This window comes from Dipteris shenzhenensis, chromosome 1 (assembly GCF_047967505.1).
Source record: "Dipteris shenzhenensis isolate YYH24624 ecotype China chromosome 1, Dip_SZ_1.0, whole genome shotgun sequence".
Classification (NCBI taxonomy): domain Eukaryota; kingdom Viridiplantae; phylum Streptophyta; class Polypodiopsida; order Gleicheniales; family Dipteridaceae; genus Dipteris; species Dipteris shenzhenensis.
In genome coordinates, this window is record NC_141596.1 from 5,889,541 (window position 1) to 5,961,629 (window position 72,089).

Here is a 72,089-nt window from a genome sequence, read left to right on the forward strand (position 1 = left end):
TATGCACAACCCATATTCCATACTATCATTGGAATTTGTGATGCGCTGATGCACATGATTTTATCCATGCATGACGTATGAAACATGCATTAATGTATGAAGCAATTCAAGTTATGAATGCACAAGTGCATTTAAGACATATGAAACATGCATGAATGATTTAAGTTGCAAATACAAAATTGCATGCATTTAGTGCACATGTCTCATAGGATGCAAAATTGCATGTTGCTTTCTCAAATTTAGTAACCTATCTGTGCCCATTATTGTGTCCTCTATCTCTCTCCCTCAAACATACTATTTATCTACTCTAGCAATTGCTCTCGAAGCACTTACTTAACAAGCTTGCATTGTGCCTTTGTTAACATAGGACCGAGCTTGCACTTAGAGCTGGTATAACTTTGACTTGAATGGACATCCTCCATGATGCTCAACTAACATACCATATGTGCATATGTAATGTGCATTCGTTAGACATGTTACTTATAGCACATGATAACACATGCACATGATTTTATCCATGCATGACGTATGAAACATGCATGAATGATTTAAGTTACAAATACAAAACTGCATCTGTGATAGTGCACCTGTCTCATAGGATGAAAAATTGCATGTTGCATGCATGCAGCATGATACACAAGCCATTTTTATATATTCAAATGAAGAAATGACAAAAAAATCTCGCTTCAAGAGATTCCAAGTACCTGCGCCTAAGAAGAAGTCTCATCTAGTCCCCTGCCTTGTGAGCACTAGAACTATTCGCATTTGGATGGTCCCAAAAGAAGAGGTGACAATTAGATATTCATAGATTTTGATTGTGAAGACAATTGATGTGGCATTATCCACCACATGTCAATAGCTCCTCCCCATCCTATGTACACCTAAAGTTTGAAGTAAAATTTCTTTCTACCTCTACATATTGCCAAAGTAAAATCCCAAGTCTTTTAGCCCTTCAAAACTTATTTTGTTACCAAAAGCACTTACTAGTGTGATGTTTATAGTAGAACTTTGTAGCCTACAAATGCCACATCTTCAACTAGAACCATCACATGGAGCCACGTCCTGTAGTAGAAATCAACATGACAAGTTATAGCCAACACATATGCCATGCGTCCTATGTTATGAACCAACATAATTGTAGTAGCAATGCACTCTAGGTGGCACGATTTCTTTAATGAATCAACATTACCTTATAGCAAGGTAAGAGTTTGTATAGAGAGGATGGCTAGGTAAAAATCTCATGTTTTCTAGAAATTAGGACCTATCAACATGATGCCATTACTCAAATTTGATGCCACTTAAAAGATTCAATAAGTATCTCAACTAGTACATGCCATTATGACCGCACCATTGATTTTGTAATCTCAACTAGCATTGCTCTTGCAGCATGCCCCCAAAATAGTTCCATGATTAGATATGCCTAATCATGCTTTCACCACAAACCCCTCGATCTAGATCCACTTTTCTAGCATTGAGCTCTCTACTTTCTCATGTCAAACTTCCTAGAAGAGGAACAAGTACGTATTAGTGGCCATGGACTCTGGAATGAAATGGGTGGTGGAGGCATGGGTTCCAAGAGTCCACTCCCATAGCGTAATATTCACTCAAGTATGTGAGGCCTAGCCTTCTCCTCTCACTCTACATCTCTCCATAAATTTTATCTCTTTACAAATGTCTCCCCCTCTCCTTCCTTGAACTTTATCCCCTTGCTATCACATCCATCCAAATTTTATCTCTATAAAAATGTCTCCCCCTCTCCTTTTTTGAACTTAATCCCCTTGCTATCACATCCATCCATCATTCACAACCATCTATAATTTCTCTTATTGGTTGTGAAAATTATTTCCAATTGCCTTTATAACTATCCCAACTCATTGATACAGTCATTATTTTTCTCCTTTATGACTTCATAGAGTCCCCAGTTTGCAAAAGGATGTTTCCATATTTTAGATGATGCTATGACAAAGGGGTGTTTCCATATTTAGGTGATGTCATGCCAAAGGGATGTTTCCTTTAGGCAATGATGTGCCAAAGGGAAATTTCCATTGAGGTGATGCAATGGACACCTTCACTAATTTCTCCTTAAAATGTTATATCTTTTGTGAATCTCAAAGGTGGCTTGAGATGCTCTCCTTTTCCTTGGGTAGTGTTGATTGGTATAGTTAGCCTCCCTCAGTTCCATGTTTGGACTTCGTGGCCTCGTAAACTTAGTGTCCTTTAATGTCACCAACTTATTAATCCCCATGGAATTCATGGTGGATTTCGTACATCTCTAGAGTTAACAAGACTTTGTAGGCCATGGATTTAACGTGGCTTAGTGGCCATGTAGTCTTGTGTCTCCACTTCAACTTTATGGGCTCCATGTTTTAGCTTTCTGGGCTCCCAAATTAGAGGTGCACTTAGTGGCCCTCAAAGTTTCTCCATGGAATTTGTGGTAAAACTCTTAATTTTAGACTTAATAAGGTTGTATGGACCACAAGGTCAAGATATCTTAGTTACTTTTGATGTCACATTATCTTCATGGCCTTTGAAATAGGTTGTTTTTGTGACCTTCAACAACCATTGACTTACTCTAACATTCAATGCCAAAGGTCTTTATCATCTTCAAACTTTCCTATAATAAGACCAACATGCCTTTGTGGAGGATTTGTTGTGCCTACAAGACATTATAGTGGAGATGCCAAAGAGCACAAAGATGTTGTCATAAATTTTGCATGAGATTTTACATACTCTAAAATTCGATGTAATGGATGCTATGAAGTTTACCCAATAATTCAATGAAAAGTTGAGATCTTTCCTTCGACAATGGGACAATGGTATTTTTTTCGCATTTCTATCCTTTTCACTAATTTTTTCTTGACAATCCTCAAGGTTGAGACCCATATTTTTTGCTCTTCAAGCTAATGAGCATTGATTTCTTATCAAGATGTTGAGTTTTATTTCTACATGATGCATTGGTAGGATTCGAAACAATTCATTTCAGGCATACTCACCGCTGACTAGCATTTTTGGATGAAAATGATCCACCAAAAAGGCTTGGATCCAAGCTTGATCAAAAGCATGGATGGGATGATATATTACAAAAAAACTAAGATTACTTAGTATTGGGGTCATCATTTCTAAGGCTCGAATAAACTATCCATTGGGTACAAGAGGAATTCTAAATACTTCTGCATAAAGCCATTTATCAAGACGAACTTGCTTATTGTTGATGGTGAGGCTATGTGTATTTGCATCATACACCTTGAGTAGTTCTATAGCAACCTTAGCATCCCAAGGTAACTTTGTCGATGTGCATAGATCATCCACATCTTACAAAGAATTGTAAGCTCATTGAATCATTGGTAGAATAAATGCGTCGACATAAAATAAAGTGAAGAGTAACATCCTTGGCTGAAAAATCAAATAGACAAAGAGTTTGGGGTTCTTATGTAAAGACATATTCATGCAATCCAAAGTCTTATGATATTCCTTCATTATAGCTTGTCTTCTTCCCACTCCTATGGACTTACCATAGCTTTCTCTTGGCCTTGGATAGAGTCATCATGTATATGTTCACAAGTGTAGGTATAGTGGTGAGGGAAACATGGTTGAAGTTGGCACTGCGTAAACATCATGCTCATAATCCTCATGAAGCTATATTCTCAATGCAAGTAAAATACTTAGCATGATTTGAACTATAGGGGATGATAGGATACTCTTGGCAATGCAAACAAAGATAAAGATAATGGGAAGGGGCAACAAATATCTTTGTGCTTGAGGCCCAAATGCATTTATGAGATTTACCTCCCCTAGACCAATTCTCTCCTATCTATGTTATGAGCTGAACCAATCTTGGTTCAATTCCAAATGTTATGTAGCTACAAGCATTGATGAATTCCTCTTATTTCTCCATTGATCACTAATTCTATTTTTGGTGATGGTGCTCTCAAGCAATGGTGAGGATAGACTCAAAAGAAAAAAGTTTTCCTTATTCCCAAATACATATTATAAACTCATCATGTCAAGAGTTTTTTTGTTCATCCCGTGTGGTGGCTTGGCAAATGAGGGAGATGGGGAATGCTTCCATGGGTGCTCCATGGCATGCAATTGAGTTAAGGCCCCATAGCTATCAATGTGAATGAAGTTATATAGGGAGGCTTATGCTTGGGACCCTAACATCTATTCAAAAGTATTATACTTCGCTACTTTTGTTGCAGGGCTTAGTGTGGCTATCATATTTAATAGAATCTCAAGAAGGTGAGACATGAATAATATTGGATCAAGTTTGACCATATATTTTTGCACCTGAAAATCGAGTGCACCAATGAAGGAAGAGACGTAGTGAAGGTGAAAATCAATCAAAGAGGATGGATTTACAATGTGGATGCAATGGCAGATTGTCATGTAGGGGATAAGCTCTTTGGAAATTTCGAGAGTGTGAACGTACTCCAAAGGTTGTAAATACGAGTCACTTCTCAGAGCGAACACAAACTCATGTGTTCTTCTTGAAAATTGAATGAATGAAACATGTAACCTGTAAAATTTTCTTATCTTCCAGAACAAAAACTGTCCCGTTGGTTTCTACTGAACAAAAAATCTCCTCTGATGTGCTATGAGCTTCCTTATGCTCTTTTCCATATAGAATTTTTTTGGGTAGATTCTCCACATGCTACTGCTCGCAGCACTTTTGCTGCTCTGTTGTCTCTCTCAGTAATAAAATGATGGGCGATCCCCCTCTATTCTCTTTGTCCAGACCGAGTACCATACTCATGCACAAGGCTTGAAAACAATGACTTCTGGTCATTCAACAAATTTGCTGGGCTGTCGAATTCCTTCACTCTCCCTGTGTGCACATACATTCAGCTAGTCAAAAATCTTGAAAAGAATTCTGTGGAAAATCGTCAGCAATTGCAAAATATACGGGTCTGTGGTCACACCTGCTTCCATGACAAGAACCCTGTCAGAGTCCATCACTGTTGGGATCCTGTGGGCGATACTAACGACGGTAGAGTCTCGGAATTCTTCACGAACGAGTGTTTGTATCACAGCATCTGTCTGCGAGTCGACTGATGCAGTAGCTTCGTCCAGAAAAAGCACTCTGCTGTGCTTAAGGAGAGCACGCACGAAGCAGAGCAGCTGTCTCTGACCCACGCTCCAGTTTCCTCCGTATTCTGCTACTGTTATGAGAAGCCGGATGTTAGGATGCAATAATCCGTGTGAAGTTAAAAAAGCTCGATTCATTTGAGCTAACTCATTGCAGCAATAGCATGTCAGGCAAATACCTAGAGCATCCAACTTTTCAGGCTTTTCTCGAACAATGTGGTCAAGTTGACACTTCTCCAGGCCCTGATGACAAAAAAATTTCACCCATTAGCTCGTGAGTGATTATTCTAGCAAGTTACGAATACCATTGTAGGAAAGCAATTTCAAGAATGGAAGAGGGACGTGAATTTGCTTTCAAAGCCCCTCTGTTAGGCAAGTAAATACTGGCAGTTTCCGGACTTGATACACCACCATGTTGTATGTAGTTTTGGTGAGGTTCAGACGCAGGTTGCACGTCATTGGTCATGGCCCGAGCTGGCAGTGCTCCATTCTTCTGGACGTTATCTACCTGCTAAAAAGCCTTCCGTGCAGGTGTGCAGGTCATGATTGTTGACCCAATGGCAAGGTGCTGATACCTTGGGACATTTTCCCACATGGCAGGAGGTCTGAGGCTGTTAGGCTATCGTAATTAAGCTCTTACATTTGAGGTAATGCATGTTCCTGGTGGAGTCTTTGGACTTGACTAGATGCTTTGGCAAATTATGATCTCCATCTAATAAGGGGCTCCTCTAGCCTGCTGCCTATATTGTTGTGAGATAAAACTTTTCTTTTAATGAAGTTGTGTGCTGACATCTCCTTGATTTGAAGCGTGTGCCAGCCCTCACAACCACCTTGTTTGGTTTAGGGTCCTCGCCCTAGACTTCTAAATTCCCACCAAAAATTAAACATGCCATCAGAAAACTGTCAGGCCAGAAGCAGAACTTAGCATTCAGCATGGGAATGGGATCCATGAAGAAGGCAAACGTGTAACTGTGAGAAGTGCAGCGGCACGGAGCAACAATGGAGATAGATAGATAGATAGATAGATATTAACGTCTCTAAAAGGCCAAACGGCCTAGGAGAGAAAGCAGCAAACACTCACAAGAAAACAAGAGAGACTTGCACAGGCTCTCAGGAAAACCTCCTCAACTGCAGGAGAAAACCCTCTACTGATGTGTGAACAACGGTGAGCTGAGATGCCAAACAAGAGAGAGAGGGGGCCCTATTTAGTCACCCCCTGCCCCAAAAAACGGACTGGAGGGGGGGGGTAGGTGGCTGACCACAAGGGCTGACCCCTGTCTGGAGCAGACCGACCAGATGGTCAGCTGTGGGGTCGGCTGTTGGGAGGCCAAAGGGCCCGCAAAACAGGGCACCAACCAGGCGCACAGCCTTGCCCAGGGCCATGAACATGTGGGCCTCCATGGTGAACCCCGTCTGCCTCTCTGGGGCGGGCAAACCCACAACAATGGCCCTGACACTCCCTCACATGGGCGGGCAGACCCACAACCAAGGCCCTCACTCAAGGAGACAGGAGATGAACTTTCAAAGATCTGAGAAAGAGCTAGTGACCGCTCAAAATAAGAAAACAAATCTCAGAAGGCCGAGCCTAACAATGAGGCCACATATGGAAACATTACTTTACAAACAACTCGTCTCGTCAAAAGTTCAAATTGTGTGTTGCCTAAACTAGCCCAGCTAGGCTATTATGTGAAAAGGCAGAAATTCATTACCACCAATTATGCTTGATGACATTTATGATGTCACTTGTAGAAGCTGCCCACCAAGAAGAACTCAATCTATTTTTAATGGGTAATGAGTCAATATGGGTACGCCTGTTGTGATTGCTAAGATTATCCCAAGCCTCGCCACTTTGGTGATAAACAGCTGAAGGCACCTGCCATGGGCGAAAAATAAAATACAGTAGACATAATCACTCGGTGAAAAAGAGGTTGATAGAGGTTCAAAGCTCCAATCTCAGGACAAGTGTACGCTACATCTTTACAGTCCGACTGCCCTGGCCTTTCTGTAGCAAGACAAATAAATCCTACTTGAGCTGTCAAGATCTTGACAATGGAGCTAGAAGAGCCCAACAAGGTAACATAATGATCTCAAATTCCATTTTGATAGAAGCACATTTGAGGGGTGGCTCGAGACCTAGGGCAGAAGATGCCCAGAGAAGAAAGAGAGAGGGGGCTGCCACATGGGCAGCACCTCACAAGAGAAGAAAGCTGCAAAGGACGGAACCTGTGGAAGGAGCAAAAGGCGGGGACAGCAAGCCCTAGATCTGATCTGGCAGGGCGCGATGACATCAACAGTGTACGGTGCAGGACACGTGGCTGGGAAGAGGACCTGGCAGAGGCGCAGATATGGCAGGATGTGCAGGCCCAGATCTGCAGCAGGAACTGTGGCTGTCAGTGGGCAGGAGGCAGGCCTTTTATAGGCTGGATACCTGCCTTGAATGGAGGGCCAAAGGACCCTGAAAGTGTGGGCCAGAAGCCCTGGGGGGGTGTGCCCTTTTAGGGCTGGACCAGCCACAGACTGGTCGGCCAGTCTGTAGCAGGCTGGCCGGTTTTTACCAGCCCCGTTGGGGCCTATATAAAGAGGCCATTTAGCCTCACTCAATTATCACTTGGAACAGCAGAAAAACCCCATCAGAAAGGAGCAGCAGGGATCTTGTCTTGGGCCTCATCACTGGAGGAGAAGAGAGCATACAGTAGCTGCAGACTTAGCTGAGGGTGCTGCCCACCTAGGCTGGTGCAAAGACAGCAAGGTGGAAGGGATCTAGACGGAAAGTCTACTTATGCTCGAGGTGGAGCACACGGGCTCGAGTCTAGAGATAGCCAGCAGATAGGAGAAGTACCTTGTGGTAAGATCAGAGGACCACACCATTGGTGGGACTCTGGATCTGTCTCTTTTGTATTGTGTCCATAGTTGTGGACGGAAATATATATTTTGGTGGTTTCTCTATCTGGTTGGTTCATTGTCTATTGATGAGTCTGCACACCTATTGTGACGCACATTAAGTAAAGAAGTTTGTGATTCCACACCCACACCGCACACTGTGTGAGCTCCCGGGCATTACTATAAGTCTTCCGCTGCGTGTACCCTCTGTTGGGTATTTTCTAACAGAAAGGGGCTAACAGAGTTGTTAGAGAGCAGCAGACCTGAAAGAAGAATGTTAAATGAATGCCAAGGCCCATGAAGAGGACTTGTGCACGACGGCGGCATTGTCCAGTTGAGTTACAGAGAATAACCCACCTCAAAAAAACGAAGTAACCCCCCCTTCAAAAAAAAGCCGAAGCGCACTAAAAAATTCAAGGCGTTTCGAAATGACCAGAACGCTTTGAATCGCACCTTACCTTAAGGTGTGCACTGAATCAACCATGTGCCAGAGGACAGCGTCCGGGAGATGATTTCCAGCATTACAACTTGGCACATCTAGGTAGCCTGTTGTAGCCTGGTTATGGTGGGATACTAGAGACCTGACCTCTGTCCACCCTTGTCAGTATTTGGATATCAGCTACATTTGTGTGCCATTTGGGGAGCCAAATTTCCATCTTCTTATTCAATTCAATAGATGGAACTTTTAAAAAAGTTGGAAGGGTAGGAATTTGTGCAATTGATAGATTTCAATAGCCGAGGAGCAGCCTTTCCGAAACGCCACCCGGCGTATAGGACTCTAGGAAGAGTCCCCAAGGCGTGAACGTTTCTCCAAGGATTGGGCAGGTGTCTTTTACGTTCTCATGGATCGAGGTATCCATTGGTTGTATACCCCTTCCTCCTGGCTGTTGGCACCATTCGACACAATGAGCTAGGCCTTGAAAGGCGGGTTGCAAGGCATCTAGCACTTTTTTATTTCAGCACCTAACAGATTGCTGATTTGTATTTTCTCAAAGCTTCCAATAGACTTCTCGTTTCTTTGTTTTTCTTTTTCCTTTTCTTTTCTTTTTTTTTGGGTTTGTTTAGGGGCAAACCGAATGGAAATAACATCCTCTAAACTTAAGGAATTGGACATCTGTCTCCAGTGTTTATAATCAACCAAAGCATTGCTCTAGAATGGGACCTGATTTGAAATGAGTCTCAGAGCTCATGCAGGAGTTTAATTTAACGATTCGCTACCGAAGAGGGAAGGATAATAAGGTTGCTGATGCGTTGTCTCGCATTATGCACAATATGAGTTTTACGGTATTAGAGAGTGCTCTAATGACCGAGATTAGAGAAACTCAAAAGATGGACGAGTTTGTCCAGAGCTTATGGCCTAAAGCTCATGTGTTTAGACCCGGGAAAAATGAAAAGGATGACCTGGCATCCAGAAAAGGCCAAACTTATGCAAGATATACCATAAGGGATGGTATGCTGAAAAGAAATGACAAGGTAGTAGTACCTAGTCAGAATGATCTCAGGCAGAGAGTCATTCGACAGTGCCATGATAGCCCATGTGCGGGACATCCAGGGGTCGAAAAGACATATGATCTCGTGAAGCGAGATTTCTTTTGGCCAAAGATGAAAAAGCATATTCATGAATATGTGACACGGTGTTTCTCGTGTCAGGTAAGTAAGGCCGAGCAGGTGAAGCCACCCGGACTAAGTAAGGCCGAGCGGGTGAAGCCACCCGGACTTTTACAGCCTTTGGAAATACCACTGAGTAAGTGGGAGAGCATTTCCATGGACTTTATTGTAGGGCTGCCTACGACACAAGGAGGGTATGATTCTATCCTTGTGGCGGTTGATCGTCTAACCAAGATGGCTCACTTCATTCCGACTAGAGAGTCTGTTAGTGCCCCGCAAGTAGTGGATTTGTTTATTAGACATATATTTCATCTGCATGGATTGCCTAGATCCATAGTGTGAAACAGAGATGTCAGATTTACCGGTCATTTTTGAACAGCGGTATTTGAGACACTAATGACCGAGTTGGGAATGAGTAGTGGGGATCATCCTGAGACGGATGGTCAGACGGAGAGAGTCAACCAGACTTTAGAGGATATGCTAAGGGCATATGTGTCATTGAGGCAACATACGTGGGACAAGTGGTTGCCATTGTTAGAGTTTGCCTACAATGATAGAAAACATTCCTCTACCGGGTTCAGTCCATTTGAGCTGAACTATGGTTATAGACCAGCAAATTCAAGTGCCGCGAACTTTGTGGTTCAGATGCGGGAGATGCTAGCACTTGCGAGAGCTAATATCCGCCAGGCTATGGATAGTAGAGCCAAGGTGTATGCAGATGAAAACCGGTCTATAAGAATATTTAAGGAAGGAGAAAAAGTTTTTCTCAGAGTTCCTTCGCACTCGAAGTCATTAACTTCAGGAGAGTGTACTAAGTTATCACCTCGATACTGTGTAGAGAATAGGCAAGGTAGCCTATAAATTAGAATTGCCACAGGGGTGTAAGGTGCACCCGGTTTTTCATGTTTCGTGCTTAAAGAAATTTTTACATACGGGTGACTCACTAATCGAAGGTGTGGTTTTGTTTCAGGAGAGAGAGGATAATGCAAGGCGCAAACCAACAAGAATCCTGGACTGAGGAACAATGCAAATACGAAATCGGAAGATACCCACGGTGTTGGTTGCATGGCATGGTCAACCTCTATCCGAAGCTACCTGGGAATCCGTATACCACTTGCGGAGAGTGTTCCCACACTTTATCATCGAGGACGCTGATGTCTGAAGAGGGAAGGAATGTTACGCTCTAGCCGAGGTAGCATGACCTCGGAAGAATCAGTCGACATTTCCCTTAAAGGATCTATATTTGTAATATATTTGTTTGCGCTTCATGTAAATGATCGGGAGGGAATTAATGTCAAGGTCCTAGGTGAGGGTTGATAGCACCAGACTAGGTGGATCTAAGGCTAAGGGCCTAATGCAAGAAATGTGCCTAGGGGCAAAGGAAATTAAAGCTTCCCAAGTGAGGGGTGAAATGTTGCATTAGGAAGGCCCTATGATGATGACATGTGGCATCTAGATCCATCTAGGGAGATGGGGCTTGTTGAAGCTAGTGAGAGATGAGAATGAGCTTTTACGTATGTTTTTGGAATTCGAATTCTCTGTTAGCTCTCACGTTTTCAGCAAGATTGGCTGGGTGGAACAAATTCGGTGCTTCTCCTGTGATTTGTCTGTAGGAGAGAAGTAGTGTGTGACACATCTAGCTCCTAAATTTGGGCCACCAGCAACCCATCAATCCAAATCAGGCTTCCACCAAGGGGGCTGCCTATATAGGGATCAGTGAATCAAGAAGTCCTCAATGAGGAGAAATCTGATGATAGGAGACTGATGAGGAGAAAAGCCTTTCCACGGGCAAAGAGAACTGATGTAAGACTTCTTTAGATTGAGTCAAATCCATATATATATATACCTTTGTAAGACTAGAATATGTCCAATCATACAAATTTAGATCATACATATCCATGACCACAAGCTTGATGAATATGGCTTTGCTTCCTACTTCAGGCAGTAGAATACTAGTCTTCTTTTTTAAATCAAAAAATCAAAGAAACCTCAACTTTCCCTAAATTCCATCACTACCAGGGAGGAAAGTGTTTTACAACAGTTTGCAAACATTAACGTGTGGTGTGCTGTGAAGTCAAAGATCATCCTATGTGTCTTGAGAGATACTTAACACCCAAGCTTCTTATGACTTACCTAATAAGACCACTGTGATGAGGATATTAAACAGTATAGCTCTTCAGCCAAGAAGCCAATACTTTGACCCCTGCATTTACTCTCAAAGGTGTAACTATGGAACCACCCTGCTTCCGTTATCTTATCAGCTCTCCAGTTTGTGAGTGGATGGAGCAATCTTAAAGCTATCTAATATGGCCCCATGAGCTCCCCTTTATGATAGCAGGCGGCTTCTCCTTCCTACAGTACATGCATGAATGTGCAATTGAGACCACATCCTCTGCCTATATAGTTTGCATCCTTGGCATCATCGTTTTCATGCATTCAAGTACTGTTATATCTCTAAGCTGTTCATCATCGTAGATAAACTATATAATGGAATAAACCCTTCATTTGTCCTGAGACTGGTCGTTTATTGTTTCTTTGTTGTTTGTTGTTAACTCAAATATCAGTGATTGCGCAAGGTAGCTTTTTCATTAGGGATCCCAACATTATGGTCTTTTTATCCTGCGTTGTTCTTTCCTCCACCCTCTATTATGGGCTTAATCAGTTGTCGACCAATAATGTACTCGCGACTTCTCTAGAAAAATCTTGTCAAATCTCCTCTTGATGTGAAAGTATTGAGGCACTTCCTGAAGATAAGCTGCTCTATTTCCATCTCCTGTTGTCACACAATGGGCAACCCTGCTTCTCTCAAAGAACATTGCCCCATATCGAGAGAGAGCACAAAATCCAAAAGGCCGTTTAAGGCCAAAGACGTCCCAGAAAAGAATCTTGTTTTGAGTTTCTTTTGTTGCAGTCAAATATTTTCTAGAAAGTAAATTTCCAACCTACATAAAATCTAAAACTAAAAGCACATAATATGATAGAAACAGTAGATGTGTTCATCAATTCAGTGGTTTGGAACACACATCCCTAGGACCTATGGCATAAACAAGCAAAATGAACACAATTACAAGTTTATGAACAAGTTTTCCTAGCAAGGCCTCCATATTAATTTTAAACACTACTAAATTTGTGAGGTTTTGGACGTTGCAGTCAAATGTTGTGTAGCCAGGACAGAGTTGATTTCTGTATCTTTCACTTGGTAAGACTGCCTAAAGGGTGCTTGGGGGGGAGGAGGGATGTTGGATTGTGGGGGAAGGAGAAGAGGGCCACAGGAAAGAGAAAAGGAGGGACGCGGCACGCGGGGGGGGGGGGGGGGGGGGAGACACTTATTAAAGTCACAGTGCAAAGTTAAAATTCAAAACCAAGTCAAAAACTTTACCCTCCAGATATCTTCATCTGAGTAATAACCAAAAGGATCTAGATTCATTCTGATGGTTCCTTCAAAGAGAACTGGTTCTTGTGGAATTATGCCAAGTCTAGACCGCAAATCGTGAAGTCCCACGGTCGCAATGTCAACATTATCGATCAGAATTTGACCACCAACAGGTTCCACTAGCCTGAAAACAGCCAATAGAAGAGTGGATTTCCCACTCCCAGTTCTGCCAACAACGCCAACTTTCTGTCCACCTTCTATTGTAAAGTTCACACCTTTCAAAACCAAAGGTGTGCTTGGTCGATAGCGTAGCTGCCAATCAATATACATTTTACATTTAGTGTGAAGCAATATGGTTCTGACTGCATTTAGTGTGAAGCAATATACAGAAAACAGCAAGGGAGAACTCATAGCATGAATGGTGAAAAGAAGTTAAAAGCATGCCTTTAGTCTTGTCGATATTATTTTTCCAATCGTGGGCCATTTAGGTGATGGCATACAATCTTTAATAACAAGAGCTGCTTCACTTTGTATGTTTGTAAACTGCCGAATACGCTCTACTGAAACCATTCTATTCTCCACAGTGCATGACAACCATACTGTCCAATAAAGGCCAGCATTGAGCCCCAAGCCATATGATAAAGCTAGTCCGACAAGTCCTGCATATTTACGAATGAAGCCAAGATATTCAAAGTTAAACCTATGTTTTTTTAAAAAGAAAAGACATCATGCCATGTATATGGCTATGTTTGTCTGTTTTAAGGCGTTAATCCTCTCTCTGTGTGTGTAGTGAAGGGGGAAGGGACAGATTTGGAGATGGGGAGAGAATAACAGAAGGAAGGAAGGAAGAAGTAGAAGTAGAAGTAGAGTCTATTAACGTCCTCGGGGGGCCAAAAATGACCCATGGGACCCGTCTCAATACAATGTAAAATAGAGTCTCCTCAAGGAGAGGGGTCAGGAGTCTGAGTTCCTGACGCCAGGTAAAAAGACGAGTGGCAAAAGATCCCAATGCAGCCGGAGAGGCAATAGAGAGAACTGATGTCAATTGAGCGAAGTCCTCCAGTATCTGCTGGTAGTCCTCCCTGATATGTGCATATCTGGGACACTGTAGAGCCACATGTGCCTCCATCTCAATTGTCTGCATGTCACAAAGGGTACAGACTCTAGCATGTCTGGGCTGATGCATCCAAGCTCCCTTCTCAATTGCAAATGTATGAGATCTGGTACAAAACCTGGCTATGTTTTTGCGATATAGAAGGGGGATAGGTGTGCTAATATAAGGCTGAGCATGAGTCTCTATGGACATGTATGTAGACCAACATGTGGGATTTATGTTGTCTTGGTAATATTCCAGCTTTACCCTCTTTTCACTTGTCAGCCAGTGAGTTTGCAAAGTACTCAGTAAAGACAGTTGAAACTCTTGCATGGTGACCTTTTCAGGCGGCATGGTCAAATATGCTTCCGCATTCCATGCTTTATGAGGCAACCTATCAGGTTGCATTTGCTGCACCTCTATTAGGTATTGCATAACTCTGATTAGTGCATGAAATTCAATCGGCCTCCTTCCCGTTTCCAACAGAAGTACTGAGTATGGAGTAGTGGGTTTGACACCAAGGTGTCGCCGTAAGAAAGCCTTTTGCATTTTCTCAATATCATTCCATGTAGAGGCTGAAATACTGCCTCCCCATACTTCCACTCCATATAATACTGTTTGTACTACATATGCATCAAACAATACATTTCGAATTTTCCAGTTCCTAGTGTCAGTGTGTCTGCAGTCATTCTCAAACTGGTAGTACTTCCCCTAGCCAGTGATCCTTCTGTGTATACATTGCCACCATCTGTGATCTGCCGGGATATCAACCCCTAAGTATTTGAAGGTGCTGACATACTCAATAATCTGTCCATCAAAGGTGATCTCAGGGGAAAAGAGAGAGGAAGAGAGAGAAGGATGAGGGGATAGAGAGATAGAGAGAGGGAAGAGAGAGAGTGTGAGCGTAGGTAGCAGGAAGAGGAAGGAGGGAGAGTGGATAGGATTAGATGTCACATCAAAAAGTACATAGTAGGGGGTGGATGGAGACTTATATAGTCCCTCCACATATTCCACCTAAGGGGCCTCTAATTTGGCCTCTTTTTCCCCTTCATTACAACCATCCCTTCCCATAGAATTTTGCCCTCAAAATTTCATATGCGGGCTGTTAAATAGGTGCAGCAAACAGCAAATAATAGTCAGTCCGGTAGGAGATAGGGGTTGTCCTGGACAATGCTCTCTGGCTGCCATGAATTCTCATCCTCAGGGAGTCCCTGTCATTTGATAAGATACTCAGTGTAGACTTTGTTTCGGAGTATGTGATCCCTCAAACCCATGATGCGCTCCGGAACATAGAGTATGTGGCCCTCCTCATCCATAGGCGGTAGCTCAGGAAGGACTTGGACATGCTGTCCGACATGTGGCTTCAACAAGGACACATGGAAAACATTATGAATCCTGGAGGTCCTGGGTAGCTCCAACTCATATGCCACCTCGCCAACTTTGCGGATAATCCTGTAGGGACCGTAATACCTATGAGCAAGCTTCGTGTTGGTGTTACCCTTCAGCAAGGCATAACGGTTCTTATGGAGGCGTAAGTGGACATAATGCCCTTCTTCAAAAGACAGATACCTCCTGCGTTCATCCGCATACTTCTTTTGCTTGGCTTGGGCATCCTGCATATTCTTTTTAGCCAATTGCAGAAGGGCATCCATACTCTCCAAGTCATTTCTTGCTTGCTCATTTTTCACAGCCATGTCTGCAACTAAAGATGGCATACCCACCGTGCATCCATACATAGCCTCGAACGGCGGGCTCATGCCAATAGAGATGTGCTTGGTACTGTTGTAACAAAATTCAGCAAGTGCCAACCACTTATCCCAAGACTTCTGTGTGTCATGATAGAAATGCCTCAAATACTCCTCCAGCCATTTGTTCACCCTTTCTGACTGTCCATCGGTCTCAAGGTGGTAAGCAGTGCTAGGTGTAAGAGAAGTACCCACTACTATAAATAATTCCTGCCAAAAGTGACCCATAAATTTTGCATCTTTGTCGCTGACAATCTCCTGAGGGAAACCATGATGCTTAAAAACATGCTCAATGAACTGCTAAGGAACCTGTGATGCTGAATAACGGGTCTTAGTGGGTATGAAATGGGCCTGCTTTGTCATTCTGTCAACCACCACAAGAATGCTATCCCATCCCCGCTCTGTGGAAGGCAACCCTGTGATGAAATCCATAGCAATGTGAGTCCATTTGCCTTCTGGAATAGGTAATGGCTGCAAGAGACCCGCGGGTAACCGGCGATCCACTTTGTTTTGCTGGTAGGGCAAACATTCACTGACAAATTTAACTACATGCCACCACAAGCCATCCCAGATAAAGCTCTGTTTGACCTTTTCATATGTCTTAGTAATACCCGCATGTCTTGCCATAGGAGATGAGTGCATTTCCTGTAAGACCAGCAGTCGGTACTTTGAATCTGGCACCACATAAATTCTTTCCTTACACCACAACAACCCATTATGCAGCTTAAATTCAGCATGCCCCTGGCTTGATGGCCTCTGTAACTCCACAAATATGGGAGCTGCCTTAGAATCCTGCATGTGTTCCTCCTGAATACCATGAATCCACTCCTTGTAGATGGTAGAAATGGCAGACAAACTGCAAACCTACATGCGGGATAAGACCAGCAGTCGGTACTTTGAATCTGGCACCACATAAATTCTTTCCTTACACCACAACAACCCATTATGCAGCTTAAATTCAGCATGCCCCTGGCTTGATGGCCTCTGTAACTCCACAAATATGGGAGCTGCCTTAGAATCCTGCATGTGTTCCTCCTGAATACCATGAATCCACTCCTTGTAGATGGTAGAAATGGCAGACAAACTGCAAACCTACATGCGGGATAAGGCATCTGCAACCACGTTCTCTTTCCCCTTCCTGTACTCGATATCGAAATCATAAGACCGAACCTTTTTGCTTCATTGACAAGTTGGGCTGCGTAAGGAAATACCTACGTGTCCTATGATCTGTCAACCTTGATTTTGCTACCGTACAGGTAGTGGTGCCATTTTTCGAAAGCATGGAGGATAGCCAACATTTCCTGATCATACACATGATAATCTAGTTCCTTGGCATCCAATTTCCTGCTTTCAAAAGCAATTACCCCGTGTTCCTGTCTTAACACAGACCCTAATCCTTTGCCACTGGCATCTGCCTCCACAATGAAACTACGTGAAAAATCAGGGCATACCAACACAGGAGCATGAGTGAGGGCGAATTTCAGGTCTTCAAAGCAGTGCTGTGCATCTGTAGACCACATAAAAGAATCCTTCTTCAAAAGGTCTGTCAGAGGGACTGCCCTCTTGGCAAACTTGCAAACAAAGCACCAGTAGAAGGAAGCAAGACCTAGAAATCCCCTCAACTAAGTAGGGTTGCGTGGCTGCGGCCAATCCTCAATGCATTTCACCTTTCAGGATCCACTCGAATGCCATCCTTGCTCACAATGTGACCAAGATACTCAACCTCTTGTGCCATAAAAGTGCATTTGCTAGCTTTAGCATAAAGCTGATGCTTTCCAGCACTTGCTTGACATGTCTGATGTGCTCCTGCTTATCCTTGCTATAAATGAGGATGTCATCAAAAAATACCAGCACATATTTGAAAAGGAGAGGCTGCAAAATCTTGTTCATGAGTGCCTGGAAGGTAGCTGGTGCATTGGTCAATCCAAAAGGCATCACCTTAAACTCATACAGTCCCCTCTTTGTGCGAAAGGCTGTCTTGTGCTCATCCCCAGCTTTCATTCTAATCAGATGATAGCCGGACCTCAAATCAATCTTAGTGAAAAATTGAGCACCCTTGAGTTCATCCAACAGGTCATCTATTCTGGGGATTGGAAACCTGTTTTTGATGGTGACCTTATTCAAGTCTCTGTAGTCAATGCACATACGGTAAAAACCATCCTTCTTTTTCACCAAGAGCACAGGGGATGCAAAAGGAGAAGTGCTATCAATGATGAAACTCTTTTAAAGTAAGTCCCTCACTTGAGTTGCCACTTCTTCCCGTTCTACCTTAGAGAGTCGGTATGGGGCCTAATTGATTGGCTTACTGCCAGGTTCCAGGACTATGGCATGATCTACATCTCTTCTCCGAGGCAACTGTGATGGCAAATCAGCAAACACATCTGCAAACTCTGAGAGCAATCTCTGCATATCACAATCATCAACACGGGGAGTGCCACCCTCTTTAGTTACTGACACATTTAATGCATATATGACACTGCCTCTCTAGAGCTCTCTGGCCAACTGCCTTGCTGAAATGACTTGCAATTTATGAGCTGCAATACCATGCAATGTAACTGATCCACCCCTGTGGACAAAGCTAAGTGTTAAGGCATTGAAATCCATGCTGATTTTGCCCAATGATTGCAACCAATCACAACCCAAGACAACATCTATTGGGCCCATGTCAAGTGCCAAGAGATCACCTACAAATGTATAGTCAATGTTAATCTGATAGTATCAGCACTTTTGGCACCCATCAGGGCATGCATGGAAACAGTATAAAGTGTTGGCTGGGCATCCCAATAAACATCATCCTCGTTCATAGGAGCATTACCACCTGCATCTTCACGTGCATAAAAAGGTATCGCATCGTGATGCTCCACAGAAAAGAGTGTTGGCCTACGGCCTCTCATGTCACCAAGAGAGAGGCTGAGTGAAAGGAACCTTTGCACCACCAGTGGATGCAACCACTGTGGCAGGCACTTGCTCATAGGAGAGGCTCGAGAGTCGGAAGAAGGGTCGTCGAAGAAGCTTTGAAAACGGGGTCCAAATGAGCCCAGATAGGGTTGTGGAAATCCCCTAAAAGAGGCTGGAATTTTGAGTTTTTGCCCCCTCCTTTTATTTTTTTTGGAGGGGGGGGGGGGAGGGGATCCTAAGTCACCTAGGACAGATAGGACAGCTCTAACCTAAGACCTTTAGGACTGTTAGGACAGTGTCTTAGGCCACTCCAACCCAACCTTTAACCATAGTCAACACTAACCTAACCTAGACCCAAACTAACTAAACCTAACCTAGCTCACCAACCTACTAACCTAACCCTAAGGTAACTTCTAACCTAGGAAATTTAGGAAGGCTAAGCTTTTACAGGCGACGCAACAGCACACAAGGGTTGAGGAGGAGCAATTGCACGGCGGCGCGGGCATCACAGTGGCAGTGGCATGGTGGGGTGGTCACGCAACAGATGATGGGGTAGCTGACTGGCATGGCAAAGGAGCCATCTTTAGAGGTGGCTGATTGGCATATCGAGGTGGCGTATCGAACGGAAGCAGGGTGGGGCGACAGGACAGGTGGGGCAGATATCATCTGACGGACGAAACGGACCAACGACCATTTGAAGCACAAGACGATGAACGCAAGGGTAGCAGACTTCGGCCTATCTCGCCTTGCAGAGCCCGATCTCACTCACGTCTCTAACGCAAGAGGCGATAGTGAGTATGCTTGGAAAATGATATCATATGCCTATTGAAAGCACCGGAGACAAAATAGTAGATGTAAAAATTTAGATTGAGCAAATATATTTCGAGAACAAAGTTTTGCACGTTTTGTAAGAACAAGCAATTACATATATTTTTATAATACTATGTAACTATTTGCTATAACCACACATAATGTGGGTGGGGAGGCGGCGCACTTCCTTTCCCAAAGAATTATAACCTGAGAGAAGTGGCCCTTGTTGGGTGTCGTCGTGTATATTATCGTCATGAAGAAGTCTTGAGTGAAAAATATGGATACAAAAGATAAGGACATATTATCTAGATGTTGCTTTTGTACTTGTATTGCAATTCGAGAGATGAATATCTTGCATACACCAGCCACGTATATTTATTTTCACTTTCAAAAAACATTGAAATACATAGATATGAATTCAAACCATCATGCGCTCAGGGTACGCTAGTGCACTCGTTAGAGCATAAGCTATCTGACGGGTAGCGTCAAACTGTCCCACAGAAGCCGTTCTTGATCTCATCGTTTATTTGCAGAGGCGTGCTAGGATCTGATCGTTTGTTTGCAGCACTAGACGATCGTTCATTTGCAAGCTAGGCAGGATTTGGAGTTCACAGATTTGCATTGCAGCCTGCAATTTCTGGTGGGATTATCGCTTGACATTGAAGCTGGTTCTGAACAGGGCCCTAGGAAGGCGCTCTGATACCAATGTAGTGAAGGGGGAAGGGACAGATTTGGAGATGGGGAGAGAATAGCAGAAGAAGGAAGAAGAAGAGAGGAGAGGGGGAAAGAGAGAGGAAGAGAGAGAAGGATGAGGGGATAGAGAGATAGAGACAAGGAAGAGAGAGAGAGAGAGAGAGAGAGAGAGAGAGAGAGAGAGAGAGAGAGTGAGCGTAGGCAGCAGGAAGAGGAAGGAGGAAGAGTAGATAGGATTAGATGTCACATCAAAAACTACATAGTAGGGGGTGGATGGAGACTTATATAGTCCCTCCACATATTCCACCTAAAGGGCCTCTAACTTGGCCTCTTTTTCCCCTTCATTACTCTCTCTCTCTCTCTCTCTCTCTCTCTCTCTCTCTCTCTCTCTCTCACACACACACACACATCCACTCTTAATAAATCCCTTAACTTGCTCAGCCCGCCGACCAGCACCACGTCGCTCAGGCCCACTCTGTATCGGATAGATCTGATTCCCAACAAGGGCTGCCATACATGCCCGCTGGGCAAACCAAGGAGTGAAACAGCAGCCCCTTGGTCCGTGGATCCTGGAAGTGTGAGCGGAAGCACTGGCTCTCTAGTCTGGCCAATGATGTGTATCCTCTGCCCAAGCGTGCCTGCATCGCGGGTCTCATAATGAAGATGAGCACGGAGAAGAAAACCCCCAAATATGTATATGATGAAACTATCTCAACAAGTGACCCATCAAACGTGTACTGCTCCTGGCGCATGACGGCTCGAGATGTATTGAAGATCATAACCTTGGTTTTACCCAAGTTGACCTTCAAATCATGGGAGTCATAAAAATACTGGAGTGCGTCAAAGTGTCTCTGAAGTCCCTCCGCAAAGGAAGACACAAGAGCAACATCTTCTGCATAAAGCAATATCCGGATCAACGTGCCAACGAGAGAGCAACCAGCCCCCCCTCTGCTTGCTTCACTGTCTCAAGCTCGTCTATGTAAAGGCCAAACAGAGTGGGTGATAAAGGACACCCCTATTTGGCCCCAATGATCTCATCTGTCCACCCAGACTCTGCCCCAATAGTGCTCATGATCTCATCTGTCCACCCAGACTCTGCCTGCAACTCTCTCGTAAAGTGCCATGACAGCCCAAATGTTCTCCTGGTCATACCCCAAATCCTGTAGGCGACGTATGAGACGGGCTCTCGGGATTGTGTCAAATGCCTTGAGGAAATCCACAAAGCAACAATAGGCCCTCTGTTTTGGTGTCCTCGCCTCCTCGATGACACACATGAGGGTGAGAATATGATCAATAGTGCTATGATCACGTCCGAAACCAATCTGTCTTGTTGCTAGTCCACGACACTCCACAAATCGGCTGACCTCGGAATCAAGCACGAATGCATAGATCTTAAACATCACATGTCCAATCATAATGGTCTTGTATTTCTCTGGGCTCATGGGATCCCTTGCCTTGTGGATGGGCGAAATAATTTTAATAGTCCAGCGTGGAAACCCTAAACAGACAGCTTCATTAAGAAGCTTCGTTAGGATTGGGGCCACAAGGTAATGAAATGACCCGACAAAGGGTACGCACAGCGGAAGACTGATAGTAATGCCCAGGAGCTCACACAGTGTGATGTGGGGTGTGGAATCACGAACTTCTTTACTTAATGTGCAAACTCATCAATAGACAATGAACCAACCAGATAGAGAAACCACCAAAATAATATATTTCAGTCCAAAGCTATGGACACAATACAAAAGAGAGAGATCCAGAGTCCCACCAATGGTGTGGTCCTCTGATCTTACCACAAGGTACTTCTCCTATCTGCTGGCTATCTCTAGACTCGAGCTCGCGTGCTCCTAGTCGAGCTTCTGTAGACTTGGTCACCGTGACTTGATCTCTACACCTTGCTGCCCTGGATGTCAGCCTAGGTGTGCAGCCCTAACTCAGCTTGTCTGCAGCTCTTCAGCCTCCTATACACCTCCTGCATGTAGGCCCTATAGGTACTGATCGGCTGCTCCAGTCTGCTGAGGCTCTGCTGCTCTAGATGATATGGAATGAGGCCAAGAGCCTCTGCTTTTATAGGCCCCAAGGGGCTGGCAAAAAACCGACCAGTCAGGCTGCCTATGGCCAACGACCCAAACAGGCCGACCAGGCCCTGACCTGGTCTGCCTATAAATGCCCCTTTGGGGCCCTCTTTTCTAGGGCCTTTGGCTTACATTTCAAGGCCGGGTCCAGCCCCTAGCTCTGCCCAATATCTGGCCTGGTTGGCTGGCTCCAACCAGCCCTAACCAGCCAGTTCTATGGCAGACACTCCTGCTGGTCCCCCCGCCATTAATGCGCCATGTGCTGGCCTTGCTGCTGCAGACACCTGTTGCAAGCGCCTCTTCTTATGGATCACCACGCAATCATGCTCCTCATCAAATCCTTTCTGCCAGGGCAGATCCAAGACATCCTGTCCCCGCCATCTCCCTTTCACAAAGATGTCTTCTGACGCAGCCATGCTGATCTCTCCACGTAATTCACTCTTTGTTGTCTGACTAGCACCCACATGGCAGCCAGGATGCTGCCCATGTGGCACTCCCTCAAAACCTAGGTTCACTCCCCCCATGCTCTCCTCATTTGGGGGCTTACAGATGGGAAGGTGACCTTTCCAACACCCCCTCTCACCAACACATCTTGGCCCAATGCCAACACGTCAATGACGATGCTCCAGTAACTCCTTGGTCGTAGTCCTCTAGAACCTTTCGATGTCAAAATCTTTTCCTGGCTTTTCATCCAGTGGCTCCTGCTCCACCAGGTCTCGTTCCACTTCCGCACACCATCCCAGTACATAGGTCCATCTTTGATAGCAGCTCCTGGCACCACCTCCTTTGGTCACGTTCCCGCCTTTGAACTCGAGCAATCCAGCCGTCACGATCTTCCAGTTGTCCCCCTCATAATGAGTGAACAACCTGGAGTCTTCCAGGCACCATGCTTTGAGGGTCTGTTTCAACCCGTCCTTCCTTTGGCAAGGTCTGCAACCAATGAATATTTCCAGATAACTTGGACCATGAGCTCTTGCTGAGTTCTCAAGCAGGTACTCTTCTGGCTTTAGTACTCTTTGTCCATCACCTTCTAGCAATCTGCGTCCGAGATTTGAAGAAGCACCAATACTTCCCCTTCTGCCTTCGATAAGGCGAATTCCTTCCAATCTCGTATCACCTGAGACAAATGAAGAGCAGAGTCTCTCCATAGCATGCTATAAAGGCTCAAATGCAAAATATCAAGTACATACCAGACTGTTGTACTACCTGTGTATTTGCTCTGACAGCAAAACTTGTACCTCATCGAGGCACCCACCAAGAGCCTATGTAATCTTGTACTGTCCCCTTCTGAAGTACAGCATCCATCTGACCATGAGACCCCAGGGCCCTCCATGGAATCCACCCTCATGTTAGTGTCAACAGCCACGCACCTGGAAGGTACCAAGCGCTCCATGCTGTCCTTCACCTTCACAAGGGCATCTGACTCCTCGTTGACCCACGTCTCTATGTCCGACATCCTCACTCTAATTTCTTGGTCAACATATCTGACCTCGGTAACACTCGGTGATGTCACCAGGAACAACTCTTTGATTACCACATTTGCTTTGTCCTCTCCCTTTGAATCTAGGTCGGACTCCTTTTTGTTTTTCGGATCCGCCTTTTTCTTTCTGCAGTCCTTTGCAAAATGTCCTGGCATATCACAATAGAAGCACTTCTTCTACTTCCTCTTCAAAGTCTCCTCGTCGTCAGAGTTGTCTTTCTTCAACTTGCCACCGTTAGGCTTGCCCTTTCCTTTGCCAGCATAATCCTTCGCCAGCATCGCCTTGTCGTCTTTGTCCTCGTTGTAGAGCTTCTCCCGAGCTTCCTCCTATAGCAGTAATGGACCCAACTCCTCAAACGTCAGAGGTTTGGTCCTCTGTCATGTTGTCACAGTCGTATCAAAGCTCTTGAAACTCCGAGGTAGTCTCCTCAGTACCATCAAGGCCAAATGGCATGAGTCTATCTTCTGACCTACTACCGCCAGTTGATCCCTCACCACCTTGACCTTCATCAAGTGGCTATGTAACATATCTCCTTCATCCATATCAAGATTGTAGAATTGATGCTGAAGAAGCAAAATCCGAAAGGTGTTGTCCGTCTCGTACAGATCCTTCAAAGTGACCCACGCCTCTACTGACGTCTCGACAATCTAAATATGTGGAAGAATAGGGTCCGCCATAGTCCCTATGATTAATGCCAGGGCATGGGCATCTCTGTCTTCCCAAGCTTCGAGCTCCTCTCTGTCTACTGCCATGACTATCTCCCCTTGACTCTCCGCCATGTCCTCCGGCTTCGCCTCCACTCCCGTGGTCAGCTTCCACAATTTTTGAGCCACTAAATGACTCCGGATCTTCACTTTCCAGATCGGGTAGTTGGTCCCGTCTAGTTTCTTAGACTCTCCAAAGTTAGGGATAGTGAATGAGAGAAAACTGGGGGAGGAGGAAGGGAGAGCAGGGGCTGAAGAGGCTGTTGAGGTCGACATCTCTGCTGTTTATACCACATAACAAAGTCAAGCAAACTCAATTTCAGTAGACGAGAACTCTGAACGCACCTGACTGAACCTGAGTCACCCTCCTTACAAGGGCACAATCCTCCAATCGTGGATGTCAATTCCCAAGAGCTTTTGAATCAAGGTTGTCCCTTCTGCAAGGTTTCTGCCTTCAGGCTCCCGCACTTGTGAGCCTCCTACTTGGGCTCTGATACCATGTTAGAAATGACCCACCAGAGAGTACACACAGCGGAAGTGTTACGTCAACTGTAATACCGTGACATCGATATAACGGGGAAACCATGAGGGCTTGACAATACTTACCTGTGTGGCTAATGAGGGCTAGGGTCTAGGGGAAAATCCTAGGCCTAGGCAATTAATGGAAGGGTGCATTAGTTGAACCTAAAGAGGGGTTTAATGGTAAGGTCCACTTGGACACATGGCACCATGAGGGTTGGCCACTTGGGAGGGTTTGGGCTGTGTGGGAGGATCTAGATGGGAAGCTGGCTAGAAGGGGTTTGAGAGAGAAAACCCACTTACTATTTTGGTGAGCTAGGAGCTGAAGGTCTAGACCGTGGCTGGGTGGAAAAACATTGCGAAAGCCCTCGAGGTGGGAGGTCGTATCATTGGTATCAGAGCCCGTTTTCAAAATCCGTAGAGCCTCAACTACTGATAGTCTACTATGACGCTAAATTGAAGCACTGTGTTTGATGTTGGAGGGCTACGCCATCGTCGTTGAGGTATTATTTAGATTCGAGGCTCGCACACTTTGCGAAAAAAGATTTTAGTCAAGATTCAAGGCCCAAGGACCTAGGAATGGCTTGCGAAATTTCTTGCGCAGCGGGGCTATGGAGCCGTCGCACGCTGCTGTGAGTTTATCAAGGAGTCGTGAAGGACAAGTGCGACTCTGTTCGGTTGTTAGTTGTTGCAGCGATTCAGCCCTCGATTACTCTAAGAGTTAGAGCTCTAGATTCCCGAGGACTAATCAGAGCCACTATTTACACCATAATTGAGACTCGGGAGTATCTTGTACGTGCCGCACAGCGCTTGAACAAAAGCCAAGGGACTGAAGGGAGAACCAATTGCCACCATTATTACTATGGGACCAGAGTGTCAGAGTTTCATAGAAGCGAAAACCTGTAGTGCGCAGGCGGCAGAAGCAGGGCAGCGTAGGCTTACGGAGAAGGAGCAGGAGCAGGGCAGTGTAGGCTTTATAATTACGATGACATTGGAGAACTGCGAGGTGAAGAAGCGGCTTAATACACATTGCACAAGTTAAGTCGACTTCTCGGAAGAAGGATTCGGTATCTTCGTCGACTTGCAGAGTAGCAGAAGTACAGAGAAGATAGCCATGTCATTTTTTCTAAAGGTCCAAAGCTTTGGGGGAAAAAAAAAACCGCATCATCTAAGGCTATTTTAGCCTTTAAAGAAAGCCACCTCAACCCTCTCTTTTTATCCCTCTTCCCCAAGGTCCAAAAATTTTGTTTTCTCACCCCCTCTTTCTCCCAAGCTTCTAAGATCCTCTTCATCCCTTTCTCCAATCTCTTGAACCTTGTCATAATCAAAAGAAGAATGCGGGATTTTGAAGTTTGAGATCGAGGGAAACGGAAGAAGTGCGATCGAAGAATTATGAATTGAAAGAAAGTGAGAAAGCATGAATCAAAGAAAGCGAGACGACTTCAAAGACAAAATCCAGCGCCTTGAACAAATACCAAGAAAGTGGACATCACATTCTTCTCTCTAATATAAAGCGCTTTGCTTTATAATTTCTGAAAAATATACGTCTTTATAATGACCACTCCAGAAAGGGATGATATGACTAGGGAGGCCGAGGAAAGGGCTAGAAAGGGAAAAGCAATAGTTGGAGAGGAAATACATGAGGAGATACAGGCTGAAATGCAAGAGGATAATGTGGAAATGGAGGATATTGATTACGGTGATTGTGGAATTCCGTATGCGGAATTCACTAAACTTGAAACTCGAACGCAAAATATAGAAACACAGTTAGGGGTTATCAGTGAAACATTAAAAACCCTAGCTGAAGCTATAACTAAGATAGCCGATTCTCAATCGGTATCTATTACTGAAAAATCACCGATTCCTCCTAATCAAGTTGAGAGGTCTACCTCTCGACTTAGAGAAACCTCAAACATCCTTAAGGACTTAAAACCGTCAATTTTCAATGGGGAAGAAAAGGAGCGTAATAAAGATGCGATTAATACGTTCTTGCAAAAATGGCAAAACTTTCATTGACTCAGGAATACACCTCCTGAAAATCCAGTCGTGGAAGCAAGTCTTTCCCTTGGAAATAAAGCCTATAAATGGTGGATGAGCCTCAGGGAGAGTGATAAAATTCCTAGATATTGGACTGAGTTTGAACAAGCCTTCCTAAAAGAGTTTTTACCGGAAAATGAATTAGAAAGAGCGTGGGAGGCTTGGAACAATTGCACTATGGGTAAAAACACTCTAGTCCAATACATAGCGAATTACAGGGAATTCATGAATTCCAAAAGATAAGGGGTTTCGTGAGAGGTCTCAAAGACACTTATAAGGTTGAGGTGGAAAGAAATTCTCCAAAAACCTTTGAGGAAGCCATTAAGTATGCCCAAATATACGATGATACGTTGGAACTTCAGAGCAAACGAGTTTTGTTCCAAAGTTTAATAAATTTTCAAAGTTGAAAAGGAAGGGGCACTTTAAGAAGGAGGTTCCTCAAGCACCACCTAAGAAACCTCAAACACTAAATTATCCTCTCTTGAAGAAAGAGGATTATGAAAGAGCCAGGCAAGAAAATATTTGCTTCAAATGTCTAGGCAAAGACCATGCTGCTTGGAACTGCCCTAAAAATAAACCAGCGGGAGCTAAAGCCCCAAATAGACCTCCACAAAAACAAGTGCATGCGGTGCAAGTGTTACCGCTCAATGGTACTGAAAAGTACACTGAGATAGAGGTCTATCATGAGGATAGCACCCATATGTGCTGTCTATCATCGGCAATGTGACAGCCCACCTTTGGTCCTCATGATTTAATGAGGATGCATGGAAAAATTAAGAGGCAAAGAGTAAGAGTGATGGTCGATGATAGTGCAACACATAATTTCTTAAACTACTCGTTAGTTAAGAAGTAAAAATTGCCTGAGAGTCCTAGTGCCCATAAATATGTGGTCTCTTTGGCGAAGGGCAGTGATAAAAAAGTTTGGGACACCATGATATATGGTGTAGAGATGGATATTCAAGGCTATCAGGATGCCTTGGATTTCCAAATCATGCATCTCGACCAAACAGATGTAGTGCTTGGTCGAGAATGGCTGTATAGTCTTGGGCATAGCTTACAGAAGAGTTATCTTAATAACTCCATTATGTTTGAAAAAGAGGGTAAAGTCTTCCAAATTCAAGGAGAACATGATGTGCCTAACTCTCCTCTTATTTGTTTGATGGAATTGGAACGACTACTACACCAAGAAGAATGCGAGGTACATCTTTGTGAACTTACTTTTATTGGTGATTTTATGTCTTCTGCATCGGAAAGAAGTAATGTTGTTTATGATAATGTTAAAAAGTATAAATCTTCTTTCAATGATTTAATGTTTGAATATAAAGATGTTTTTCCGTCTAATTTACCTGATGGTTTACCTCCTGAGAGAGAAGTAGATCATAAAATAGATTTATTTCCTAGATCTACCCTTGTTTGTAAACCCCCATATAGGCTTAGTCAAACGGAGGAACGGGAAGTCGAAAGACAGTTAACGGAATATCTTAGGAAGAGCCAAATCCAAACAAGTAGCTCACCTTGGTCTGCACCAGTTTTACTGGTAAAGAAAAAGGATGGAACTATGTGTTTATGCATAGATTACCGAGCACTAAATAAAATCACCATAAAAAATAAGTATCCTATGCCTCGCATTGATGAGCTCTTTGATCAATTGCAAGGGGCAAAATGCTTTACTAAAATTGATTTAAGATCAGGATATCACCAAGTACGAATTAGGGAAGAGGATGTCCCTAAGACATCATTTCGTACTAGGTATGGGCATTATCAATTTAAAGTAATGCCATTTGGATTAACAAATGCTCCAGCAACTTTCATGACACTTATGAATAGTGTCTTAAGGCCATATCTAGGAAAATTTGTTGTAGTATTTCTAGACGATATCCTTATTTATAGTAAAACCAGGAAAAAGCATTTGGAATATTTGCGAAAAGTGTTCCAATTGCTTAGAGATAATTCACTCTTTGCAAAAGAATCCAAATGTGAATTCTTTGCAAAAGAAGTGAAATACTTGGGACATATAATATCCCAAGAAGGGGTTCGTATGGACCCTGACAAAGTAAGGGCAATATTGGAATTGCCACATCCCACAAATCTAGAAGAATTACAGATATTCTTAGGTTTATCAGGATTCTATATGAGATTCATCCAAGATTACGCTAAGATTGTTGTTCCGATGACGGACCAACTTAAGGGGAAGGGAAGCACCTTCATATGGGATGAACCTCAAAAGAGAAGTTTTGAAAAATTAAAGGTAGCTATAGTGGTAGCTCCTGTCTTAAAAGTAGTGGATCCCAATGAACCATTCGTGGTTGAGACAAATGCCAGTGATTTTGCTGTTGGGGCAGTACTTATACAAAAAGGTCGGCCAGTGGCTTTTGAAAGCAAAAAGCTAGATCGTGCCCAACGGAATTACTCAACATATGAGAAGGAACTATATACTATAGTCTATGCTTTAAAAATCAGCCAGAGCTTAAAGGTAGAAAAGCTAGATGGGCTGAGTTAATGCAAGAGTTTGATATACAATTGACATATAGGAAAGGGAAGTTTAATGTGGTAGCAAGACTCTCTTAGCCGAATGCCAATTGTTAATGAATTGAGTTTTACTCAATTTCAAAATGATTTCCTGGAGTCCTTAAAGGGAAATGTGAGTTTGATCCTCACTTCTCTGAAATATGGAAAGCAATTAAAAACAGGGATCCAACTAATCGAGCGGCTTTCACTGAGGAGTTGCATGGAAATGGCGACACACCACAGGTTGGTGATAAAGGACTCAAGTGGAGAAAATATACAATTGAAGATGGCTACCTACTCTACAAGGGTAGAGTATGTGTCCCGGATGATAATAACATTAGGCGCCAAATCCTTTTTGAATGTCATGATAGTCCGAGTACTGGACACCCGGGAATTCAGAAGACATATGTGCTTCTGAAAAGGCAATTCTTTTGGCCTGGAATAGATAAGGACGTCCAACATTATGTATTGAAGTGCCAAAAATGCCAGGTCAATAAGGCTGAACGCCTTAAGGTAGGAGGTCTCCTACACCCATTGGAGATTCCATCTGGCAAATGGGAAAGTATCTCCATGGATTTCATTGTGGGACTACCTAGAACACAGAGGGGGCACAACTCTGTGTGGGTAATTGTGGATCGGTTGACCAAGATGACTCATTTTATTCCTGCCAGTGAAAATGTTAAAACTCCAGAATTAGCTAGGCTATTTGTGGAGCATATCTATAGATTGTATGGGTTACCAGCCGGTATTGTTAGTGACCGGGATAGCAAATTTAACAACCATTTTTGGAGGGCTGTGTTTAAGAGACTGGAAACTTCATTGAATATGAGCACCGCGGATCATCCACAGAGTGATGGTCAAACTGAAAGGGTCAATCAGATCATTGAGGATATGCTTCGAGTATATGTAAGTAAACGGCAAACTAATTGGGAACATTATTTGCCCATATTAGAATTTGCATATAACAGTGCCAAACATTCAGCTACAGGTTTTAGTCCATTCATGATGATGTATGGATTTCAACCAAGAGCCCCAATGACAGTGGGACTTGAAAAAAGAGAAGGTTCAAGCGGCCAAAGACTTTCTTGAGGATATGAATCAAACGCTTAAGTTAGCTAAAGATAGTATAAGAAGAGCTCAAGATAGAGCACGAAGTTATGCAAACCCCCACCGTAGAAAGTTGGAGTTTGAAGTAAATGAGAAAGTCTACCTTAAGATACCTGAATCTTCAGAATCTCTAAAAACAGGTAAATGTCCGAAGTTGTCTCCTAGGTATTGTGGACCATTCACAATACTTAAGAGGATTGGAGAACTTGCTTACAAATTAGCCTTACCTGAGGGATGTAGAGTACATCCAATTTTTCATGTCAGTAGGCTAAAAAGAAAATTAGGAGATGATGATAATCTCATTGGAAATGAAGTCCTAGTTGAACTTCTTCAACCCGCATCTTCACCACATGAACCAGAAAAAATTTTAGATACACAAGAAAAAAGAACGCGACATACTATATGGAAAGAATGTCTTGTTAAGTGGAAAGATAGATCTGAAGAGAGTTCAACATGGGAAAAGCTAAGCAGTCTCCAGAGGAGGTTTCCCAATTTTGTTTTCAAGGACGTAAACAATTCTTAAGGGGGAGGGAATGTTACGTCAACTGTAATACTGTGACATCGGTATAACGGGAAAACCATGAGGGCTTGACAATACTTACCTGTGTGGCTAATGAGGGCTAGCGTCTAGGGGGAAATCCTAGGCCTAGGCAATTAATGGAAGAATGCATTAGTTGAACCTAAAGAGGGGTTTAATGGTAAGGTCCACTTGGACACATGGCACCATGAGGATTGGCCACTTGGGAGGTATTGGGCTGTGTGGGAGGATCTAGATGGGAAGCTGGCTAGAAGGGGTTTGAGAGAGAAAACCCACGTACTATTTTGGTGAGCTAGCAGCTGAAGGTCTAGACCGTGGCTGGGTGGAAAAACACTGCGAAAGCCCTCGAGGTGGGAGGTCGTATCAGGAAGACTGATAGTAATGCCCAGGAGCTCACACAGTGTGATGTGGGGTGTGGAATCACAAACTTCTTTACTTAATGTGCATCACATAGATGTGCAAACTCATCAATAGACAATGAACCAACCAGATAGAGAAACCACCAAAATAATATATTTCCGTGCAAAGCTATGGACACAATACAAAAGAGATAGATCCACAGTCCCACCAATGGTGTGGTCCTTTGATCTTACCACAAGGTACTTCTCCTATCTGCTGGCTATCTCTAGACTCGAGCCTGCATGCTCCTTGTCGAGCTTCTGTAGACTTGGTCACCGTGACTTGACCTCTACACCTTGCTGCCCTGGATGTCAGCCTAGGTGTGCAGCCCTAACCTAGCTTGTCTGCAGCTCTTCAGCCTCCTATACACCTCCTGGATGCAGGCTCTATAGGTACTGATCTGCTGCTCCAGTCTGCTGAAGCTCTGCTGCTCCAGATGATATGGAATAAGGCCAAGAGCCTCTGCTTTTATAGGCCCCAAGGGGCTGGCAAAAAACCGACCAGTCAGGCTGCCTATGGCCGACCCAAACAGGCCAACCAGGCCCTGACCTGGTCTGCCTATAAATGCCCCTTTGGGGCCCTCTTTTCTAGGGCCTTTGGCCTACAGTTCAAGGCCGGTTCCAGCCCCTAGTTCTGCCCAATATCTGGCCTGGTTGGCTGGCTCCAACCAGCCCTAACCAGCCAGTTCTATGGCAGACACTCCTGCTGGTTCCCCCCGCCATTAATGCGCCATGTGCTGGCCTTGCTGCTGCAGACACCTGTTGCAAGTGCTTCTTCTTCTGGATCACCACGCAATCATGCTCCTCATCAGATCCTTTCTGCCAGGGAAGATCCAAGACATCCTGTCCCCGCCATCTCCCTTTCACAAAGGTGTCTTCTGACGCAGCCATGCTGATCTCTCCAGGTAATTCACTCTTTGTTGTCTGACTAGCACCCACATGGCAGCCAGGATGCTGCCCATGTGGCACTCCCTCAAACCCTAGGTTCACCCCCCCCATGCTCTCCTCATTTGGGGGCTTACAGATGGGGAGGTGACCTTTCCAACAGCCTGTCCTTGCGATGAAGTCTCCAACTAGGAGGACTTCTCCGCGGCTCGAGAAATCAACAGTGGACTGATATAGGGCTGCAAATGGAGATGTCTCAGTCTCATCTCGGATCTCTCTCGCAAAGTGGGAGCTCTTGGGAGGGAAGTAGCATACTGCAACAAACAGATCCCGGTTGTCCACGTGTCGAATCCGGATCCAAAGAAATCTAGAATGAGTATCTTTCTGCTCTATCGAAATGATTTTCGAAAGGGTGGATCTGTAGAGAATTACTACCCCTCCTCATCCACGTATCCCCCCTGTATCCCTAGTCTCATCTCTATAGGTAGACTCCCATGTGTACCCACTAACTACTGGTAAGGGGCGCTCTGGACTCTGATGTGTCTCCGTGTAAAAAGACTATGTCGCAGTCTGTATAGGATTCCGAGAAATTCCATGGTTCTGACCATAAGGTACCATTACAATTCCAAATGGTGCAGGATAGGGTCTCGGAGATCTGAGTCTCATAGACCTGCCTCCCTATGTAGAAGGGGGGTGGGTGATGCCTGACGGGGGCCTGTAAGAAGTCGTCCATCCCTAACTACTGCCCACTTCCCCTCCTTATGTGCCTGATCACGATGCTGCAACAAGGATCCTCAACCTGTAGAGGGCTGAGGTCCTCATCCATGGAGATCGTTGGCTAATCTCGTAGTACTGACCTGTGTCGTAAAATCGAAAGTCGGGCCTGAACGTCATGGAGCCGTATGATCAGGGGCTGCCCTCGATTGGGGTCTCTCCCCACCCTCCACACCCTCTTGATCCCGTGCTCAGCTACACCCAGAGTAGAGGCCACCAAAGCCATCACATCTGACATCGGCGTAGCTTCAGTGCATGGGATCCGACAGACTCTGATGTTTTGCAAAATTGCGATTTGTTTCTAGGCTGTCCAAGCTGTGCAGGGATGATTGCAATTTAATTTTGGAGGCTTTTGGGTGTTGCAGCTGATTTTGGTAACTTTCCAAGCGTGGGTGTTCGCTTCTAAGCTACTTTTGGGGTTGTGCCAAAACAGAATCAGCTGATCTCCGCAGGATCTAGGGTTTTCCAACCAAGGTGACCTTTCTTCTGTGGATTCCTAGTAGAAGAAAGCTTGTCTTTGCTTGTTTTTGCCGTTCCCGGATTGGTTGCTGGCTAGTCATTGCGTTTGGGTTTCTTTCCTCGCGAAGAAGGGTTGATTTATGCTATTGGGCAGTGGCCAGAGAGGCTATAGATTGAGGCAACCCGCTGGGAAGTGTTTGGTTGTTTGATTGCACCAAAGTTTAACTGTTGAGGGCTTTGTCTTGCAATTGTTCAGCCGTGTTTGGCTGGTTGAGCACTAGGATGTGCGATCGCAGGAGTGGTTCAAACAATGGATGCTATTGGGGTCTCTGTTGCATGCTTTGGTTGGCTGAGGATACAGGATTGCCTAGTGACTGGATGCCGTTCACCGTTTGAAGTTGAGCAGGGAATTACAGGGTGGGCTGGACTTGGAGTCTACGGGCGTTGGTTTGCCTGTGGTGCAGCTTCCCGGAGAGCTTTGTAATCAACCGCTTGGCTTCAAATGAATGTTAAATAAATACTGCAAGGGGCGCCAACGTTTGGGGGCAATCGGTGTCTTTGTTTCTGAGTAGGAGCGCTCTAGCTCCCCTGTGATTTGTTTTGTGGTGCATATTTACTTGTCAATTTACTGTGTATGCTGTAATTAAGTGGATCCTACCACCCTTTACATTGTTGAGGCTGGTTTCAATAGCCAAAACGGTGGCCCTTGCGTGTTCCCGTTCGGCTATGTCGACTCATCTAGAAGTCTCCTCGATCATAGATTGCATGCTCGCAATCTCGGCCTCTACTACCGGTGTACTCCCTGTAACTGTACGAGCCTGAGCTGAACCATGTCCTGCCTCAGCACCTTGATGATACTGGCCTGCTCCTGGATATGACGAGCCTGCTCCTGAACCACTCTAGCCAAGTCCTGAGTGAACCTAGCCTGTACCTGGGCGTAGCGTGCCAGCTCCACCTCCCTGACCCATATACTATGTACCTCCGTGAGTAAAGTCTCCCATCTGTCCGGTGGGTCGATGAGACCTTGTCCTAGCTGAAACTGAAAGGCCTGAGGTACATAGGTAGGGGGGTGTGGCAAGATAGTGGGTGGTGGTCGTGCCATCTGAGCAAAGTTGGCGGATACCTGAGGTACAGATACCTGAGAGCTGCAGCTAGGTCTATGAGATGTTGTGCAGCCAACAAGTAACACCCTATTCAGGTAACATGCATTCTCCCTACGCAGCTTGCAATACAACTAAGCCAACGAAGAAAGGAGGTGGGATAACTGACATAGAAACATCCAAAAAGGAAGAGGCGAGTGTATACTCAGGATTCTGAACATGTGTACTGCAGAGGCAAGTTTTTGGGCTCCCTAGAGATCACCATTTGTATATTCATCATTTTAAAATCTTAGCACACGCTCCAACCTGATACCACACAAACATCTCAAATGGACCTTCACGTTGAGAATCATACTTTTGTACTTACTCTGCATTTTCCTGCTTTCAGGAGTCTAATAACTGCGTCTAATCTCTATTTTTGTCAATCATTATGAATGAGAAAGATGGACTTATTAGCTCTCTTCCATGGGGAATAACATGCACATATAGAAAAACCACTCTAATGTTGATTAATATATGAACAAAGGACTGATAAAGCCAGGAAGTACCTGGCCTGATGGTATTTTCTGGAAGTACAACAAAGAGGAGAGCTGTAAAACACAATATAGCTGTACCAATTGACTCCAATCGAAGACCAAGCCACTCATTCGCTGAGTTATTGTTAAAGTCCATCTTCATATTACAATTAAGCCGCTCGAAATTCTGCTGTGAAAATTCTTCCTCCTTTTGAAAACAACGGATGGTCTCAATTCCTGCAATTGTCTCTGAGAAGTGATAGATAAGTGGTGCTTTGGTGATTGAATCTAGACGAGTAATCTCCCTTGATGAGGCAATATAGAAGCTCTGCAAAAATCCCACACAGGAATCTTTTAAAATCAAGAAAACATGCATACTATGCTACAGACATTAATTTTTACATAATAAGTCATTCTTCATAACGCTTCGAAAGTCTAGGTTGGGGTTCCATTTTGTAGAGTGCCGTCCTTCACGTCCAACAAAAACGTGGTGAAGAGGATTTATATGGCAACCAGATTTCCAAGGCTTTCCACAATCCTGACAATTCGGCTGATTAAAAATGAATATACCTGATAGAAGTAGTATAAAACTGCAAGCGGCACAATCACAAACACAATTGGCCAGGTGGATATGCATATGACGATGATTGCACCGACAGTGGCAAAGTAGGAACCCAAAGCTCCACCCACGAAAAAATGTAACATGAAATCAAGGTTTGTCTGATCTGCTGAGAACTGTGCAAAATAAAAGTAGTAAGCTGTCAGAAAGTCGTAAAATTACATGGATTTTACATAACTTCTTTTCAATGCAAAAACTTTCCTTATCCAGCTACTGATCTCATTTTTTGTGGAAATGGAAATTGAATTCTAGACAGAACCTGCTACTTTTGTTTACATTTTTCTGCTACTTGCAAGGAATATCGAGAACACAGGAACAGGCTGCTGAAGGGGAAGCACTTACTCTGCTTAGAATTCTCCCGGAAGGTGTGGTGTCAAAGAAGGACATGGGAGCACGAAATATGCTGCGCAACATCTGTCCAAAAAAGACTTGAGCAGTTTGCAAACCTACAGCTGCTACCAATATCACACGAACCAGGACAGCTATCCAACTTGCTGCATTTAAAATTGTATAGACTGTTATGAATCTTCTTCTATTATAGGATACATTGGAGTCCGCAGGTATCTCCTCCGAAAGCCAAAAATCACTCCACATGAGAAGCCCTTGCCAGAGTGATTGATTTAGTAGCAGCATTACCACAGCAGGCCAGCCAAATGCCTTCGTAAGGTAAATCCAATACACCATCCAGCTGACTTTGCCAGTTTCTCTTTGCTCCTCTTCAATAAGTTTTGAGGAGCCTTCCTCTTGAAAATCCATCAAAGAGGTTGACTTAGAAAATGTCTCAATTAAGCCATCACTAGATGTAGGAATCCTGTCTCCCAGCTCACCAGCAGAGATAATTCTTGTAAAACTTTTTCTCTCAGGTAGTTCTTTGATCTTCCTTCCCGAACTGCTATGATTTAAGTCTCTTTTTGAATCATTCACGTGCACTAGATCCATTGCTTCATTATGGGCTGCAACCAATGCTTCAAAGGCTGATCCCTTGGTAAGGATTTCCTCATACCTTCCAGATTGAATTATTCTTCCATCTTTCATGACCTGTGTAGTAAATGCATGACAAATACAGTAGTATAAGACTTGATTCAATGGATTCAATTTCCATAGGAGACAATGAGAAACCAAATCGATAATGGAAGTTTCTCTCATGCACCACTAAAGCATAAATAACTTTGAGCTCTCTCATAAAAGAATACGACTATTCTAGTTGAAAACTAACAAAAAAAGGAATATACAAAGATCATCCTTTCTCCTGAGGTGAATGAACATCTGTAAGGCATGACTATTGCCAGCTATAGCAAACATGTCAGTTAGTAAGCCCAAAGTGCTCATACTCAGGTTTCAGTAAAATACTGCAGCATCTGAGCAAGAGTGTATCTCCTCTTCACCTGCTTCTAGCCATTGCAAGATTTCTTTCCCATTAGCTCCCAGCTGTTCGTTCCCTCCCTAAGTTGTGAAGTATTTTAGGAGGGGTTGAATCATTTAGAGAAATGGAAAATTCCAGTTTTAAGTCAGATTTAGGGGTGTAAAGGATTATGACTATTTTGCGAACATTTAAAAAGACATGCTGACTTGGTGTTGCGTATGCTTACAAGCTCATTCCTTAAAGTACTAATATGGAGTCAGAGCCGGTTCTTCTTTTAGTGCGCAAGAGGAACACTTGTGGACCAAGGCATGAAAAGGAGGCTGAAAGTGCACACCATTAAAGGGGTATAGAAGTGTGCATGGGGTTGCTTTGGTGCACGCACCTTAAAGTAAGGTGCGATTCAAAGCGTTCAGGGCATGGACCACTTTGACTTATATGGTGTGCTCCTGCTGGTTTTGTTTTGTTGGTGCTGCCTTCCAGGCAACGCTCTACTAACATTTTTTCAAAAAAGTTACCTCCCAATCGGTTTTGGACACTCATTCCATCTTGCAAATCGATTTTGCACACTCATCCCCTCCATTAAGTCCTTCTATTCTAGGGTTCTCTCTCTCTCTCTCTCTCTCTCTCTCTCTCTCTCTCCACCCATACATCAACTATCGATCTACACCATAAAAGTTAGAAAAGGCAGTACTGTCGGCACATCATTTGTTCCCTTGTTTTGTTTTGAGTTGATTGTTTTTTTCCCCTTTTTTTTGGGGGGGGGGGGGGGAGTGGGGGGGAGGGGGTGTGGGAGGACGGTGCACATTAAGGTAAGGTGCCTTCCAAAGCGTTCAGAGCATGGAACACTTTGAATCATGTGGTGCACTCCTGCTGGTTTGTTTTGTTTTGTTTCTCTCTTTTCTTTTCTCTTTTTTTTGGTAAGGTGCCTTCCAAAGCGTTCAGAGCATGGAACACTTTGACTCATGTGGTGCACTCCTGCTCGTTTGTTTGTTTTGTTTTGTTTTTCTCTTTTCTTTTTTCTTTTTTTGGGGTGGGGGGTGTTTCATTTTTAATGGGTGTTGGGGGTTTTGGCCCAAGTGTCCTCTCCAAATTTCCACAAGTTTTTACCAATCATGCGTTGGATAGTTCCTGGAGCTGCTTATACATAAGGCATGTTACAATCTACAAAGAGAAGCCTATGCCCAGCAATAATGTCTTAACAAAAGTTTTGCTAAAATATCTGATGGTTCCTAGATCTTCCAAAAATCATAGCTCAACATGCATGAATAAAAATCGAGCATGGTTTGTGATAATAGAGAGAAAATTCAAAAGAAAATCCATGTGCAATCAAAACAATTCTTGACATTATGTGAAAGCAAATTGGACAAAACATATTGAAAAATAATTGAATTAATGAGAGCGATGAGGCCATGGCTATCACATAATGTGCTACATAATGGATGAATTGATAAACTAGAGGAGCAACATGTGCAAGGCCTATCGATTAGGCTCTTGCATTAGATATGGTGTTTACTCTATATCAGTATTGAATGGATGTGTTTATGCACTTGCACCAGGCCACTAAAGTTTGCATTGAGACATGTACAACCGCAACGCAAGACAAACTCCAAAAGCAACTGAAGACCAAAGCCAACATACACGACAATACCAAATACAAAAGCTGATGGCAACCTACACAACACACAGAATTCACAACAACAACAGAGCACAAGCAAAATCCCGGGAAACGGAAAGACGGGAACATGCACACAACAAACAAGCACAGCAAGAGATAACACACCACACACAACAAACAAGCAAGCTCGCCTTACAATTGCTGACACTCTCCACCAAATTAAGATCTTGAGCCTATGTCCAAGCGGATCTTGTCCCCTTGCATTCGCTTGCTTTCAGAATCCTTTTCCTCGAGCATGCCTTTAAACCAAATTGGACAATATTGTCCATCTATCCATAGCGACTCCTTGGCAATTTTATGCTTGAAATCTAGAGCCCTCTGGGCTGTCTATTAAAACTCACATCCAACTCATCAGACTAGCCAACATATCTCAATACTTCGACAGCTTTACCAATTCAAACTCATATCCAACTCATCAGATTAGCCAACATATCTCAATACTTCAAATTGCATTATATACATGTAGGGCAGTACAAATGTGAGGAGGTAAAATGGGCATGTTAAAGGTTAACTGTAGAGTGCACAATAGAGGAATCATCACCTCAGATCTTCTAACTGAATGATGCAAGAAAGTAATGGTGAAATGGAAGGCACTTCAGTGGAGCAGAACACAGTTAGTTGAATGTGACGATTCAATAGTAAAATTGTTAGAAATCGCTCCTCTCTGTACCAAGCTCTTCCAAAATCATCCAGCAAGCAAGCAACCATTGATAGGAACATTTCCTACCAGTTTTAGTGGTGACCGAGATGAAGATTAAACATGATGAAATCCCTATGACCGACATCAGGAGTCAACATCATCTCGAAAGAAGTCCAACAAGGGCTTAGGTTGAATGCATCACCCTTCAAGGTTCGTATGGCAAATCTTTGATTGGCGATGCCAAACGGTATGCTCAAGGCTGCATGCATTAACTTAAGTCGCACTTACATCACGGTCATATACATCGTGGTCAAGATGGAAAGTAGCAAGGATACCCCATGTTGTTGGATAGGGCATGGTTGAAAAGAGGAAAAGTGGTTATATATCTAAATGAATCCAAGAACATGCTAAACTCATCCTCTATAAACATGGCACATAGTGCAATTTCAATCCCAAAATAGTCACACATGAGGTTGAAAACCATAAACTCCATCACGCATAGCATGAACTAGCTACTATGGTTGAAAGGAGCAAAAGTGGTGCATAATTGAAAAAATGATACGGCCAAGACTAAGAATGAAGAAAAGGGGATGCAGATAGTGATGGCAAAAACCACAATCACAAGAATGCAAGCTTGAATGCGGAAGAAGCATATGCTTGACATAGAAGACAAGCTATTGGTGGAGCGACAATTGAGTAGCAACACGAATGCTATTGGATGAATATTGTGTGGAGAGCGACAATCGAGTAGCAACACGAATGCTATTGGATGAAGAGGAACCGAAATTGGGATTTTTCACTAAAGACAAAGGACACAGGAAGGTTCAAGAAGAGCCCACGAATCACATCAAGAAAATCAGCAGCAGCAATGTCCGAATCGGCGAGGGACAAGCCATCAAAGAGCCCACTGTGGATCTGAAGGAGAGCCGAAACTAACCCAAATCAATGAGAACTTGCTTCAGGAATTCATCGAGCAAGCCTAAAAACTCTTTTGGCAATACAAAGATGGACAAACTGATGTACATGGGTGTAAGGGATTAGAGCTTAGAGCCTATGAGTGTCTGTGTAACGATAGATGTGTGTGTACGTGCACGTGTATTACCAAAAACGTGTGCGTGCAAAAGCTCATAATCTAAGTAAGTGGAAGCTTGAATCTAAACATCTTTCAACATCTTGCACCTTCTCCTTGAGCATGATGCATTTTTATCCTCCATAACCTAGCTGCAACTTTCTTTCACTATTGTTTCTTACAAATCGTATCAGAGCTTGGAATGCTTTCACGTGCTGTCCTCTAGAGTCTCTGAGCTCTTGAGTTATTCCTGTGACCCTCATTTATACGCTTGTGAGCAGACCGTAGAAGAGAAGCACATTTCTATTCGAGACAGTCCCCTGCATGAAATGAAGTATCGCCTGCTTTATTAAGTGTCGCCTGCAGCTGTGAGGGCTCTATGATTAATTTGCAGCCTCTCTTCTCCTGATTGAAACGTCTCCCAGCTTCTCTACAAGCGAAAGCAGGTGCAGCAACTCTCCATCTGCAACTGTCAGACGTTCTGATTTTTGGTGGCGGTTTGTTTCTACATTGCCTCCATAGGCTGTCCTTGGTTGCACTTAAGTATTAAAAGGAATTAAATTGACAATCAAGGGAACGTCTTAGATCTGGTTGGGAAGTCATAAACGTAATTGATCTCAAGCTGCTACATGTAGAGCATTGAGCTGTCTTACGGTGTGGGATCGTGGGATTTTCTTCACACTTGCAGAATATGATAGGCGGTAGCATAGCAGGCAACTACAAAACTCCTCTTTGGTTCTTCATGGGTCGACCTCTTGGCAAAGGGCTGCCTTTGACGGCCATCCCACGCAATGTTCATCCTTGATTTTTCTTAATGCATTCTTTTTGAAGGACTCGCTGAATTTCAGTCGCCTAAATGCATTTATCTTTTTAACAAAAGAAAATTAGGAGCTTGATTGAATCGAGGCTCACGAAATAACAGTGGATTCAAAAACTAAGAACTCTCCATCTCCAACCTCCATTGAATATAAGAAAGTCCTTGGGTCTCTCATTGGCTTCAGCTTCTTTATGAGAAGATGGTTTTGCCTTTGCACTTCCAATATATCTTGTTCTTAGTAAATTTTGGTTTCTAAACAGAGAAAGCCAGAGTCTAATTTGCGAAAGTTTGCTACGTTTCTTGCTGGTCGTGTTTGAAAAAAAAGTGGGCACTTTACAGACCTTCAATTTTTTAATAGATGCATGTAGGATACTCTAGGCCACTGAAATCCCAGAATCCTTATTTAAAAAACACAATACTACCAAACTGCATGTGAGCGCTGAATCCTGCAGGATGCAGGTCATCAGTCATGCTCAAGTGTCATTGCATCATGGCCTTAATCATCCTTATCCCCTCCATTGTTTGAAGGTGAAGCATGCCCAAAAAAATAACAAATTTGCAAATGTGTTATTAGCGAACGTCTGCTGAAGCATGCAAATGCATTGGTTTGCAACCATGAAGCAGACTACATACAAAACAAGTCTTTTGAAGGATGATATGTACTGCCACGCACGTTTAGCCACTTTGATCATTCATGACAGAGCACACAGACTCAGATAAACTAAGGCCTGAAGTATCACAAGCATGAGACCATTTCCGGACAAGAAGACTTTTTCTGTAATAGAACCTTATATGCTCCTCTAAAAGGGCATAGGACACAATCTGAAACTCTGGATTACAGGCTTAGATCATTCTAAATACAAAATGGAAATCTTTGGGATAAAGAGGCAAGGACAAGCTAATTGAAGGGTAAGCCAGTAAGTCACTCATGTCGCTTGTTGATGGGTTTGGGGTAAGGAGTTAACTGAACTAAATACTATGTCAAAGACTGATACATAAAATTGGCTTTGTAGATTTAAAAAGGTATTGTAATGTTTTCTGTAAAAATAAATTCCGCTAAATACGAAAATTTGAGAGTACTTAGCCTCAAAATCCATACAGATTTTAACCTAGGAAACAACATTGGTGTATTTGAATTATGCGTGGTGCAGAAAAGATCTGATCTCTTCTCTTTGTCCAAACATCATAGTCTTACAATGAACGCATATCTAAAAATTAGAGAGCATTTAAGCCTCAAAAGAACAATACAAACATAACCTAGGAAACAACTTTCTTGTATTTTCATTATGCATCCTGCAACAAGAAGCCTCATTGTATTTTGGAAAATCATTCAAGAGAACTTTTCATTACCAGAACAAGGTCAGCTCCTGTTAAAAATTCAACTTGATGAGTCACTAGCAAAATTGTCTTCCCCCGGAGGAGTCCAAGTATACATTCCTGATCAAGCATCACAAATATCTCAGAAGAGTATATGAACGCAACTCACATAATTGCAACCAGCATGAGACCAAAATTTCCCAGAGATACAATGCATCACTTCGTGTATTGAAGACTTAAGCCTTAAATGGAAATTCTGCTTCTTTGTAAACTAATCAAGTAGAACGACAAAACCATATCATGTTCCTGGAGAAAGACAGGAGAGGGGGGGGGAGAGAGAGAGGGAGAGAGAGAGAGAGAGAGAGAGAGAGATTTACTTTGAAAAGGTGTGAGCCTGTATGAGCATCAACAGCACTGAATACATCATCAAGAAGATACACATCACAGTTTTGATAGACTGCACGTGCAAGCTGGATTCGTTGCCTCTGCCCACCACTTAAGTTAATTCCCTTCTCTCCAATCTCTGTCTGATCCCCATGATCCATGGCAGCAAGGTCAGGTTCAAGTGCACATGCCTGCAAGACTTGATTATAGCGGACATGCTCCATCGTTGCTCCAAACAATATGTTTTCTTCAATGGTGGCATTTTGGATCCATGCGTTTTGTGAGACGTAAGCAATCCTTCCACTTATCTTTGCCTATTATTAGCCATGATAAAGACACAAATCACATTTTACAATCGCACGTCTCTCTCTCTCTCTCTCTCTCTCTCTCTCTCTCCCCCCCCCCCCAATTGGGCTGATCCACCAGCCCAACCCGGAGGTCCTGGTTTCAGCTAGGGGGTACACTCAGCAATGGCAAATATGGAGCAGACAGGCTTCTCGAAATCCCCTTCCCCTACCTCCTCCCGGCCAACAAAACCCTTTATTCTACAATTGCATCGTTGGCCCTCAAGAACAGGTTTTCTATCCACAGCAAGAAGTACGAGAGCTACGGTTGCATATGGCAACTCTGACAGTACAAATCCAGGTTCTTGAAGGGCCTGGTGCTTAAGCAAGCAGTAATTGACAAGGTAATGCAGGCTTACAAGGCTTCTCCTCTTACACCTCAATTGATTTCTAGAGTCAAGGATCTAGTTCACACTACAAGATTAAGGAGTACGAAGTCAAGTGCAGCAACGCACTGAAGATCAGAATTGGAGGCCTTCCTAAAGGCTGATCAAAGAGGAGGATACATACAATGAGACTTTAGCATGGATCAAAGCAGCCACCCCTAACATTGAATGTCTGGAAGATGAAGAGGAAGATGGGATAGATCCCACTACTAATATTCGTCATTCAAAAAGAGATGCAAAAATTACACTCAGCACACAAGATCTATGAATCAAGCTTCGTCGCCAATCATACAAGCTGAAAGGGACCAACTGAGGAGCTCACACGAGCTCAACTGAACCAAAAGTCAACAGAATTAGCCAAGGTCAAGGCTGCTAGGAAGGATGGAAATGGGTGGTATATTGTGAGGGCGTGCATCAAGGGTTTAAATCCAAAATAAAAGCCTTCAGTCGGATGCCTAGACAGGAGCCTTGGAAAGATTTTTTTCTTACACAGCTTTCAGCTTGTACACCATCTCATGGGGGAGATTGGATGGACAGCTCGATATGGATCTTTACTTCAGCCCATCTTAGATCTCTCTCTTCCCCTCTCATGGCTGCCATTCTGAAAGCTTGGGGCAGCTTCAGAGGCACTAATTGGAGAGTTCCACCCTCCTCTCGCGAAGAAATAGACAGGCAGCCAGTCATGTGGAATGACTATATATTGGATGAGCATGGCAGATCACTAGGAGTGTCACATTATATGCAGTGGTCTAGATGGGAGAGGGGACCTGCTTCCACAATAGGGGCTTTTAGGAAGCTTCCAGAGGATCAGAGACTCTTATCAATTGGCCACCTCAGAGGGAGTGCAGTCAAGATACAGCAGATAAAGGTAGCCATACCAGAAGAGTGGATAGATACAGATAGCATGCCAATCACAAAGTCCACTTGGTTGGGAGCTTTCACGAGGTAGCCATACTTGAAGAGTGGATAGATACAGATAACATGCCGATCACAAAGTCCACTTGGTTGGGAGCTTTCACGAGGACGGGTATTCCTTTACAGGTTATTACCTTGCGGGATGCACATGAGGAGACCCTTGTCTTTGATGTTCAGTTGGGAGACAAACTTCTCAGATCTTTAGATGATATTCTTTTGGAGGTTGCCTTCTAGCCTATTAGGATTGCAGGTTACATGGAGTGGGGCACGGACTCACAGTGGTATCTTGATCCTGACCCTGTTCTCCTGGCACTTGGGTCTTGGAGACTCTAGTTATACGGTGGTTCCCCCATTCTGTTTTTGCACTGGGACACAGGAGTGGAAATGGATTGATGAAGGGCACCGAGAGAAGAGCATCCCCTTCTTTCGTTACACAGTCGGAAATGCCAGGAAATTTCAGCTTAGCAATAGAGGTTGGAGGCCCTCCAGAGCTCCTCATTGGGATAGTTTTCAGATTTTTGCAAAGGTGCATAAAAACTTTTGGAGGAGGCTCTGGAAATCGCTGAGGAATAGAAAGATCACTCTCTTCTTTTGGCTTTCTATTCATGGAGAGATTGCAGTGAACCTGTGGAGTTCCAGGTTCAGGGCTGACCCTACTTGTCCTCGATGCCACGTAGCAGTTGAGTCAGTTCTATTGGAAAGGTCACCTCCCCATCTGTAAGCCCCTATATGAGGAGAGCATGGAGGGGGTGAACCTAGGGTTTGAGCAGCAGCATAGCTGCCATGTGGGCAAGAATCAAAGAGAGAAAAGTATCCCGGGCAGATGGTGCCTGAATGGCGGGCCAAGTGGAGGGTAGTGGGCAAGGTCATAGCCTGCAAATAGGCCCGGAACATGGCGACACATGGCAGGTGACATCAGCGAAGGTAAGGCTGCAGTACGGCAGCATGACGGAGCTGGTGGAGCAGGTTCAGAGGGCTGGAACAGGCCTGAGCAAGGGCAGAACCAGTAGGACAGAAGGGGTAGAGGTGGAGGCTATGGTGGGCCAGCGACCTGGCCATAGATGTGCCCAAGGGTAGGGCCCAATGGGGGCTGCCCTTGGGGCCTGACAGCAGCCCAAAAGGGCTTGGCAGAGGCCCTTATATTAGGGCTTGGAAAGCAGCCAACCAGTCGGTTGGTTAGGGCTGCAAGCCAACCAGCCAGTCGGCCCATTTAGGGCTGGCTCGCCGGTCAAGTTGACAAGGGGCTCAGCCCCTATAAAAGGAGGGCCTCCAGCCCTCATTCAACGTCATCTGGAGCAGTCCTCTAACAGCAGACAGGAGCAGCAAGAAGACTAGCCTTGGGCCTATCCACAGGAGGTGAAGGTGACCCTGAAGGAGCTGCAAATTGAGCTTGGGTGGCAGACCAACTAGGCTGGTTTCCAGACAGCAAGGTGGAGAAGATCTTTGGATGGAAAGTCTACTTACGCTCGAGGTGGAGCACGCGGGCTCGAGTCTAAAGATAGCCGGCACATAGGAGAAGGGCCTTGTGGTAAGATCAAAAGGCCACACCATTGGTGGGACTATGGATCTCTCTTTAGTATTGTGTCCATAGCTTTGGACGGAAATATATTACTTTGGTGTCTTCTATATCCGGCTGGTTCATTGTCTATTGATGAGTTTGCACACCTATGCTATGCACATAAGTTTAAGAAGTTTGTGATTCCACACCCCACACCACACTATGTGAGCTCCTGGGTTATTCTATCAATCTTCCGCCATGCGTACCTATGGTTGACAGACGTTTGATGCGTACTGTTCAATATTAGTACAATACTAAACGAGCTAAAAAATCTTCGGCGTACGTTCGATACCCCCAAAAAAAATACAAAGATTTTAGAGTTTTGGAGTAGGTACTTGTACAAGCTTTAAAACTTATACAAACATGTAATATAGGTGCTTGATGGAGATAAAGAGGGAGAGAGATGAAGATGCTTGATGCAGCTTGAGCCTCGTCACTTGTTGGAGATGGAGAAGGGAGAGTCGAGACTCAGAGTCGGAGGTAGATGCTTAGTGTGAGATCATAGTGAGGAGAGAGGGGGTTTATATGGAACCTTGCCATTTGGGAGGCCCAAAATCAGTTTGGCAAAACAACCACCAATACCAAAACCAATCATCCAAAACAAACGAACGCAAAAAAAAAACCACCAAAAAAAAAAAAACACAACATACGGATCGTACGATACGTTCCATACATTGAACGAGGGCAACCATGTGCGTACCCTCTATTGGTCGATTTCTAACAAGTTCAGCATTGCCTCGGGGAGTGCAGACAGGCGAGGACGGTCTGGAAGGGTGTTGCTAGGATATTTAGCATATTTCATAGAGCACCCTTCTTCATGACTTGGGGATCAGTGGCATGGTTATCTCTTACTGGCCCTCAAGTGTTTTTCGAGGGACATGACTCAGACTCAGCCTTCATTATACGACGACACTCTATGGAGTCATGTTCTCTCCAAGATGTTCCCTTCACTGCTTTCAGAGTTGCTCATGCCTCGGTAGACACATCATGGGAGATTCTGGCTAGCATTGTAGCTTTGGCATATTTGGAGGGCAAGATGTGCGGAGGTGATGGAGGGTTTCCTGGTTCACCCTTCCTAGTCTATGGCCAATATATGGACTAATACTATACACACACTGATTGCCATCTGGGCGAGCATGAAGGGATCCTCCAGAGCAGCTACAGCCTGGAGAGAGACTTTTCTCAGAGTTGGGAGAGGATCTCCTTTCTTCTCTGAGTCTCCTTCAGAGTTGAGGTGGCACTTTCAGCCTCCACCTTGGATTTTTGTTAGCTCTTTTTGAGCTGGTTTTTTTTTTCTCATGCATGGCATGATGAACTCCCGCATTAGAGCTTGCTCTTGCGGTTTTCATTCATACTCAATGAAGTAATTATTTGGGGGGGGCGGGAAGATCCATGGATGGCATCAGTCTATTCAGCAAAGGTTTTGGCACACTCAAAGAGTTTCTAGCTCACCCTCATTAATGACATGTGGTTATTTTACTCCTTGAGGCCCAAAGACATAGAGATGAACTCCAACAAGCACAGAGGATAGCACGAGAGGGACCATCAAAGCCTAGTCATAGGACGATCACGGACTTTTTCTCCAGTCAACCGAGCCAAGGGCACCAAGGGCCCATAAGTACCAAAGAGACAAGGCAGAGTGCACGACTCGATAGACTTGACCTTCGGTGGACACTCACATGAGGACTGTAGATATCTCCTCTCTACTAGTGGACGTAAGGAGGTAGACCACGAGAGTTTTCAGTGGCACTTGTCAGAAGATGAGCTTCCTTGCAAAGGCTACAGAGGAGGAGGGAAGGACCCGAACAGTCTGGACATGCTGATCAGCACCGCGATCAGTCACTAATTTTGTTCCCAGACGATGCCAGCCCTCACTAGATCCTGAGCCACTGTCAAATGAAATCATTTATCTATCCTCAGCCTGTTGGAAAGGTCACCTCCCCATTTGTAAGCCCCCATATGAGGAGAGCATGGGGGAGGTAGACCGGGAGATATTGGGGCTGTCACATGGGCAACGCATGAGCTGCCATGTGGGAAGCTGTCAAAGCATGATCAATGGCAGGCCAAGAGGTGGCGGCAAAGGGCAAGCCATGGACCTGCAAAAGAGGCAGCAGATGAGCAGCTACGTGGTGAGCTGTCTGCTGGCAGAGAATATGGGCAGGCTTGGGGCCTGCATCAGGCCTGACAGAAAGACGGAGCAGCCCCTGGCTATGGCGGCCTGCTTGGCGCAATGAATGGGCAGGCATAAGGCCTGCAAATACGCCTGCAATAGGCGCAGGAAGGGACAAAGGCAGCAGCCCAAAAGGGCCTGCCAAAGGCCCTTTTATAGGGGTGGTTGGACCAGCCAACCAAGTCGGCCAGCATGCTGACTGGTCGGCCAGAATAGGCATGGCTGGTCGGTTTTTGTCAGCAGCCCTTGGGGGCTAAGGAGGGCCTCCAGGCCCTCATTCCACATCTTCTAGAGCAGCACTTCAGGGAGCAAGAAGGAGCAGCAGAGCAGCACCAGTTGGGCCTATGACCAGGAGGTGAACTGGGCTGAGGAGCTGCAGACTTAGCTCACAGAGGGCTGCCTACCTAGGCTGACACACAGGGCAGCAAGGTTGAGAAGATCATTCTGGACAAACTGTCTAGAGACACTCTAGGTGGAGCACGCGGGCTCCAGTTTAGAGGTAGCTAGCACATAGGAGAAGTACCTTGTGGTAAGATTAGAGGACCACACCATTGGTGGGACTCTGGATCTATCTCTTTTGTATTGTGTCAATAGCTTTGGACAGAAATATATATTCTTTTGGTAGCTTCTATATCTGGCTGGTTCATTGTCTATTGATGAGTCTGCAGTCTGCACATCTATGTGATGCACATTAAGATAAGAAGTTAGAAGCTCTTGGGAATCGACTTCCACGACTGGAGAACAGTGCCCTTGCGAGAAGGAGGGTGACTCAGGTTCAGTCAGGTGCATTTAGAGTTCTGATCTTCGGAAGGTTGAGTTTGTTCGACTTTGCTGTGTGGTTTAGCAGCAGAGATGTTGATCTCAGAAGCCTCTTCAGCCTCTGCTCTCCCTTCCTCCTCTCCCAGATTTCTTTCTTTCACCATCCCTAACTTTGGAGAGTCTGGGAAACTGGATGGGACAAATTACCCGATTTGGAAGGTGAATATTAGGAGTCATTTAATGGCTCGGAAGCTATGGAAATTGCCAACAGGAGTGGAGGCGAAGCCGGAGGGAATGGTGGACAAATAGGGGAAGATACTCATGCCAATAGATGGAGAGGAGCTCGAAGCTTGGGAAGATAGAGATGCCCATGCCCTGGCATTGATCATAGGGACTACAGCGGATCTGTGCTTCCTCACATCCAGATGGCCAACACGTCACTAGAGGCGTGGACCATTCTGAAGGCTCTGTACGAGCCAGACAACACATCCCGGATCTTGCTTCTTCAACATCAGCTCTACAACCTGGATATGGATGAGGGAGATTCGGTACAAGACCACTTGACGAAAATCAAGGTGGTGAGGGATCAACTGGCATCACTTGGTTAGAACGTGGACTTGTACCATTTGGCCTTGATGGCACTGAGGAGGCTACCTAGGAGTTTCAAAAGCTTTGTTACAACTGTGACAGCAGGACAAAGGACCAAACCTTTGACTTTTGAGGAGTTGAGTCCATTACTGCTCCAGGAAGAAGCTCTACAACAACGACAAAGATGAATAGGCGTTGTTGGCAAAGGATTACGCTGGCAAAGGGAAGGGCAAGCCTAACAGTGGCAAGTCCAAGAAGGATGACTCTAATGATGAGGACACTTCCAAGAGGAAGCAAAAGAAGAAGTGCTTCTATTGTGACATGGCAAGCCTTTTTGCGAAGGATTGCAGAAAGAAGAAGGCGGATCAGAAAAACAAGAGGGAGTCCGACTCAGATTCAGAGGGCAACACAAAAGCCAAAGCTAATGTGGTAATCGAAGAGTTGTTCTTATTGACATCTCTGTGTGTTACTGAGGTCAGATATGCCGACCTAGAAACCACAGTGATGATGCCTGATATTGAGATGTGGGTCGACGAGGAGTTAGAAATCTTTGTGAAGGTGAAGGAGAACATGGAGTTCTTGGTATCTTCCAGGTGCGTGGCTGTTGATACTGACACGAGGGTGGATTCCATAAAGTGCCCTGAAGTTTCATGTTCAGATGGATGCTGTACAGAAGGGGACAGTACAGGATTACACAGGATATGCCTCGATGAGGTGCATGGTTTGCTTTCAGAGCAAGCACACAAGCAGTACAATGATCTGGCACGTACTTGATGTTCTCAATTTGAGCCTTTATAGCATGCTGTGGAGAGACTCTACTCTTCATTTGTCTCAGGTAATGCGAGATTGGAAGGAATCGGCCTTCTTCAAAGGCAGAAGGGAAAGTAGCTTCTATATCTGGCTGGTTCATTGTCTATTGATGAGTCTACACATCTGTGTGATGCACATTAAGTTAAGAAGTTTGTGATTCCACCCCACACCACACTGTGTGAGCTCTTGGGCTATTCTATCAGTCTTCCGCTGTTCGTGCCCTCTGTTCGTCGATTTCTAACACAGCCCACCGGTGGAGCACAGACAGCATACACAGGTCCAGTCACCGGATGGATAGGTGATTTGGCGGCCGACAGCCAAATCAGCTATCCATGCCCTTTGCCAAATAGGGAACTTTCAAACCATGCTCGGAGAATTGTCAAAGCCACTACTAGATGGTCAAAATCTAAGGAGAAGATCAATATAAGCAATAGGGTCAAATAAGGCTGTCCCCTCTCCCCAATTCTCTTCTGTTTATGAATTAGAAGATCGGATCAGAGGTCACAGTGGAGAGGGAGCCAAGTCCACTCCTACTTATCCATGTGGAGGATGTAACTCTCTTTGCAAAAAACGGTCATGGTAATCGGAATACAAAACAAGCAAATTTCCTTTACATTCGAAGGGGAACCCCTAGAAGCAACCACAACCCACAAATACCTAGGGCTTGAGTTTGAGAACAACTACAAGTGGAATGCAGGCGTGGAAAGAAGAGTTATGGAAGGTTTGAAAGCCTTATACAGCTTTCAAAACAAATGCAAGAAACCACATCTATGGAGCTTAAAAATGAGGAAGTTCCTGTACACAATGCTTGTTCGAACTATGGTCCTCTATGGGTAGGCACCTGGATTCTCTACAGAATATTGAAAAAGTATACAAACAATTGACAAAAGAATTCTCATAGGCTTAAAGTGCAAACCCCCTACCCCGTCAGGCTAGCGGAGACAAGGATGATGCCCCTCAAAGGGGAAGCTCTTGTCAGTACTCAGTATTTCAGATTCTATGATTGTGCATATTCAGGATGCAAGTGTGCAAAAGGAGGCATGGGATACTTTGGCAAAACATAACATACCTTCACAGTTACAGCAGTACCAAGCCCATTGAAAATCAGAATGAAATGCATGTTCTTGTTAACAAAGAAATCAACATGGCAAGGAGACTTACCCGTCCAGATACCTTCAGCATCTCTCCAAGCAAAGCTGCCAAGAGAGAGGATTTTCCTGCCCCAACTGTTCCAACTACAGTAACGAGTGATCCCTGCATGATCTCCATATTTATATCACTCAAAGTGGGCCTGCTTTCAGCTTTGTCCCATGCAAAAGTTCCATTCTCCACAACAACAGGAAACTCATCTACAACAGGATGCCTTGTCACTGCTCCTGATTGGAGCTCATTGCTAAGCATGAATTTATCCAAGCGCTCAAGAGAAACTAAGACCTGGGATGCGGCAATGAGTGCCTGAGGAAAATTTCTGACTGGGTTTTGAAGTATTCTGTATACAGAAGCTGCTGTGAAGACTATAGAAGTCGTAAGGCTTGTGTTAATCAAGATTGCAGTTAAAAATGTGGCAGTTTGGACGAAAGGCAGAGTGTTCCACAGTACAAACATGTTGAATGCCGTAGAAGCAACAAATCTTGTCAACCAGTTGTACTCGGTTTGTCTGTATGCCTCAACTCTCTCACGAAATTTCTCTTCCCATGCCTGTAACTTGATGACTTTGATGTAAGCAAGCGCTTCAATGATTGCCTTCATCCTAGTATCCCTATATCTCATCACGAACATTTGATAGTATCTCTGCTTGCCTGAAATATATGCCGTGAGAGCGCCTATAACAATCAAAACGGCCACCCCAGACACCGAAGACACGCCTAAGACGTTGAAGAGAATAAGCACGCCGATCACAACCTGCAGTGGTACAGCCCAGCAAAGATGCAGCTGCAAGCAGGCATCTGATACTTGCTGGGCATCAACTACCATATAATTTGTGATCTGACCCACGCCATGGGATTGCCTGGCTGAGCTGGACAGGCGCAATCCTTTCTTATAAAGCATTGTCACAACAGCAGTTCGGATATTGTTGCCAAGCTTGTAACAGAGGAAATTATAGTGGTGATAAGTGAACACTTCAGCAGATTTGGCGAGGAACAAAAGTATGACAAGGACGTAGCCATCATACCTAGAAATATATTCCCCACTGGCATAATCAGTGAAGCTTGGTATAAGAAGAGGGCCACCGTACATGACGAAGGATCTCACGAGCTGCAAAAACCCAGTGACGACTATCTGAGGCCAAAAACATCTGAGGATTGTCCAAGTGACAGGACGAGCAGAATCTGGTTTTTGCGGCCAGTTAGAGGTAAACAAGTTGTACATACTCGCTGCCTGGTCAGCAGGTGCTAGCTCGGGAATATCACCAATCTCGAGGGAACGTTTCGACCCGGCGACAAGCACAGGAGTTAACCACGAAAACGTGGTTTTGCTGAAGACGCTAGCTTTAGCAAAACCGCTTATAGATCCAATGCTCGCCACATTTTCGGCCTCGTTGCTTAAAAGAGGCTCGTTGAAACTGCTATCTACGCTCAGTAGAGAATGAATGCCTGTGCGCCCCTGTGTTCCCACATAGAAGAGATAAACCACAGCAAGAAATTTCAAGAAACTATACATATCCTCCACCTCAAGAAGCAGGTCGTAAGAGAGACCTGCTGACGTCAATCGAAAGATGGAACTTAAGAGCTCCAAAATGGAGACAATGAATGTGATAAACCACCAAAAACGGAGGGCCATGGGATGTTTGGCAACATGGCCTCTCCTCTCGTTGTTCAAGATTGCGATGCAGGCCACCCAAGCTGCAGCTTCAATGCAAACGAACACCTCTTCGCGAATCGCATCCCGGCTCCACCCATCGTGCAATCCATCCCAAATCCCAAAAGCTGCAATGCCGACCGAAGCAGCGCCCAAACATGTAGCAAGCACAAAAGTAGAGACGAAAGAGGCATCCGTCTTGTACTTGCGAGATGGGTCTGCGAGGAGGCGGGAGGCTGCAAGAAGGGCAGACTCTTCGTCGGCGAAGCTACGCAGGCTGCAGCAGAGGGTGTGACCAGCGGCGACGGCGAGGAAGAGGAGGTTGATGAGAGAGGCGACGGCATGCTGGGGGCATTGAGCGAAGAAGAGGTAAGCGAGCCATTCTTGGGCTTGTTCGAAGGTGGAAGCTGCGGGGGGGGGGGGACCGGAGTTCCAAGGACCGGAGCAAGAGGTAGAGGTGATCCAAGACATGGATGAAAGCAGGGAAGGAAGGAGAAGGAGAAGAAGAAGAAGAAGAAGAAGAAGAAGAAGGGATGGAAGTGGGCGAAAAACCGAGGAGGGAGGAGGTGATACAGCAGCAGGTACTGCTGTTCAACTGAGTGAAGAATGAGTTCATGGTGGTATTTGAGGGAGGGAGAAGGTGAGTGGGAGATGGCTGGATTCTCTACGGAAGATTGACAGTGAGATGGACGTATTTGAAGTGGAAGCATGAAGAGGAGGACGACTGTAATTGTGCAGCTCATTCATTGTGATTGTGGAGCCCATTCATTCATGGCAGCAACAAGCTTCGTTAGCTATTCTCGACGTGCTTACTTGTCTTGATTTCCACGCTCCACAATCTTAAGTCTTTGACTCGGTACGCTGCCGAGGTTGTCGTTGCCACCTTGCTTCCCCGTGACCGTTTCCTTGGGGAACGGACCTCGGCTGCCCATTTCCCAAACCAGGAACCTCTGATTCGTTGTGGAAGCAAACTTTCAAAGAAACGAGTACCGACCTTTGCTCGACGTTGATGGCGAATGATGTAGTGGGTGACGTACAACTATGGGCCAGTGGGTTTCTTGTGTGGGGAACCCTTTCAATGCTCTTGAGTTGCTATGTCGCCATCTCCAGCGTCCTTCTACTACTTTTACTCAATTGCTTATTAACCTGTACAGCTCGTCCACAGTCCACAGTCCAAAAATTGCAATTCTCCTCTCTCTCTCTCTCTCTCTCTCCATTCCAGCCCAATTTCGCAACCAAATTGTAATCCTCCTCCTCTCTCCATCCCACAGTCCACCCTCCCAATTGCATTTTGGAACCGCACCCTCCCTTCCTCCTAGCGCTCTTCAAAGTCCAAACCATTTGCATATTATACGACAGACCGTCCTATTCTCTTGGGTGAGTGGGCTCTCATGAGAGTTGTGATTGCCCTACAGATCAACTACAGGCTCCTGAATTCAATTTGAAATCCTCGTGCTATTAACTTTGCAAACATCGTTGCTGATGACGATGCTGATGAAATCTTATAACCTCCAACCTTCAAAGCTGCGTGACTAGTCTCTTTCAACCTTTCAATGTCTTTTTCCTAGAGTCCACAAGAAACAAGGTGGACCAAATTTTCCATTTCCCACAAAACTACCACAATCATGTCATAAAGCCTTAAGTAACATTCTACGCAATCATCTCATAAGCCCTTAAGTACCATTCTACACAACCATCTCGGTCTAGCATGTCATAAGGCACCCTGGTTTTCTATTGAATAGCAATAAAGATATCAAATTTATAACTAAAAAGTCTTTCCATTTTAGTTGTATTCATTTCCCTTTTCCTAAATCCGAAAAATAAAACACTTGCCCTTGATATCTTTGTCAACACACAAGAAGATTGAACGCCACATGCCATTACTTCCCAAGGACATGGATTAGTTGCTTATAAGTGCATATAAATATGTACGTGTCTACATGGATTGAATGCATATACATGCAAGGGTAGTGAGGTATGCTGACCACACTCCTTTTTTGTTTAATATATTCGGCATTTTCTTTTTTTTCTTTTTTCTTTTTTTTTAAGGGTCGTGAAGTAGACATGCTTTTATCACTAATTAGGTTAGGTTTACGAAGCTATGTGTTGGCTATGGGAGGTAAATTCAGAGAAACTGGCTTCTCAAAGTTTGATTGAAATCGCTAAGACTCTTGAGAAAGGTCTTGGTTTCACTTTGAAAGCATTTGTAAGGCTACGCCCACCCCCTTACATGTATGAGTGTGTGTGTTTGTAACTTTTTATTTTTCCATTTTCAAAAAAGGTTATAATACTTCCAAAAACCCAAGGATTATAAACTTTTTGAAGTCTTTTATATGTCCTTGTTAATTGAATTATGCCTAAGTATGGAATTGACTCTTTAAATAAAAAGTAGGAGCTTAAGACTTAAAAAGGTACATACTCAATGTCTATGTCAAGTACTTTTGCTTGTCAATATAACCATAAAAAGTTTTTTTTAACATAAAATGCCGGATGTATTAAGGGGCTGGTCAGGCCCTAAAAAGACCAAGTACAAAAATTGGCTGAGCAAAAGGGGCCGTGTCCTCAACTTATGGTTGAATCTCAATTTGGTAAGTGCTCACGTGCACACTTAGGGTGTGCTTGTCTGCGGTAACCATTAAAAGTTTTGGCTAGTTCGTGAAACTCAAACATTCTTTGGTACAATGGTTCAAAGTACAAAAAATTAAACTAGATGACTATCAACCATAAGCCCTGTTCTCAACTAGCCTCATCAAATTAAAATTGCTTGCAAACTCATTTCTTTGAAACCTGCCAAATAGAGTTGAGCATTATAGCATGTGGAACACTTGAAAGCAAAGTGGTGGGCCACTAGTATCCCTATTAAGTTAAGACAAAAGTGCATAGAATCGATAGAATTCAAGGTATTGATTATGTTTAATTACAAATTAAGAACAACAAACTTCTACATCCTCACAAGTGACATGCAATGTGGAAAAGGTCCACATGTGAAAGAAAGAAGCACAATTATAGGACACAACTTTTATTCTTGTTATTAATACAAGTCAACCTTATCCTTGTTCTTTATGGGGGGGAATTATTATATCATGTAAATTTTATAGGTGGGCATAGCCATACAAACTGTATAACATGATTGACACACTTGTATAATGCTATTTCTACGTATTCCTAGGATGGAAAGGAGGAAATAGAATTTGCTCTAAGTGATACAAAAATCTTTATCTTGTGACAAAGTTACATCCATCATTCCCTTTGGCTTTATGGGGAGAGATATTCACATCTTTGCACAACTTTGAGCAGGATAGCAAGAAGGACAAGGTCCTCCCTCCCTTTGTCTAATTATCAATGTAAATATATAGGATACGGTCAATTATGCCTTGTCCACCAATGCAACACTTTGGACGTTGCCAACATAGACCAAGGTTGCCACATCCCCTACAAAAATCCCTCATTTTGGAAGGGAGGGATAATTTTGGCTCCTTGGTGCTTTTATGAAATATCGTAAATACTCTAGATGAGGAAGCGCGAGCCACTCATCTAGGGGGGGGAGATTGTACCTAGTTTGCTGTCGCTTTTGTGGTGTGATTGTGTTCTTCTCCAATTGATTAAGTGGTGACTTTGTGTGTGGAAGAAATACCCTTTTGGTTTCAGTGGTATCAGAGCTTTGGTACACTCTAAGGTTTGGAGAGGGGAAGCTCTCTCTTGATTTGTGCAGAGAGAATTCAAGGAATCAAGGATGTGTGAAAAGTGACACGTTTAAAAAGTACACAGTTCGTGAGAAACGAGAAGTTCTCTGCGGATTTAATAGCTTTGCCACCACCTAGAAAGGAGCTAATCGTAAGTTATAGGGCAATAAAGGACGGATTTATCGAGACCTATATCTAAGGTTTTTTTTATAAAGAAGAGAACTGTGTGACAAGACAGCCCTCAAATTTGAAGGGTGTAAGGCCTTTCATTTTGAAGGGTAAAATCTTTCAAGCACTTCTTTAAAGAAGGGTGAAAAAATACATTTCCCTTCTTTTGAAGCTCAATTTTTTTTTCACACTTCCTTCTTTGAAGGACAAAAAGAGAACTACTTTTCTTTTGCATGGTAATATGTTTATCACCCTTCACAACATTAAACTAAAAAGTCCAAAAAAGCACCATCATGTGAAAATAAGTCCAACAGTGAACTAATAAATTTCAACATTAAACAAATAAGTCCAAAAACACCATCATGTGAAAATAAATACATCATGTATATAAAAAGTTTGATGTACAAAGAGTCGTGACGCACAAAATTGGTTATAATGTAAACAAAAGGTCATATAAAAACCATGCAAAAGTGCTATGTAAGGTTGCAATAAAGGCATTCCTTTCTTCATAGTGCCTCACCTAGAACTTGGGGATTTCAACATTAAACAAATAAGTCCAGAAAATCACCATCATGTGAAAATAAATACATCATGTATATAAAAAGTTTGATGTACAAAGAGTCTGATGTACAAAATTGGTTATAATATAAATAAAAGGTCATATCAAGACCATACCAAAGTGCTATACTAGGCTGCAATAAAGGCATTCCTTTCTTCATGGTGCCTCAGCTAGAACTTGGGGACGCCTTGCCTTCGTATCTTTCCAAACATCAAAGATTAAGTTCCAATCCACTTCTTGTACCTGCTGAGGAGCTGAAAGTGAAACAAACATCAACATATCCAAAGTCTTTAATGACAAACAAGAATCTGCCTTAACTTTTTGAGTGCAGGAAACATTTGTGACCACTCAATTTCTGAGCTACATTGCTCCCATGCATCCAACAACCCCTTCGAAGGATATGCCTCAGCAATACTAAGAACAAATCGCTGCAACTCACCTTCACAATGCTTGGATTGGATAAGTGGTGTACTCCCATTTCCAAACCTGATACAAAGTTGATCAAGATATTGCTTGACAGTGTGTCCCCAAATATCAAGATCTTTGGGATAGTTTTTTGGCAAAAACAATTTGGCTGCATTGAAAAAATGGTGATCATGAAACCCTTCATTAAAGGTAGAGACAAGTCTTTGAATGAAAGCTTGAGCAAACCAAATATTCTCCTCCACGCTGATCGGCCTAGTATTATCAAGCAAAGAGGTATGCTATAACACATGATGCTGCATTACTCCATCCTTATTCTTGTAAGATAAAATGCCATTTTGGAGTGCTTTTAGAAATCCATTAAAATTTTTGGAATCTTGAGGAAATGAGGCATGCAGATATCGATTCTTCAAGATAGTTAACAACACATCAATCTCTCTCCCAATCATGGATATATCAACATTGTCTGCTTGAAATTTTATATTCAGCAAATCGACTTCTTTTAACACATCAGTAAGAAGTGGACAATAAATAGAAGCTGAAAGTTCATTGCTCTCTTGTACATTGCTGGGTATTTTTGCTTCCAACATTCAAGCAGAACCGGCATTACCTTAACCAACCTAATTCAAAAAAACCAAAATACTGATTATAAGCTAGCTTGCATAAAGTAAAACTGTCATAACTTAATCAACCTAGAAAAATACATGAGCTCACATAAAAAGTAGATTTTAAAGAAATTACCTTTTCATAACAGCACCTCGAGATAACCATCTCACTCCATGAATCCTTAATAATTCATAATGTCTAGGGAAAAATTCCTCCATCAGTTTCTTCAATTCTTCCCTTCGCAAGGATGAGTCACCCACCCATTCTCGCACCTTATTTGCAAACTGATCCACGAGTTTACACTCACCAAAACACTCACATATACCTTTGACGACTAGGGCCTCTCTATGGGCTATGCAATGAACGCCCACAAGGTGTGGCACTTCCCTTCGCAGCATTGCAATCAAGCCACTATTTGCTCCAACCATTGCTGCTGCCCCATCTGACCCCATAGCTATCATTTTATTCAAAGGCAATTCCAACTCTTTCAACACATTTTGTAATCCTTCATACATGGTATGAGCTTTTCCATCTTTTACGCCCACTAACTTGACAAATTTGGTTACAACAGGTCCATTTCCTCCTTTTGTCAAGAAAGAGATGTACAAAATAAGATGTTTTTCATATCTGCGGTCTGTACTTTCATCTACCAATATTGAGTACACCGGGCTTTTTAGAATTTCTTCTATGAGCTTTTCCCAATAAACCATATAAATGGCTGAAAGAAACTCCTTTCCCGTGGCTGGATTTATGTAAGCAGAATACTCACAAGACAAGGGCATATTCGGAGTCCTCATGTACATGTGGAACCTACACTCATCAGCAAAAGCTTCTAAGGACATGTCTTTTTGAGTTGCGTGATACATGATTTGGATTATACTAATAATCCTTGATTTCTCACTATCAACTCGTAACCCAATATGCTTCTCAATGCTTATTATCTTGTCCTTCTCAATGAAAGCTTTGCATTGCTTTGCTTGCTTGTGCGACTCGGAAGCATCATGGATAGCTAATGCTTGCTTTTGGACTATTGTATTACCAAGCTTTCCATATGGATTATTCATGCTCATTTCCATACAAATAGAGCATTTAACTCTCTCCCTCCCCTCCTCGTCAAACATTGAGTATGACCATGGATACAACAACTTCCATGTAGGAACAAAGGTGCGCAAATAAACTATCTTTCTACCCCCATCTACTAGTGTACTTTCCCCATCTTTGAAGCCTTCCTCATGCACTCGTACACTTTGTGTAACTATGCCCATTTGCTCCAATAGACGTTGGCGTTTATCTTTTTTGGGCCTTCCCATCTACCTAATGATTCATGCATCCCCAATTACTATTACATCAGACACGATACTCAAAATAGATATTATCATAACCTTATAACAAAGAAGCTGAAAACAGTAAATTAATGTGTACTGGAAAAGAGGCCTCACCTGGTAAAAACAGTGAGAAAGAGTAAAACTGCAGCTAAATAATGCTCTTCTAGTGTCACTAATTGGACAGCTTCAAAATCACACAAGATGTCCCTCAAATCTGTAACATTCAATAAAAGGTTCACACTTTCTGTGGGTGCGTAAATTGCCATTACATTATGGTTACTCATGCGGATCACATTATTCAAGGTGCAGACAGCATATTACAAAGCAAATGGAGAGACATGACGATGCTATCCAAACATTAATTTGCAGGAAATTTTAGCCACTTGCCTTTTTGCACGAGCGTCCCAAATCAAGTGAATAAAAAGAAAGATGAGGGAATCATCAATAGTGCTTGCCTACACCATAGCAACGAATTCTGCTCAAAGCGAATTAATTGGAAGGGATCGAAGCAATAATTACATTAACTTTGCTAAAACAAACATTCCACTACATAAAATCCCATCTGCATCTTACCTTAACAGCAGGCCACAGAGTCGATTAAGCAGCCCTTCAAAAGATCCTCCAACGTGAGCTCGATAGATCATAGAGTATGAATTAAACTAGTCGAATGAACACTTCATCTCCCTAAAGATTCTCCTCTGCGTGAGATTGAGATGGCTGTTTTGTAGTGAAATATCTCTGTTTGAGTCTATATTCCAGTGCATCGTGACTCGTGAGCTTGCCCAAAAACTGATATTACAGATTCGGTAATACAGAAAGCTTTACCTTGATTCACAGCTATCGCTCTCACTAGTACCTCGTGCTGTGTCGAGATCTATTTTCTCACAAATGGACAAAAAGATCGCTCACATTCTCCTCAGTTACACCATGCAAATTTGCAAAATTCCCTCTTTCTGCTGTGTTCATTGCCAAGCAGTTCTATTACCTCCAGGCTCCACCTCCTCTTCCCCCCTTGACAAATCCACCTGCTGTACCCCCCTCTCCTCTGCCCTCAAATCCTCGACCGATATCCAGACTCCAGTGCTTCTGCCAGCTCGCCACCTCCACCCAGACCACCTCCGCTCAGAAGTCCCGCGCCCTTGGCCTTCCCAAAGCCTGTGGCTTAAACACCACCTTCACTGAGTCCTCCTGCAAAGGTGCGTCCTCTTTTTATTTGGATGCGCTCTTTGAAATTTGGCTCTTTGGCTCCGCCGTATTCCTTACGTTGTTCCCGCCATCATCATCAGTGAATAGCATCTCAACTCCAACAGCTCGCTTCCGTTCCTCTGAACCTCCCCAAGCTTTCACGAAAGCTCGAAGCCTCACATAGGTTTTCTAACGCTCCACTAGCTTCAGTGGGTTCTGGAGATGTTTCAGGGGTTGGAGTAGGAAGTTGGAGACATCGGCATGGATATAGAAGCCTCACTTCAACAAGGAGGTTGCCGAAAGTCTCATCAGCAAGGAGGCACAACTAGCTTCAACGTGTGTGTTGGAGTGCTGGCAGACTACAGTGCCGTCCAACCTCTGGCATGCCTCCGTCGTACATGCTAACCTTCATCCTGACATTGCAAAATGCTGGCCTTCTTAGACCTGCTGGAAACTAGGCTTTTGTTCAATCTCAATGCTCATCCCTCAAAAAGTTGCAGATAAGCAAGCGTTTCAATTGCCAACCTCCTCTGGTCGAAACCCGTACTCATTGATCAACATTCTCCCTGATCCATAGCAGCGGGGTACAAAAACTTTCCCAGAATTTTGCATAACGCCAGCGTGTCTTGTTTGATCTCTACATTCTTGTGTTCCTCTCGTCAAAAGAGTGGTTTTCGCTTATTATGTTCGTGGATGGCGGCTTGCTTTGCACCTCAACTTGGTCTCATCTTCTTGACTCACGTCGTTAGGGTCTGGGTACAAGAAATAGGGGAACTTGGAACTTGGAAGTTGGAAGCAGAAGGAAAAGATGGCGCTTCAAAATTTACAGCAAGAAAGAGAGGGAACACACAGTCACTACACAATACCTACTACCTATAACCACTACCTAATGCCCACAAAAAGTTTGAACACGGTTTAAGGAGCTATTAACTACCTAGTACCCACAACTTCCTGCAATCATCAACTTGATAGCTTGAGCCAATGATTTTTAATTTCTTTATTTATTTATATTATTAATAATATTTAATCTTTAAAATTTTGAAGGTCAAAAATATGTCCGCCCTTCTTTTGAAGGCCTATAATAAGTGTCCTTCTTTTGAAACATAAAAATAATAATGCCCTTCCATTCTGAAGGATAACTTAAACATGATAATTTCATTTGAATGTTTAAAAAAATTATCTCCTTCTGAGTTGAAGGATAATTTCAAAAATCATGATTCTTTTGAATGGCTTACAAAAATTTAGCCTTCTCTATAAGGGTAAACCCCCCTTTGAAGGGTGTTGCAACCTTCAAATTTGAGGGCTGTGACAAGAGCTTCTCTGTGAGTCGTATGCAGACCTTTAGCTGCCGTGAAACGTTGGTATGCCAAAGCCTTGCCTTAAAACAAGACGTATTGATCTCGACATAAGAGCCTCGCAGAGCCCGTTCTTTTCTTCTCCACCCTCGCACTGCGCAGACGCCTGCAACAATAGGACCTGTGTGCGCGCCATCGCCATCATCCTTGAAGCCTGCGCAGCAGTCGCCTTTGGAAGCTTTGGGCCATGAACTGTACGCAAAGTCGTGTTACCTCAGCGCCTCATTAGCAGTAACTCGCAAATGTAGCACCTCCCTTTTGAGTAGGACTTTCCTTTGGTAATCCCCCCAGCATGTTGGGGGTGTTGACTCTGCCTCCGGGCAACGCTGTAATCTTTCTCTTTTCTTTCAAGTTAATATAATCGCAGCTTTTCAAAAAAAAAAAAAAGTAACTCGCAGATGTATCACCTTGGCAGCCCCTTAAGAGACCTTGAAGTCTCTATCATTCTGCGCAACTCCATTCGCAGGACCTATAGTCGCCCACAGTACTTTGACCAGTGTGCCCGTCTGCATCTCTAAAAATCTGCACGCTCTCACCCATCCATGTCCGTGCCAGCGCTACCTCTGCATACCTGCAGTCACCGGTAGCAGCAGCCTCTGGCCCTTAGGCCTCTGTCAACACGGTGCAGCCCCTCAGTCCTCATTGCGCCACCCTTTGGGAACGTTCTACCATCGCATGACACGCAAGATTTGAAGGCTTGTAGAAGACACCGTATTAGGTCAAAGGATGCTTTGACTAAACATAAGGTTCAAAGGCCCTCTTTATTTATTTAATTTTTTTAAAAAAAAAGAAAGAAGAAGAGGAAAAATGCAGCAAGCTACGGGGCTCCTATAGGTGATCAGAGCTCAACAAAGCGAAGACCATAGCCAATTCTGAATGCTTGAATCAAAAAGGTGATTGGAACCACGAATCACCAAGCAATTAATTGGAGATTAGTCGAGTGCAAGCGCAAAGATGACTACGAGCAACATCATCGGTCACATATCTCCCACTCTAGTCCTTTCTACCTCCGATCAAAGAGCAAGATAAGTGATTTCTTTTGCTTTATATTCCATACACTTAGGATCTTCCGCCATCCATTTCTTACCCTACACTTGAGTCACATTTTTCTTTCATCCGTTTAAATTTTCATACACTTAGTATCCTTATATTTCTCCACTCCGCTTTATTTGTATTTATCACAATTATCATGGTGCATCAGCCACAGCCACCCATGCTCCAAGAGCAACTAGATGCACTTCAGGCACAATTGGCCAATGAGTGTGAGCATAGGGAGAGATTGGAAAAGAAAATCAATGGTAAAAAAAGAAAGAGGCATTTATCTGATAATGAGTCATGCGACGATGATTCTGACGATGATCCTATTATCAGGACAATCAAAGCCACACTGAGAGCATAAAATTTGAGAAAAAAGAGTAAGATAAGTAGAAAATCTTTCTCATTTCAAAATTTCGATAGAAAGAAAGAAGCACGCATTGTCTTATCTTGGATCAGTCAGCTAGATGATTATTTTTCAGGGGAGAAATTCTCTGAAAAAGATAAGATTAAATGTGATGCAAATCATTTAGTAGAGAGTGATGCACTGTGGTGGAACATCACTAAGCATAGTAAAAGGCGACCAAAATCTTAAGTCTTTTCAAAAACTCATCAAGAGAGATTTCCTTCCCTCACATTTCAAAGCAAAAACCAAACAACAGTGGGATACTTTTAGGCAGTTTGATAAGGAAACGATCTCCACATATACTGATAGATTTTGGCAAACATTGATCCAACTACAATCCTTAGAGAAAGTTAATGAGCGAGATCAATGCAGGAAGTATGCCGCAGGTCGCAGGTCTAAAGTCTAAGTTGAGAGCCAAGATTAACATGTTTCATCCTCGCTCACTGAGCTCTACAATTTCTCTTGCAATGAATTGTGAAAGGAAGAATGGAATCCCAAAAGAAGGGAAAGATTGAGAACGGCATGTACCCTTCCATAAGAAAAGAGATTTCATAAAAAGCCCTTCTTTAAATCTAAAAATGGTTTTGTTCCACAGAAGACAAATTCTTCTTTGAAGCCGAACGGTGGAAATTTTCTAAAGAAAGAAATAAGGTGTTTCAAGTGCAACAAGGTGGGACACATAGCCACTGAGTGTCCTGAAAGAAAGAAGACCCTGACGGTGAAAGTGCACATGATTGACGACGAAGCAGCCAAGCAAGAGGGAGGTAAGTATAATTGTCATGCTCTTCTAAAAATGAAAGGTTTCGTTAATGGCAAAGAGGTTGTTATTCTGCATGATGATGGTAGTACACATGATTTCATTTCGGAAAGAGCCTTAGCAAAGCTAAACCTAGAGTCTTTCCCATCTAACTATTAGGTCAAAGCTGCTTTTACCAAAACAAAGTACAATTGCACTAGAGAAGTCAAGAATCTTGAAATCTCAATCAAACCCTACAAGGATACACAAGACTTTCTAGTGGCACCCCTATAGGGAGTGGACATTATCTTAGGAATGCCATGGAGGCATCAATATAATCCTAAGATAGATTATGATTCACATCAGATGTGGATTGAGGATAGATAAGAAATATGTCCAAAAAGCTCAATGAGACCTGAGATCACAGTCCTTTACTCAACCACACACAAGCCAAAAGAGCAATTAGAAAATGTGAGAAGACATATCTAATTTTGGTGAATACGGTAACGGCTACTTAGCCAAACACTAAGCCTACACACCAAAAGTTTCTTTCTCAATTTTTTGATTGTTTCTTAGAGGATTTACTGCCTAGACTACCATGTTCTTGACTTGAAGATCATAGTATAGAAATATTACCGGGCAATACTCCACCTTGCAAAGATCCTTATCGAGTCAATCAACTAGAACAAAAAGAGATTCAAAAGCAAGTGGAGGAACTGATAGAGAGAGGATTAATAAGACCTAGCAGTTCTCCCTATGGAGCACCTGTCTTGTTAGTCAAAAAGAAAAATGGAACCTATTGAATGTGCATAGACTATTGTACACTAAACAATATCACAGTGAAGAACAAATATTTAATCCCTAGGATTGATGATCTTTTGGACAAATTGAAATAGGCCAAGGTCTTCAGTAAGATAGATCTCAAATCCGGCTATCATCAAGTTCGTATGGTAGAAGAGGATATATACAAGACTGCCTTTAGAACTCAGATGAGACATTATGAGTTCCTAGTTATGCCTTTTGGGCTAACTAATGCTCCAGCTACTTTTAGTAGAATGATGAACCGAATCTTTCTTAAAGACCAAGATTATGTAGTAGTATTTTTTGATGATATTCTGGTATTTAGCAAAGACATTGAGGAGCATCAGGAACATCTGAAGCTAGTCTTTTCACTCTTGAAAGAAAATCAATTGTACGTAAATCCTGAAAAAAGTGGTTTCTTTCAAGATCAGAAGAGTATTTGGGTCACATTGTATCTGCCGATCGGATTCGAGTAGATCCAACGAAGATTGAGTGCATAGTCACGTGGCCTAAACCCTGAGATATACATGAATTAAGATCAGTCTTGGGATTGTGTAGCTTTTATAGAAAGTTCGTCAGAAATTTCGCATACATTGCACATCCATTGATAGACCTTCTTAGAAAAGCTAAGCATTTCTCATGGATTGAGTGTCAAGATAAATCTTTTACAGCTTTGAAAGGACCTCTCACAAAGCTCCTGTGTTACAACTACCCGATTCCTCTAGACCATTCTTTTTAGTTGTAACTGATGCTAGTGGATATGGAATTGGAGCTGTACTAATGCAAGATGGACATCCAATAGCATATGAGAGCCAAAAATTAAAACCAGCAAAATGCAATTATATCACATATGATAAAGAACTAACCGCTATTGTGCATGCCTTACGAATGTGGAAACATTATTTGATGGGATCTGAGTTGCTTATCGAAACCGATTAGCAAAGTATCAAGCATTTGTTGACTTAGCCACTTATATCCGATAGGCATATCAAGTAGGCATCATTTATACAGAGTTTTCAGCCCATGATTCAGTATCAACCTGGAAAAGAGAATGTAGTTGCTGATACTTTTAGTAGAAAGCCAAGTATTAATCACATCATTGCTGTAGAGACCCAGCCTTTTGAAGGTATGAAGAATTCTTATCAAGGGGATCCAGACTTCTCCGATATATGGAACAAATTAGAGACTAATAATTGGAATCCTATGTTGGACTATTCATGCAATGATGGATACCTCTTTTATCAAAAGAAATTATGCATCACTTGACCCTTTAGACAAATTGTAATGGAGGAAATGCACCAACCACCATATATGGGACATAGGGGAGTGACTGCCACTTTACAAGTGATAGCAAGAGAATTTCATTGGCCTACTATAAGAAAAGATGTGGCTAAGTTTGTAGCCGAATGCATCACTTGTCAGAAGATCAAGAGTTACAAAGGAAAGACCCTAAGATTGCTAATGCCTTTGCCTATTCCTATGCAACCTTGGGAACAAATATCTATGGATTTCATAACAGGTTTTCCTACTATAGCGAATCAAAATGATATGATTTGGACGATAGTAGATCGCTTTAGTAAGCAAGCTTATTTCATCCCATGCAAGAAGACTTTAACAGCTCAACAAGCTACACATTTATTCATTAAGCATATCTTTGTTCATCATGGCTTGCCAAAGATTATAGTGTCTGTTGAGATTCAAAGTTTTGCAGTAATTTCTGGACTGCATTATTTCATAATCTAGGCACTAAGTTAGATTTCTCATTAGCCTTTCATCCCGAATCGAATGGACAAACTGAGGTTACAAACATCACTATTCTAGATATGATAAGAGCTTATGCGGGAAGTCAACCAAAGACTTGGGACAAATACATTCATCTCTTACAGTTTGCTTATAATAATACTCCTCATTCTGCAACTGGAAGAGCACCCTTTGAGATTATCTATGGGAAGGTTTTACGTATTCCTATCACACGATTGACCCATAGAGTAGAGGCAGTAGATGTATTTACCCATGACTATCAAAATATTCTCAAAGAGGTTAAAGAAGCCATTGCAATTGCATAAGAGAAAGAAGTACACAAAACAGGCTAATAAGAAATGGAAACACATGCTTTTTAAAGAAGGCGATTATGTACTTCTTCAGATTGAGAAAATAAGATTGCAGAATGTTGAGAAATGGCCAGTAATCAAGATGTCACCACATTTTTATGGACCATTCAAGGTGATTCAAAAAATCAATGATCTAGCTTATAGGCTTGAATTACCTGATAATTGGAAAATACATAATGCTTTCCATATCAGCCTCTTAAAGCCCTTCCAAGGAGCTTTACCTATTCATCCTGTCTATGAAGAGGCTCCATTGATTGTTGATGAAGAAGAAATTCTAGAACTTGAATGCATTATTGATCATCAATAGACCTCGACCCGAAAAGAAAATGTCTATATTAAATACTTGCTCAAATTTAAGAATCATCCGAGGGATGATGCTCAGTGGATGCTGAGTGGTTCTTTCGAACTTCCCAAACCTCATTAGTTCCTATAATCAAACACGCAACTGAGGTCAATTGCAATCCAAGCAAGAGGGATGTTATAGAAATTATATTTTCTAATATATCTTGCTTTGGATATTATTACTTTAGTCAAGTGTGACTATGGCAAAGTACTCCATAGGAGTGCACTAGATGCAGCAGGGGTCCTAGTGGATACTTTGTGTGGTTAGTTGGGGACGCCTAACTATCTTGTGTTTTGCCATGCTAGATGGTCGGTATTGTGGGTGATTCCATGTTAATACTGATGTCGATAGTGTTATTGGTATTATGCTTGATTATTGTACTTTGAGCGCGGTTATGTTGGGATCGATTGATTCGGTGATTCATTCAATCGATTGTTAATAACTAATGTAATTGGCGGCTTGAGTACAAGTGATGGAACTCATAGTGAAGATTGGAGTTAGTGAGAGGGTACCGATCGAGGTGTCGCATAGCACATTATATATGGCCATGGGCCAAATTTTGTATTTGTTTTATTATTGCAAGTTTGAGCAATATATTTTGTAGTGGACATAATTCATTTGAGGCTCTAAGATGGCTATGTAAAGCAAATCCCTAATTTTAGAAGGGAGGGATAATTTTGTCTCTTTGGTGCTTTTATGAAATATCATATATACTCTAGATGAGGAAGCGTGAGCCACTCATCTAGGGGGGGCAGATTATACCCAATCTGTTGTCGCTTTTGTGGTGTGATTGTGTTCTTCTCCAATTGATTAAGTGGTGACTTTGTGTGTGGAAGAAATACCCTTTTGCTTTCACAAGTCACCTCCTCTTGATGTTTCAAGCAATCTAGCATTTTGTTTAGCATCCACTCCAAGTCAAAGGTGAGATGCTCATGCATTAAAGACTCATCATGCAACTATTTGAGGATATTATTCTTCTTTTCCTTTGGGTGCAACTTGAAGTCCATCATGACTTCCTCGAATTTCGATACAATCATTGCATTTGAGAAAGTATGGAGGATTCCCATTTATGAAAAGTGTAAAGAAGCATCATCATCACATAAGTGTTGGATACCACTCAATCCATGTGAATGAGAGGTGCTAGTACAACAAGAGTGATGACTCCTAACAATTGATGCTTGTGATGCATGAGACTGAGACTGCATGCTCTCAGACTTCACATACTCCATATCCACATGATTGTTAAAGATAATGTAAATTGCACTATCCATATAGCACATAGGGGCAAACCCTAACCCTAACCCTAAGGGGTTCACATGTATATCTTCATGTTCATTGTCAATACACTTAGTGTACAAGTAGCTATATCATATGCACTCCTCTCTCTCTCTTCCCCTCTCTCACTTCTGCTATCATGGTATCAATGCCAATGGTGCTCCCACTCCCTTCATGAGTGTCAAGCCCTCCTTGCGCGAGGCATCCTTCTTCGAGAGAGTTTTTCGTCAGAGAGAGTGTGGCTTCATTAAGGCATAAGCCCTTGCTTTTGTCAAGGCACAAGCCCTCTTTGGGAGGCACCTTCATTATCTTCTCAAGCTCATCTTCTAGAGCTCATTTTGCTCTTCAATTTGCATAAGAAAGCTCATCGTTCCGAGCTATGGAGAGAGAGCTGTCTTCATTTTAGTGTTCATGCTTCTTTATGTTTCTGAGAGCGATTTAGTGTTGTGGAAGATAGGTTTCATCACTTTTAGTTTTGCATCCTTTCCTACTCAGAAAAGCAGTACAACAAAGAAGCAAGCCTCAAGCTAGGCTTCAGGTCCTTCAACACAAAGCAAACGAGTTGGCTCAATCCGCTGACACTTGAAGATCAACAATGGCAAAGACGCAAGTCGACTGGATCCTCTGCTTAGTCTGTGAGCTCTTGTATAGCTCACTGTTCAGTAGCCCAAAGAAGACTGAGTATTTTGTTGCTCTTGTAGAACTCAACCAAGGGGGCTCAAAATGCCCTCAAGCTGGCTCCTAAGGTGGAATGAATGAGTAGAGATGCTTCAGCAACGTCAACGACTCCAATAGCTGAGGGTGGTGCATTTGTTTGCTTGCGACATCCTCAGCATGAACTTTATTTGGGACGCTGCAATTCTCAACGTAGCCAACCTCTCTATCTCTACAACTCTCTCCTAGCCCCAAAGGCCCTTAGATGGTCTCTTCGTAGCTTCCCAGCCTCCATGACAGAAGAGGCATTGACAACGATAGTCCTTCAATAGCAACTGCCACCAACAGACGTCCACTATAGCTCCACACTTAGGCTAGGCAACTCCTTCATGGCGGCACTTCACTAGAACTCGACATACGACGGCCTCCCAACTACACTACCCGAGCAACCCTTGACACCTTCACAATGGCTGAACGCAGCTACAAGCCTACAAATCTCGAAAGCTAGCTCCAATGCACGGTTTGCCCTCATGGCCCAAATGACTCAGGAGACCCTTGCTTCGCCCATGAGCTCCTATAATGCACTCAGCTCTCGAGCTCCTCCACAAGCTGCACAACTAGCTACATGTAGCAAAGGCGACTCGCCAGTGAGCAGCACCTTCACAATGACTCCATGCATTGCTCTTGACTGCGTCGAGACAACAAGCTCCTTCGGCTAGCAACCCTCAACGGCCACTACCCTCTAGTCGCTCCTCGATGAGCCATCGACCAACACCCATGCACAAGCTCTCTCCAAACACTCGGTTCCCACGACCAGATCCAGACCACAGATGCCTACAACAATGCGGCCTTCAATGCTCATGCCCTCATCTACAGCCATGATAAGCCGACTCTTCACGACCTCGACTCTAAGCAGTGAACCTCATAGCAATGGAAAACAACAGAGCCTCCCTAAGGTTCTCAGACCTTAGACACGACACGTGTTAAGATAAGGCTGAGCCCTGGTTAGGTTCCCCTTATTGTGGGTTAGAAGGATTAGTAAATTTTACAACATGTGGCACTCTCATCACCGTAAGGGTTGGGTGAAATTGACTCGAGTTAGTAGAGTTAACCTTGGGTCAGCTATACTATCAGGTTGTGGACCATAGTTGAACTAGGTTAGCCATAGTTGGTCATTTTTATGTCATGTGGCAACCCCAACCTCTTTGTGCTCCACATCAGTAGCCCCATCCTGCCCAATCAGCAGCACAGTCAATTACCATGCTATGACATGAATATGTAGAGGCAATGGACCCTTGAAAAGTGGTGTCATACTTGAAATCATCAATATAATCGTCTATTTTTTTGTATGACGTCCTATTTTTAAATTTTTTTTGAAGCTAGTTCTATATTGATAGTCATTTCGATGGTTAGGATTTTGTATACAATTATTTTGACTTACGAGTTTCTTGATTTAAGTTTTTGGTTGAAAACTATATTTTCTATGATAGATAATTGTTTGTTATGTATATTTTGTAATAAAATTTTATGGGATAATTTTTTTTGACACTTGTAGATGTCATTGAGCACTTCAAATATGATAGACCAATGTTGAAATCATTTTGATTGCCTACAAGAGAAGACATTATGTGAATGTGCATCATGCAAGGGTGTCATAAATAGACTATGGGTGTTTCAAACTGCAAGCACATGTATAAAACAATGAAGGGTATAAGCATGAGGATTTGTGCAACTATGTGTCACTCAGTGTGACAAGAGGTGTGTGACTAAACCCATCTCTCTAGGGGTAAGATGCTACCACATGTTTTGATGATAAGATTGAGTGAAATCTTGAAGATTTTGATAGAATCTTTGAGATTCCATCTTGCAGTGTCGATGTGAGAGTGGCGGTCATTGTTGGAGGTCGTGGGAGCTTTCCATCGCCTC

General features: G+C 43.4%; 1 protein-coding gene across 1 annotated transcript; it reads right to left on the reverse strand.

Annotated features, from left to right (window-relative positions):
- Positions 1 to 4,236: 4,236 nt before the first annotated feature.
- Positions 4,237 to 54,111, reverse strand: LOC147905291 (ABC transporter C family member 4-like). The gene is made up of 11 exons (XM_087398139.1): positions 51,861 to 54,111; positions 43,163 to 43,483; positions 42,819 to 42,905; positions 36,247 to 36,942; positions 35,856 to 36,020; positions 35,319 to 35,613; positions 13,391 to 13,605; positions 12,953 to 13,258; positions 5,265 to 5,328; positions 4,920 to 5,159; positions 4,237 to 4,825 (listed from the first exon to the last, which is right to left on the reverse strand). The coding sequence occupies exons 1-11, from the start codon at positions 53,967 to 53,969 to the stop codon at positions 4,719 to 4,721; spliced, it is 4,605 nt and encodes a 1,534-aa protein (XP_087254265.1). The 5' UTR covers positions 53,970 to 54,111; the 3' UTR covers positions 4,237 to 4,718.
- Between the last annotated feature and the right edge of the window lie 17,978 nt (positions 54,112 to 72,089).

Excerpts from the sequence above, each read along its gene's own strand:
- LOC147905291 (XM_087398139.1), bottom strand. The coding sequence starts at position 53,969 with ATGTCTTGGATCACCTCTACCTCTTGCTCCGGTCCTTGGAACTCCGGT. Across the intron at positions 36,021-36,246 it reads CCGGGAGAATTCTAAGCAGA|TTCTCAGCAGATCAGACAAA; the intron begins GTAAGTGCTTCC and ends TATTTTGCACAG. Across the intron at positions 35,614-35,855 it reads TTTTATACTACTTCTATCAG|AGCTTCTATATTGCCTCATC; the intron begins GTATATTCATTT and ends GGATTTTTGCAG.